At 42.3% G+C, this 72,089-nt stretch overlaps 1 protein-coding gene across 8 annotated transcripts; it reads right to left on the bottom strand.

Annotated features, from left to right (window-relative positions):
• Positions 1–13,515: 13,515 nt before the first annotated feature.
• LOC130290448 (estrogen-related receptor gamma-like) lies at positions 13,516–57,042 on the bottom strand. Of its 8 annotated transcripts, none has more exons than XM_056538087.1 (7): positions 56,935–57,042; positions 47,828–48,207; positions 30,939–31,055; positions 29,351–29,470; positions 29,083–29,244; positions 22,459–22,728; positions 13,516–14,325 (listed from the first exon to the last, which is right to left on the bottom strand). In XM_056538087.1, the coding sequence occupies exons 1-7, from the start codon at positions 57,000–57,002 to the stop codon at positions 14,081–14,083; spliced, it is 1,362 nt and encodes a 453-aa protein (XP_056394062.1). In that variant the 5' UTR covers positions 57,003–57,042; the 3' UTR covers positions 13,516–14,080. The 8 variants fall into 8 exon arrangements, with proteins under 8 accessions (XP_056394062.1, XP_056394061.1, XP_056394066.1 ...); XM_056538086.1 differs by lacking the exon at positions 56,935–57,042 and adding an exon at positions 55,547–55,642; XM_056538091.1 differs by lacking the exon at positions 56,935–57,042 and adding an exon at positions 50,837–50,890.
• Between the last annotated feature and the right edge of the window lie 15,047 nt (positions 57,043–72,089).

Below are 72,089 nucleotides of genomic sequence, written 5' to 3'. Positions count from 1 at the left end.
GACGTCACCTGTAATCACTGATATCATTGAGTATTCTCCTCACTATAGAGAAAACTTCACCTGTAGTCACTGATATCATTGTGTAATCTCCTCATTATAGAGAAGACGTCTCCTGTAATCACTGATATCATTGTGTATTCTCCTCAATATAGAGAAGACGTCACCTGTAGTCACTGATATCATTGTGTATTCTCCTCACTATAGAGAAGACGTCGCCTGTAATCACTGATATCATTGTGTATTCTCCTCACTATAGAGAAGACGTCATCTGTAGTCACTGATATCATTGTGTATTCTCTTCACTATAGAGAAGACGTCACCTGTAATCACTGATATCATTGTGTATTCTCCTCACTATAGAGAAGACGTCACCTATAGTCACTGATATTATTGTGTATTCTCCTCACTATAGAGAAGACGTCACCTGTAGTCACTGATATCATTGTACATTCTCCTCACTATAGAGAAGACGTCACCTGTAATCACTGATATCATTGTGTATTCTCCTCACTATAGAGAAGATATCATTGTGTATTCTCCTCACTATAGAGAAGATATCATTGTGTATTCTCCTCACTATAGAGAAGACATCACCTGTAATCACTGATATCATTGTGTATTCTCCTCACTATAGAGAAGACGTCACCTGTAGTCACTGATATCATTGTGTATTCTCCTTACAGTAGAGAAGACGTCACCTGTAGTCACTGATATCATTGTGTATTCTCCTCACTATAGAGAAGACGTCACCTGTAGTTACTGATATCATTGTGTATTCTCCTCACTATAGAGAAGACGTCACCTGTAATCACTGATATCATTGTGTATTTTCCTTACTATAGAGAAGACGTCACCTGTAATCACTGATGATATTGTGTATTCTCCTCACTATAGAGAAGATGTCACCTGTAATCACTGATATCATTGTGTATTCTCCTTACTATAGAGAAGACATCGCCTGTAATCACTGATATCATTGTGTATTCTCCTCACTATAGAGGAGACGTCACCTGTAATCACTGATATCATTGTGTATTCTCCTCACTATAGAGAAGACGTCACCTGTAATCACTGATATCATTGTGTATTCTCCTTACTATAGAGAAGTCGTCGCCTGTAATCACTGATATCATTGTGTATTCTCCTCACTATAGAGAAGATGTCACCTGTAATCACTGATATCATTGTGTAATGTGTATTCTCCTTACTATAGAGAAGACGTCGCCTGTAATCACTGATATCATTGTGTATTCTCCTCACTATAGAGAAGATGTCACCTGTAATCACTGATATCATTGTGTATTCTCCTTACTATAGAGAAGACATCGCCTGTAATCACTGATATCATTGTGTATTCTCCTCACTATAGAGAAGACGTCACCTGTAATCACTGATATCATTGTGTATTCTCCTCACTATAGAGAAAACTTCACCTGTAGTCACTGATATCATTGTGTAATCTCCTCATTATAGAGAAGATGTCTCCTGTAATCACTGATATCATTGTGTATTCTCCTCAATATAGAGAAGACGTCACCTGTAGTCACTGATATCATTGTGTATTCTCCTCACTATAGAGAAGACGTCGCCTGTAATCACTGATATCATTGTGTATTCTCCTCACTATAGAGAAGACGTCATCTGTAGTCACTGATATCATTGTGTATTCTCTTCACTATAGAGAAGACGTCACCTGTAATCACTGATATCATTGTGTATTCTCCTCACTATAGAGAAGAAGTCACCTATAGTCACTGATATTATTGTGTATTCTCCTCACTATAGAGAAGACGTCACCTGTAGTCACTGATATCATTGTACATTCTCCTCATTATGTCCTATCAGAGCTGTAGTCACTTGTAAGTTCTGCAGTTAAGATGAGTGAAACTTAACTCCCAGCATAACCTCACCACTGCTTAAAGGGGTACTCAGCTGCAAAACATTTTCTTTTGAATCAACTGGTGCCAGAAAGTTAAACAGGTTTGTAAATTACTTACTTGAAGGTTTCAGATTTTAACTTCCTGGCACCAGTTGATTCAAAAGAAAATAATTTCCTGTGGAGTACCCATTTAAGTAATTCTGGGAGTTGTAGTTTTAAATGGTGAAAACCTCTTTAGCGCTTTTCCATTCTGTGGCAATTGGTATATTTAATTATTATACTGGAATTTTTCACAATGCGCTACACCAGTGGCATCCATCACAACAGGCTAAAAACTTTATTATGTGGAGGGGGGGGGGGGGGTAGGTGTGGGGTGACACCATTTTCTACCGCACCGGGTGACACCAACCCTAGCAACGCCACTGGTTTAGAGCATGCTGAGGAACAGTCAAGACCTGAGAGTGTCTGGTGTCCTAAGGAGACCCAAGGCCTACTACGCAGCCACGTTTCCACCAACCAAGTGCCCCACAGGGGAACATCAATGCCTGGTAAGCTACACAAGGGATGAAGTTTAGTCAGTCCTAGTCAAGTCTGTCAAATCTGTCTAAATTAAGCGTGCGTCTGCAGCATTTTGTCCAGGTCCACTACAAGTCCCAGCGAGTCCACAAGTCTCTAAATTCATTGGTCACCTCCTTGGGCCTAACTGAGCAATAAAGGGTAACCACGTCCTGGCGTCACGAACACAAGGGGTAAATGCCATCTGCCCCTAGGGTAATAGCATCTGCCCTCATAACACCCTCACCACAAACCCATAGACAATACATGGAGCATGTGCTGACAGACCACGCCATTCAATGTGAAGAGGCAGGGCTCTGTTCTACAGATCATGGGGGGGGGGGGTCCTAGTGGTCGGACCCCCTGTCATCAGATCAGTGTGGCTCCAGCTGTTGCAAAACTATAATTAGTGTGTCTTGAGCTTTTGCAAAACTACAACTCCCAGCGTGCCTGGACAGCTTAAAGGGATATTCCAGTTAAAAACTATTTTTTTCATATCAACTGGCTACAGAAAGTTAAACAGATTTGTAAATTACTTCTATAAAGAAAATATTAATCCTTCCAGTACTTATCATCTGCTGAAGTTGAGTTGTTCTTTTCTGTCTGACCACAGTGCTCTCTGTTGACACCTCTGACTGTCTCAGGAACTGTCCAGAGTAAGTGCAAATCCCCATAGCAAACCTCTCCTGCTCTGGACAATTCCTGAGACAGACAGAGGTGTCAGCAGAGAGCACTGTGGTCAGACAGAAAAGAAAAACTCAACTTCAACAGCTGATAAGTACTGGAAGGATTAAGATTTTTTAATAGAACTAATTTACAAATCTGTTTAACTTTCTGGAGCCAGTTGATGTGATTTATTTATTTATTTATTTTTTACTGGAATACCCCTTTAAGGCACACTGTTTTGGAATCACTGCCCTAGCATATCATAAACAAAAAATAAACTTGACAAATTGCTGGTAATCAGGTGATACTGGGAAAGTCAGATTTATTCATTACCTTCTGCTCCACCACCGTAGCTTAGGAATGGTGGGGAGACTGTTATTCGGTGCCTGCACTCCCAGCAGCATATCCAGCGCTCACCAGTAATGACTAGTGCCCAGGACTAACGATCTCCACTAATTAACAAACACATCATCTTAATTTGGGGAGTTTGATTTTCTATCAGTTTTTACGCTGATTCTTAACCCTTTGCTTCCCGTCCTCTGCTTTTTTTTTTACTATTCCCATTTATTTATTTTTTTAGAATTTACATGAAAAGAATCTAATGTCCAGAGTTATCGGCCGACATTTATCATTGTAGGTGAAAGTGAAGCATTTATCATTGTAGGTGTAAGTGAAGCGTTTATCATTGTAGGTGTAAGTGAAGCATTTATCATTGTAAGTGTAAGTGAAGCATTTATCATTGTAGGTGTAAGTGAAGCATTTATCATTGTAGGTGTAAGTGAAGCATTTATCATTGTAGGTGTAAGTGAAGCATTTATCATTGTAGGTGTAAGTGAAGCATTTATCATTGTAGGTGTAAGTGAAGCATTTTTCTCATTCTAGGTGTAAGTGAAGCATTTTTCTACACTTTTTTTTGTGCGCACCAATTTATTAAATGGTCACAGAGCATTTGATACATTTTGCACAGGTCACATTTTCTGAAATTTCTTTCTTCACATACACCAAAAAGCTAAGCTAAGTCTGGGCTGGTGTAGTTTTAGAGACTTTTCAGTGGCTTTGCGCCTTTTCACAAAAAGGCGCAGTTCATAAAACCCTTCCATATCATGTGTATTGCCAAAATCAATGGATTGCAACTCAAATTCATCAGAAATGTGTAAACCAAAAGGCACAAATAAACCCTGCTTGTGCATTTTTTGCGCCTTTTCTAGATACAAGAAACAGTCTAAAGACAATGATAAATGTCGGCCATCATGTTTACAACAGGGTTAGTGTAGAGTCTTACCAAGAGAATCAGTCGGGGTCGTTACTAAGGGTTTCAGAGGTTGTGGTTGCACACTGGGCCCTAAACGTCCCTTTGCCCATATGGAGAGAACAGAAATCTAGTTTACCCATGATTGTTGGTCCCTCTTACCCATTTTGCACTGGAGTGCAGAAGGTTCAGGTATGCCTCTGGAATGATGCTCTGGTAGTATATATACTACAATATATAAATAATTCACAATATGACATTCACAACCCAGAGACAGGTGACTAGCAGGAGGGAACAGGGCAGCTGTTTAGCTTCACCCTAATGCCCCTTATGGAATACAAAATGTACTTTACTTTTTCTTAAATTACACACTTTGAATATTACCAGCGCTGGTGCAAGGAATTTTGCCACCCTAGGCAAAAATGAGTTTGCCGCCCCCTTGACTCCGCCCATTGACCAACCATTAGACACACCCCACCTTACCACTGGGTTGACACACTGTAAGCCCCCTCCTTATGTAATTAGCTTCTACTGGGCTGGCACAGTAATAAACCTCCTCCTCATCTTGCTGTCTGAGCGAGTGATTCGGATGCTGGTTGTCTAACCTTCTGAGTGGTGACCACCATCAAGAGGGCGCTCTAGGTGGCTGCCTATTTTGCCTATAGGCAGAGCCGGCCCTGAATATTTTTGTCTTTCTTATGGTGCTCATATATCTTCCATAGTTGTCAGGGGAACAAACTCTCTCCTATTCCCCCTATACACATGAAAGTTTGAGTTTTTACTTTTCGATGTGGCCCCATCAGTCGACTGACTTTGCTAGACTTAGATAGCGAAGCCTCAGTGCAGTTAGTCTTTCACTGTCCTCTGGTCCTGCCATCAGTGAACTGGTGCTCCCAAAGCCTACAGTGACCCAGCAATGACTCCCAAAGTCCACCAGCAGGTCACCAGCTTGTCTGATTGTGGATGCAATTGGTCCTAGCTGCAAAACATCTCTGAGGCTTCCCAGGTCTCCTGGTCTCTGTCCCCAGCCCACCGACACTGCACTAGGTCGCTCCATGTGCACACACTCCACATTCCGGTTGCCTCAATTTCCTTTAAGGGTATGGTCCCACACAACAATAGGGCAGCGTATTTCACAATGCGCAATGAGAAATATGCTGCGTATTCTGCGATAAGCATACACACAGGGCTACCTGGCAGCAGCCCTGTGTATTCAGTGAGATTTGGGGGCAAGGCCACTCATCACAGTCAAGCCGGTGTGCGGCCCCACCCCCAGACCTCACCCAAAACACTGCCACTGGGTAGCCCTGTGTGTATGCTGATCGGTGAATATGCAGAGTATTTCCCGATGTGCAGCACATTTTGCGTACCGTGTAATACGCTGCGTAAGCGCTATTTGGGACTGTACCCGTACATTATTTTCCCCCTCTCCTCTAAGTTTTGTGGTACAATGCTAAGCATCACATTGCTTGTCACCAAACTGTGTTGGCCCTCGCTGACGCATGGTACTTCCTCCTCTTGCAAACTGGCAGCCAGAAAACTATGGTCCAGATTTGCTGATCCTATCGAACAGTTAGAGCCGAACAGCAGTGTCTCAGGCTATTTGATGAATTTGGTGTATTTTTAGGCTGTCTAGGTAAGTTTAGACTGCCTATTAGTTAGTTAACTCTGCGCCACGTTTTTGTGCAAAAATGTTGGTGCAAAGTTTTGCTCACATCATCACATTCAAGCCTCACCCACTTTCGAGGTGCAAACGTGTCCACAAAGTGTCTAATACTCGGAGACCAATTGCAGGATGGATTGGAATAAGGGATACTTGCAGGTGCAACTGTTACTAGAATTCTATCAAATTTGCAATAGTAAATCTGTCATTGTGTTTTCTGGTACATAGAGACACTGGGGGCACCACTGCACACCATAGCTTAGCAACTCTTAACAGCAAAATGGTGCAGGTGCAGGTGCATAAACAAGTATAAAGCACCAGTGGAGACACAATAAACAGCAAAACTAAATTTAAATGTAACTAAATTTTAAGTGTTGATGGTTACCCCCTATACACTGGTCAGACTGGCTGTTACGCCGAGCGCTCCGGGTCCCCGCTCCTCCCCGGAGCGCTCGCTACACTCCTCTCACTGCAGCGCTCCGGTCGGTTCCACGGACCCGGGGCGCTGCGATACCGCCTCTGGCCGGGATGCGATTCGCGATGCGGGTAGCGCCCGCTCGCGATGCGCACCCCGGCTCCCGTACCTGACTCGCTCTCCGTCAGTTCTGTCCCGGCGCGCGCGGCCCCGCTCCCTAGGGCGCGCGCGCGCCGGGTCTTTGCGATTTAAAGGGCCACTGCGCCGCTGATTGGCGCAGTGGTTCCAATTAGTGTTTACACCTGTGCACTTCCCTATATCACCTCACTTCCCCTTCACTCCCTCGCCGGATCTTGTTGCCTTAGTGCCAGTGAAAGCGTTTCCTTGTGTGTTCCTAGCCTGTGTTCCAGACCTCCTGCCGTTGCCCCTGACTACGATCCTTGCTGCCTGCCCCGACCTTCTGCTCCGTCCGACCTTGCTTCTGTCTACTCCCTTGTACCGCGCCTATCTTCAGCAGCCAGAGAGGTTGAGCCGTTGCTAGGGGATACGACCTGGTCACTACCGCCGCAGCAAGACCATCCCGCTTTGCGGCGGGCTCTGGTGAAAACCAGTAGTGACTTAGAACCGATCCTCTAGCACGGTCCACGCCAATCCCTCTCTGGCACAGAGGATCCACTACCTGCCAGCCGGCATCGTGACAGTAGATCCGGCCATGGATCCCGCTGAAGTTCCTCTGCCAGTTGTCGCTGACCTCACCACGGTGGTCGCCCAGCAGTCACAACAGATTGCGCAACAAGGCCAACAGCTGTCTCAACTGACTGTTATGCTACAACAGTTACTACCACAGCTCCAGCAACCATCTCCTCCGCCAGCTCCTGTACCTCCTCCGCAGCGAGTGGCCGCTTCTGGACTACGACTATCCTTGCCGGATAAATTTGATGGGGACTCTAAGCTTTGCCGTGGCTTCCTTTCCCAATGTTCATTACACTTGGAGATGATGTCGGACCAGTTCCCCACTGAAAGGTCTAAGGTGGCTTTCGTAGTCAGCCTGCTGTCTGGAAAAGCCCTGGCTTGGGCCACACCGCTCTGGGACCGCAATGACCCCGTCACTGCCTCTGTACACTCCTTCTTCTCGGAAATTCGAAGTGTCTTTGAGGAACCTGCCCGAGCCTCTTCTGCTGAGACTGCCCTGTTGAACCTGGTCCAGGGTAATTCTTCCGTTGGCGAGTATGCCGTACAATTCCGTACTCTTGCTTCTGAATTACCCTGGAACAATGAGGCCCTCTGCGCGACCTTTAAAAAAGGCCTATCCAGCAACATTAAAGATGTTCTGGCCGCACGAGAAATGCCTGCTAATCTTCATGAACTTATTCACCTAGCCACTCGCATTGACATGCGTTTTTCCGAAAGGCGTCAGGAGCTCCGCCAAGATATGGACTCTGTTCGCACGAGGCGTTTCTTCTCCTCGGCTCCTCTCTCCTCTGGTTCCCTGCAATCTGTTCCTGTGCCTCCCGCCGTGGAGGCTATGCAGGTCGACCGGTCTCGCCTGACATCTCAAGAGAGGACACGACGCCGCATGGAGAACCTCTGCCTGTACTGTGCTAGTACCGAACACTTCCTGAGGGATTGTCCTATCCGCCCTCCCCGCCTGGAAAGACGTACCCTGACTCCGCACAAAGGTGAGACAATCCTTGATGTCCACTCTGCTTCTCCACGTCTTACTGTGCCTGTGCGGATGTCTGCCTCTGCCTTCTCCTTCTCTTCTGTGGCCTTCTTGGACTCTGGATCTGCAGGAAATTTTATTTTGGCCTCTCTCGTCAACAGGTTCAACATCCCAGTGACCAGTCTCACCAGACCCCTTTACATCAATTGTATAAACAATGAAAGATTGGACTGTTCCATACGTTTCCGCACGGAGCCCCTTCTAATGAGCATCGGATCTCATCACGAGAGGATTGAACTTTTGGTCCTCCCCAATTGCACCTCGGAAATTCTCCTTGGACTTCCCTGGCTTCAACTTCATTCCCCAACCCTGGATTGGTCCACTGGGGAGATCAAGAGTTGGGGGCCCTCTTGTTCCAAGGACTGTCTAAAACCGGTTCCCAGTAACCCTTGCCGTAACTCTGTGCTTCCGCCAGTAACCGGTCTCCCTAAGGCCTATATGGACTTCGCGGATGTTTTCTGCAAAAAACAAGCGGAGACTCTACCTCCTCACAGGCCTTATGATTGTCCTATCGACCTCCTCCCGGGCACTACTCCACCCCGGGGCAGAATTTATCCTCTCTCTGCCCCAGAGACTCTTGCCATGTCTGAATACGTCCAGGAGAATCTAAAAAAGGGCTTTATCCGTAAATCCTCCTCTCCTGCCGGAGCCGGATTTTTCTTTGTGTCCAAAAAAGATGGCTCTCTACGTCCTTGCATTGACTACCGCGGACTTAATAAAATCACGGTTAAGAACCGCTACCCCTTACCCCTCATCTCTGAACTCTTTGATCGCCTCCAAGGTGCCCACATCTTTACTAAATTGGACTTAAGAGGCGCCTATAACCTCATCCGCATCAGAGAGGGGGATGAGTGGAAAACAGCATTTAACACCAGAGATGGACACTTTGAGTATCTGGTCATGCCCTTTGGCCTGTGCAACGCCCCTGCTGTCTTCCAAGACTTTGTTAATGAAATTTTTCGTGATCTGTTATACTCCTGTGTTGTTGTATATCTTGATGATATCCTAATTTTTTCGGCCAATCTAGAAGAACACCGCCAGCATGTCCGTATGGTTCTTCAGAGACTTCGTGACAATCAACTCTATGCTAAAATTGAGAAATGTCTGTTTGAATGCCAATCTCTTCCTTTTCTAGGATACTTGGTCTCTGGCCAGGGACTACAAATGGATCCAGATAAACTCTCTGCCGTCTTAGATTGGCCACGCCCCTCCGGACTCCGTGCCATCCAACGTTTTTTGGGGTTCGCCAATTATTACAGGCAATTTATTCCACATTTTTCTACCATTGTGGCTCCTATTGTGGCTTTAACCAAAAAAAATGCCGATCCCAAGTCTTGGCCTCCTCAAGCGGAAGACGCCTTTAAACGACTCAAGTCTGCCTTCTCTTCGGCTCCCGTGCTCTCCAGACCTGACCCATCTAAACCCTTCCTATTGGAGGTTGATGCCTCCTCAGTGGGAGCTGGAGCTGTCCTTCTACAAAAAAACTCTTCCGGGCATGCTGTTACTTGTGGGTTTTTTTCTAGGACCTTCTCTCCGGCGGAGAGGAACTACTCCATCGGGGATCGAGAGCTTCTAGCCATTAAATTAGCACTTGAGGAATGGAGGCATCTGCTGGAGGGATCAAGATTTCCAGTTATTATTTACACCGATCACAAGAACCTCTCATACCTCGAGTCTGCCCAACGGCTGAATCCTCGTCAGGCCAGGTGGTCTCTGTTCTTTGCCCGATTTAATTTTGAAATTCACTTTCGGCCTGCTGATAAGAACATTAGGGCCGATGCTCTCTCTCGTTCCTCAGATGCTTCTGAAATTGAACTCTCTCCTCAACACATCATTCCTCCTGACTGCCTGATTTCCACTTCTCCAGCCTCCATCAGGCAAACTCCTCCAGGAAAGACCTTTGTTTCTCCACGCCAACGCCTCGGAATCCTCAAATGGGGTCACTCCTCCCATCTCGCAGGTCATGCGGGCATCAAGAAATCTGTGCAACTCATCTCTCGCTTCTATTGGTGGCCGACTCTAGAGACTGATGTGGTGGACTTTGTGCGAGCCTGCACTATCTGTGCCCGGGATAAGACTCCTCGCCAGAAGCCCGCTGGTTTTCTTCTTCCTCTGCCTGTTCCCGAACAACCTTGGTCTCTGATTGGTATGGATTTTATTACTGACTTACCCCCATCCCATGGCAACACTGTTATTTGGGTGGTCGTTGATCGATTCTCCAAAATGGCACATTTCATCCCTCTTCCTGGTCTTCCTTCAGCGCCTCAGTTGGCTAAACAATTTTTTGTACACATTTTTCGTCTTCACGGGTTGCCTACGCAGATCGTCTCGGATAGAGGCGTCCAATTTGTGTCTAAATTCTGGAGGGCTCTCTGTAAACAACTCAAGATTAAATTAAATTTTTCTTCTGCATACCATCCTCAATCCAATGGACAAGTAGAAAGAATTAACCAGATCTTGGGTGACTATTTACGACATTTTGTTTCCTCCCGCCAGGATGACTGGGCAGATCTTCTACCTTGGGCCGAATTCTCGTATAATTTCAGAATCTCTGAATCTTCCTCCAAATCCCCGTTTTTCGTGGTGTACGGCCGTCACCCTCTTCCCCCCCTCCCTACCCCCTTGCCCTCTGGTCTGCCCGCTGTGGATGAAATTTCTCGTGATCTTTCCATCATATGGAGAGAGACCCAAAATTCTCTCTTACAGGCTTCTTCACGCATGAAGAGATTCGCGGATAAGAAAAGAAGAGCTCCTCCCATTTTTTCCCCTGGAGACAAGGTATGGCTCTCCGCCAAATATGTCCGCTTCCGTGTCCCTAGCTATAAGTTGGGACCACGCTATCTTGGTCCTTTCAAGATTTTGCGCCAGATTAATCCTGTCTCTTACAAACTTCTTCTTCCTCCTTCTCTTCGTATTCCTAATGCCTTTCATGTTTCTCTTCTTAAACCACTTATCATTAACCGTTTCTCTCCCAAATCTGTTCCCCCCACTCCTGTCTCCGGCTCCTCGGACATCTTCTCCGTCAAAGAAATTTTAGCATCTAAAAAGGTCAGAGGGAAAACCTTCTTTTTAGTGGATTGGGAGGGTTGTGGTCCAGAAGAGAGGTCCTGGGAACCTGAGGACAATATCCTGGACAAAAGTCTGGTCCTCAGGTTCTCAGGCTCCAAGAAGAGGGGGAGACCCAAGGGGGGGGGTACTGTTACGCCGAGCGCTCCGGGTCCCCGCTCCTCCCCGGAGCGCTCGCTACACTCCTCTCACTGCAGCGCTCCGGTCGGTTCCACGGACCCGGGGCGCTGCGATACCGCCTCTGGCCGGGATGCGATTCGCGATGCGGGTAGCGCCCGCTCGCGATGCGCACCCCGGCTCCCGTACCTGACTCGCTCTCCGTCAGTTCTGTCCCGGCGCGCGCGGCCCCGCTCCCTAGGGCGCGCGCGCGCCGGGTCTTTGCGATTTAAAGGGCCACTGCGCCGCTGATTGGCGCAGTGGTTCCAATTAGTGTTTACACCTGTGCACTTCCCTATATCACCTCACTTCCCCTTCACTCCCTCGCCGGATCTTGTTGCCTTAGTGCCAGTGAAAGCGTTTCCTTGTGTGTTCCTTGCTGCCTGCCCCGACCTTCTGCTCCGTCCGACCTTGCTTCTGTCTACTCCCTTGTACCGCGCCTATCTTCAGCAGCCAGAGAGGTTGAGCCGTTGCTAGGGGATACGACCTGGTCACTACCGCCGCAGCAAGACCATCCCGCTTTGCGGCGGGCTCTGGTGAAAACCAGTAGTGACTTAGAACCGATCCTCTAGCACGGTCCACGCCAATCCCTCTCTGGCACAGAGGATCCACTACCTGCCAGCCGGCATCGTGACACTGGCACCCTGCTGCTTTCCTTCCTCTCTATGTTGTTAGTCAGCATCTTGGCTTTTAGTATACAGTGATCCCTCAACTTACAATGGCCTCTACATACAATAGTTTCAACATACAATGGTCTTTTCTGGACCATCGTAACTTGAAACAAGTCTTAAAATACAATGTACAGACAGTCCAGATCTGTGAAACTTGTCAATGGCTGGAAGAACTGACCAATCAGAATGAGCATTCACTGGTAAAACCCCTGTATTACTGAAGTGTATGCACTGACTGGCTGTCTGGTAGCGCCCCCTACAGTACGGGGAGGTATTACAAGTTCTGTACTACTCTTTACCTGTATTACTGAAGTACATGCACTGACTGGTTGTCTGGTAGCGCCCCCTACAGTGCAGGAAGGTATTACATGTTCTGTACTACTCTTTAACTGTATTACTGAAGTACATGCACTGACTGGTGCCTGGTAGCGCCCCCTATAGTACAGGGAGTGATTACATGTTCTGTACTACACTTTACCTGTACCAGGGTTATCTGCTTCTGCTCCTGGTGAGGGCGGCTCCATTTGACTTTTTTAGGACATTGGCCCTCATTTACTTAGAAAATCGGGTTGTAAGTCTATCTTGCTTTCTTACCCGACTGCTTTTTTCCCCTGATATTTATTATTATGTCGCATCCTGTTTGTCGCATGTGCGTCTTTTTGGCTTGGTTTCCAACTCCTCTGAGTTGTCGGGAAAAAATCCACAACAATTGAACAAATTCGGGTTGGAAAGCTTTATAAATGCGTGGGAAAGCTCAGAAATGTCGGGTTACGCCCCTTTTTCGGGTTTGGGAGAATCCACATCGGGCCGGTCGGCAATAAATGTCATATCGTGTCGCAGACTGGCGCACGATGTCTGCGACATGTCGCAGACAAAGATGCGACAAAAAAACCTGACAAAACAAGTCGGGTTTAGAATAGTAAATGAGGGCCATTGTGTGCACTGTACAGGACCCTGAAGAAGCTCCTGTCCTCTACATAGACAGTGATTACAGCTCCCAGCAGATCTTTCTTACTTTTATATATATGGATTTGCTTTATCTATATTAGTTATCTACTTATTTTTGTTTAATCCTCACCTTTTCCTATTTTTGGATGACATTTTGGTGGCTTCCGAACCAATTCCCAGGTTTCCATAGAGTTATGGTCTCAACTTACAATGGTTTCAACCTACAGGGGTTGTCCTGGAACCAATTAATATTGTAACTTGAGGGACCACTGTAAAGTCTTCGAAAGTAACCGTGAACTCGTGTAGGGCAGATGCTATGGAGTTCCTGTAAAGACAGGGGTTAGTTTCATCCCCTTTGTTTTTTTACTGCCCAGTAGCATTTTCCATTGGACATCTATAAGGCCCTAAGACAGTAACCAGTCATTGCACAATGATTGTGTCCCATTCATGACAAGTAGTTTCACCAATTGGTAGTGATCCCATGAAAGGGGAGCAAAGAGATAACAATTGTACGAGTAGTTAAGATTTTACTCCTTTGGACATCGAAACCAAAATGTTTCTATTTTACACCTTTCTTCTGTACAGAACAATAGAACCGATGAATATTTTACAAGAAATAATTTCTTTCAATATATTATATAAACTGCATTATTGGATACATACAATGGAGATTAACAAAGAATGGAAATCTAGCAAGACACGAATATTTATGTACGATATTTGTACAGTTGAATCCATTGTTCATTTGACAGGGATTTCTCTTTGCAACCTGACAGTGCTAGAATTCGTAGACTACACCTCATATCTAAAGAAAGATGCAAGGAAATGTGTATATGATCATCTGTTCCTCTAGAAGTTGTTTTTATCTAAGACCTGTTTCATACACAATTGCTATGGTCCAGATCAGTATCTTCTACACAGTGATGGACTGTGGTCTTGTGCAGCACCATCCATAGCTTCCAATGTGTCCAAATCTGTGATTATAGTTATTCTAAAGTCATACTGACACGTTAGCATTCCTCAGAAGCTGCTGTGTGGCGTCCACATATGTAGGGTTCACAATTCAATCTCTTGTTGGAGCCTGAACAGTCACATCTTGGCCTCTAGCATTTCTAAGAAAAGTTTGTGCATGGGAATCCTGCCTTCCAGCCGGATCTGGCAGAAGGTGCGGACTGCTTCGTTTGCCGTCTGGCGGAGTAGTGGCAAAGTCATGAGAAGTTTGCCAGATCGGTGAGGATCCTCAGAATGATGTTCCCTCTCGTAGTCTTGTAGGGCTTCGTGAAGACGATCTTGAAGGTTTAGAACAGACTCCACATTCTCGATGCTACTGGAATCTTAAGGAGAGAAAGAAAAATGTTTACATATCAGCCCCAAAAATATTTTTTATATGTTATTTTAATATGTTCATTGATCGGTTGGTCTTGTATCTAAACTTTCATACGCCATGTCATAGAGATACGTCAGAAGTTGTGATCGGTGGGGGCCAAGCTGCGGAGACCCCTATCTATTGCTAGAATGAAGGGACAGAAGCGGTCGATTAAAGGGGTACTCAGCCCCTAGACATCTTATCCCCTATCCAAAGGATAGAGGATAAGACGTCTGATCGCGGGGGTCCTGCGGCTGCGGATCCCGGCTGAAGCACCCCAGACATCCGGTGCACGAAGCGAACTGGCGATGCGGAGCAGAGGCTCGTGACGTCATGGCCACAGCCGCTCGTGATGTCATGGCCACGCCCTCTAAATGCAAGTCTATGGGATCTCATAGACTTTTATTGAGGGCGAGGCCATGACATCAGGAGCGGCTGTAGCCATGATGTCACGAGCCTCTGGCACTGCACCCCATGCTCTAAACGAACACCGGGTGCAGCAGGGATAGGATAGGAGATAAGATGTCTGGGGGCAGAGTACCCATTTAAACTCTCTGTCCCTTCATTTCTATTTAGCTTTACTAGGAAAGCCAAACATATGGCGTATGGACGCAGTAAAAGTCTATGAGACTTTTAGTCAGGCCATTCTCTGGACAATCCTTTTGTTCTTGGGAGAAGTCCCCAGGAGCTTTCTGCCAGTAGCTTCATCCCATCTCTCCATTAAGAACACATGAACGCTTGGCCAAGCCGAGGGATTGGAAGAGATAATTGGGAGAGATAGCAGTAGGCCAGAAGAGCCAATAGCTTCAGAAGGAGCTGCAGTTGCTTTGGCAGATTTGGCTAGGCCATGTATTTACATGGTAGGTTCATTAGAAAAGAGGCTATGCAATATGTGGCCAACGGCAAAGTCTCCATTAATAATTTTCTACCGTTTTGTGTCTTATAGCTGTAAGGCAGACTTGTACAATATGAAAAAGAAATAAAACAGACAAAAGCGCAAAGGACATGTGCCGTTACTCTGATGGTACAGAGATAAATGGAAGCAGCAGTAAGGATAACCGCTCACCTGAGGGTGTTATGCTTAGAGCACAACACCTATTAATGCTTGTAACCCAATGATAGGGTGAGAAGTTGGGAAGCAGCCTGGATCCTACCCGTCTCTGTGTTCCACAGTAGCGGTCGGGGAAATCAGCGTTAGAAACTGCAAATTGCAGAGGATGAAAACTTGGACCCTCTTGGCGCTCACCCGATGGAAGAATTAGCCGTGGAGGACAGTGGATAAAATATTCAACACTACTTTAATCAGCGCTAAAGACTACGCGTTTCAAGGGGTGGGACCCCCTCTTCGTCAGGTCATCATAGAGGGGGTCCCACCCCTTGAAACGCGTAGTCTTTAGTGCTGATTAAAGTAATGTTGAATATTTTATCCACTGTCCTCCACGGCTAATTCTTCCATCGGGTGAGCGCCAAGAGGGTCCAAGTTTTCATCCTCTGCAATTTGCAGTTTCTATCGTTGATAGCAGTAAGGCAGACCTATACCTCTCCATGGTAACAGACATGGTAACAAACTGAGAAGTCTGAATATGTAGTTTTTTCTTATCTTTTCTTTGTCCCCTATTTATTTCTATACATACATCTGGTATATTAGAAGGAAATAGGTGACTTATCAAAGTGATTATGACTGCAGGATCTGACAACACTGGGTTTGTTTGTTGTCTGTTACCATGGGAATGTATAAGGGCTGTAGACAAAAAGCAACAGGACTTTGCTTAATGACTATTTACTATAGTACTATAGTTATTTTTTTATTGAAGATGAAATAAGGAAATACTGGTTTCAATGGTGGACATAGCCCTTTAATGCAGAAGTGTCATGGGATAAAAAATTTACATTTTCCCATCCCCCATATTTCATCTCCTATTACCTTTTCATTATTTCTTACTTAATCTGTTACACCCACTTTTCTCGTAATAAGTAAGAAGGGGAGAACTGATTTAAAGAGCAGCCTATTAGTAATTCACCGATCAATAGGGCTGATGGATTATTTAATTATGAGATGATCAGTCTTGTGGTTGTACATGTAGTAATCACTCCTGCAGCAATTCACAATTACAGCTGCAAGGCAGATGGCCATAGACCACCCCACAATTTTTCCGATATTCGCTATATTATTATTTATGTTGCTTCCATAGCACCAACGTATTACACAGTGCTGTACAGAGATTACCATCATGCATTGCAATCCATACTACCAATGGGGCTCGCAGTATATTTTCCCTACCTTAGCTACACACTAGGGCCACATTTTCCAGAATACAGTTATCCTATTAGTATGTTGTTGGGCAGACTAGATGGTCCAAATGGTTCTTATCTGCCGACACATTCTATGGGGGAGATTTATTAAAACCTGTACAGAGGAAGAGTGGTGCAGTTGCCCATAGCAGCCAATCGGATTGCTTCTTTAATTTTTTTAAAAGCCTTTTCGTTTCTTGAAGCTTGGGAGGAAACCAGTAAACTATAGGTTTTAGATGTTATAGTTTGTTATTTGATTAAAAATGCACCCAGAAAGTATTGTTAAATCATTCCTACTATGCCATCCCCCCAGCAGAGGTACTAGTTGTATCCTACAAGCCCTGAATTTTTAGGCTTAGTACTATCCATAAAGAGGAAAATATATTGTAGGACTCATCCCCAAGGCTTTACTTTGGCTCCATTCTGTACAACCATGGAGCTCTGCCCCCCACGATTTCAAGTTTTTGCATTCTAGCCAGACGGCTCCTACAGCGATAAGATGGCCAGCTATAGAGGGTTATGTGATGAAGGTGTGAATCTGCCTCCTCCTTAGTAGTACACTGCACACAGGCAAGGAGGGCAGGCGAATTCTCCTCCACTAGCAGAGTACCTGGTGTTGCCTGGTCTTTCTACCTAAAGGTTGTGGGAGAGGAAAGGCAACAATGACACTCTGTCCTCATATCCCGTCCAAATAGCTGGACCTTATATCCCATCCTCCTATCCCCTCCTCATAGCCCAAATTTATACTCCGTCCTAATAGCCCAACCTTATATCCCGACCTCATATCCTGTTCTCATATCCCGTCCTAATAGGCCAACCTTATATCTTGTCCTCATATCCCTACCTCACATAACGACCTTATATCTTATCCTCATTTCCCATCCTCTTATCCCGTCCTCATATCCTGACCTCATATATTGTCTTCATATCCTATACTCATTTCCTCACATCTTATCCTGTCCCCCCCCCCCCACACACTTCTCTCCAACTGCCTTCTGGACAGTCGGCAAGATGTTTACAAGTCCCGGACAATCACTGCAGCCCGAGATTAACGTGATCAGGATATATACTGGAAGCCCCATAGACTTTCCTGGGACTTCAGAGAAGAAAACACCACTGTTGAATATTGGAGTTAGGGTTAATTTATCTCTACTATATTTTTAGTTGACATATAAGTAACATGACCAAGTTTCATCGAAATATCTCCAGCCATTTTGAAATTATGATGAAACATATATATATATATATATATATATATATATATATATACGGTGGGGATCAAAAGTTTGGGCACCCAAGGTAAACATTTGTATTAATGTGCATAAAGAAGCCAAGGAAAGATGGAAACATCTCCAAAAGGCATCAAATTACAGATTAGACATTCTTATAATATGTCAACAAATGTTAGATTTTATTTCCATCATTTACACTTTCAAAATAACAGAAAACAAAAAATGGTGTCTGCAAAAGTCTGGGCACCCTGCAGAATTTATAGCATGCACTGCCCCTTTGCAAAGCTGAGACCTGCCAGTGTCATGGATTGTTCTCAATCATCATCTGGGAAGACCAGGTGATGTCAATCTCAAAGGTTTTAAATGCCCAGACTCATCTGACCTTGCCCCAACAATCAGCACCATGGGTTCTTCTAAGCAGTTGTCTAGAAATCTGAAACTGAAAATAGTTGACGCTCACAAAGCTGGAGAAAGCTATAAGAAGATAGAAAACGTTTTCAGATGTCAATATCCTCTGTTCGGAATGTAATTAAGAAATGGCAGTCATCAGGAACAGTGGAAGTTAAAGCAAGATCTGGAAGACCAAGAAAAATATCAGACAGAACAGCTTGCAGGATTGTGAGAAAAACAATTAAAAACCCACGTTTGACTACACAATCCCTCCAGAAAGATCTGGCAGACACTGGAGTTGTGGTACACTATTCCACTATAAAGAGATACTTGTACAAATATGGTCTTCATGGAAGAGTCATCAGAAGAAAACCTCTTCTACGTCCTCACCACAAAAATCAGCGTTTGAACTTTGCAAATGAACATACAGACAAGCCTGATGCATTTTGGAAACAAGTTCTGTGAACCGATGAGGTTAAAATTGAACTCTTTGGCCGTTATGAGCAAAGGTACGTTTGGAGAAGAAGGAAAACAGAATTTAATGAAAATAACCTCTGTCCAACTGTTAAGCATGGGGGTGGATCAATCATGCTTTGGGGTTGTATTGCAGCCAATGGCACAGGGAACATCTCACGAGTAGAAGGAAAAATGGATTCAATAAAATTTCAGCAAATTTTGTATGCTAACTTGATGCCATCTTTGAAAAAGCTGAAGTTAAAGAGAGGATGGCTTCTACAAATGGATAAGGATCCTAAACACACCTCGAAATCCACGGGGGATTACATCAAGAGGCATAAACTGAAGGTTTTGTCATGGCCTTCACAATCTCCTGACCTCAACATAATTGAAAATCTATGGATAGACCATAAAAGAGCAGTGCGTGACAGACAGCCCAGAAATCTCAAAGAACTGGAAGACTTTTGTAAGGAAGAATGGGCAAAGATACCTCAAACAACAATTGAAAGACTCTTGGCTGGCTACGAAAAGCGTTTACAAGCTGTGATACTTGCCAAAGGGGGCAGTACAAGATATTAACTCTGCAGGGTGCCCAAGCTTTTGCAAACACCATTTTTTTGTTTTCTGTTATTTTGAAAGAGTAAATGATGGAAATAAAATCTTACTTTTGTTGACATATTATAAGAATGTCTAATCTGTAATTTGATGCCTTTTGGATATTTTTCCATCATTCCTTGGCTTCTTTATGCACGTTAATACAAATTTTTACCTGGGGTGCCCAAACTTTTGATCCCCACTTTATATGCATAAAGAAGAGTGAACTTGCACTCACCGTCCATGTAGTCATATATATCACGGGTCCTCCGTTCAGCAGGGAGACATAATATGAGAGCGCTCAGGGGCTAACAGCCGTTTTCGCATACAGCTGTGTTAGAAAATGGCTGTTAGCCTCTGAGCGCTCTCATCTTATGTCTCCCTGCTGAACGGAGGACCCGTGATATATATGACTACATGGACGGTAAGTGCAAGTTCACTCTTGTTTATGCATTGATTTTCAGTTTTCCATTTTTCACAACTTAGCACCCCGTCAGTATTTTCATTTGTCAGCTATGGCCACTGGACACTACCGGGACTGTGTTTTCAGTTAATGCAGGTGCGCTAATCAGTGAGTGTGCTCTCTGTTTCTCTTACTGGTCCGTTTTATATATATATATATATATATATATATATATATATATATATTGTAACAGACTATTAAATCAGAGTAGAGGTATAAACAGGAATGTGTTTCCATTCTCTGACAGCAAAAAGAGATCAGCGATTGCAAAATGCTTTGAATAGTTAAACCATGTGATATAAGTTACGGTTCATAATGTAGGCATTAAAGGGGTATTCCAGGCAAAACTTTTTATATATATATATATATATATATATATATATATATATATCAACTGGCTCCGGAAAGTTAAACAGATTTGTAAATTACTTCTATTAAAAAAATCTTAATCCTTCCAATAGTTATTAGCTTCTGAAGTTTTCTGTCTAACTGCTCAATGATGATGTCACATCCCGGGAGCTGTGCATGATGGGAGAATATCCCCATAGGAACTGCACAGCTCCCAGGACGTGAGTCATCAGAGAGCAGTTAGACAGAAAACAACAACTCAACTTCAGAAGCTAATAACTACTGGAAGGATTAAGATTTTTCAATAGAAGTAAATTACAAATCTGTTTAACTTTCCGGAGCCAGTTGATATATAAAAAAAAGTTTTGGCCTGGAATACCCCTTTAAGGGTTAATGTGGGCACTTATAAATGGGACATCTATAGATTGGGCTGACAGAATCCATTCTGTATCCAGCTCAGATCATTACGGCTACAAACTGAAATCCAAAGTTACAGAAAAAGTGTTTGTAGCCAAATAAAGCAACTGACACAAATCCAAATTAAGCAAATCCATTTACTGCATGGATCGCTCCAGGCTTCAAAGCATTTGCTTACTCTGCGAGGATTGAGCCCCCCCTTTCCTGCCCTCCTTTGTTCCGATCCATCCCACACACAAAACACCTCGGGACATTATTGATCGGCCATGCCAGACTCCAAGAGGCGGCCATCGATAACACAGCACTGTCTGTTTGTAAGAGCCTGTGACAGCTGTCAGTGGGATCATCTCGTGACTCACATCTCACAGATCAGGGACGGATTGTATGGGAATAGTAAGAGAAGTGTTAATGAATGAGGAAGCCATAGCGGCAGATAACCTGATAGGAAGACAATAAATGTTGATCATATTAGAAGTACCACTTGATTCTGCCCCAAGGAGTCTTCTGCTTACAACCCTACTCTATTAGCGAGAGTTCAGCTCTTGAGGACTCTGTGCTGTGTACAAGCCAGGTTATTCCTTTTGGCAATGGCAGCTAAATAACCATTTTGCCATCGGGGGGTTATCTGCGAAAAATAGTTTGTCCTGGATAGACAACTCTTTTAATCAATGTGCAACCTCAGTTCATCTCAGTAGAGTTTTGGTGGCCGTAATGAATGCAAATGTTCTTATATGACAGTTTCTGAACCCCATTGTGTTCACATGGGTGAACGTAGATGCGAGGATCCGGCAAGATCACTCAGAAAATAGATGTTATGGTGGCGCCTGGAGCAACTGTATGGAGCATATACCTTGAAATAGTCATTTTCCCAGGTATTGCAAAAACAAGGTGATCTTTTATTAGATTAAAATAATTGACAACGTGTTTCGCGAGGCAGCCCTCACTTCATCAGTGTCAACCATCACACCGTTAGCGTGTTTACATGGAGGTGTTTAATTGTGCAACTAAATCGTGGTATGCAGGGAACACAAACAGAGGTGAGGGGTCTAAAGCAAAGATTTAACTGGGGCCCACTTCTTGACCACCATGCTCCTAACCACCTAGAAAAGGATGGCTTGGTGCTTGCTCACTCCCATCTCCTCTTCATAATCTTTTCTTTGAACATACTCTTTTGTGGCATGTCTGGTTTCGAAATGAGTGTTGGTTTTGATGTAAACCTTGTATCACTTAGTCCCTTCAGCAACACAACATAGAGTGAATTTCTCCACCTTGCCAACTGATAAATATTTCACCTTTTCTATGGCTGAAGCCTGAGCCTAAATAATGAACCCTCATGGTCTCCATTCAATAATACACAAACCCTGACTTACTAAAAAATAAGAGAAGTCTTGTGCTTAGGGACTAAGATAAACAAGATTCCTCTACTTTCCTTACGTCCCTGTTCAGCAGCACAACTTATGGGGATGTAGCAAGAGCCCCCAATGATAGGACAGACAAAACACAATGTGGATGGAGCCCGGGCTCAATATATAGGCTCAGGCTTCATCCATTTAAATTTCCACCTATGTTGTGCTGCTGAAAAGGAGTGTAAGGGAATACTTTGCTACTCATGCAGAACACCATACTGTTAAAATACAGAACATCCATACAAAGTGTCAATTGGTACCAACTTTTCATAGAGTCATATGCATGGGCCCATACTGTTTCTGCAGCCCATTCAGATATACAGGGGGTTAAAAACAAGGGCACCCATCATTAAAGCTGCCCATAGACTTAATAGTCATCACCGCTGGTGGGATTTTTTTGTGACAACATTTAGGATTAGTGATAAATGAAAAGTCCAACCATTGAACAATATGGCACAACCATTGTGTTATGTACAGTCCTGGCAGATAGCGGTGATGGATACCTGAGTTAGCGAGAGCCATGGCCTTCAGGGTGACAAATTCTTCCTTGTCCAGCTTTGTTTTTCGATACTTCCTGACCAGCTGAAGCAGAACCGAATGAAGATTGAGAAGACCTGAACTGCGGCACTGTTCCCTGCTCAACAAGAAGTTCTCTGCCACTGCCAGCTCGTCATTCATCTGTAGTGACCGATAGACGATGCCCAGGACCAGGACCTCCATCCACGCACTCTGCAATAGGGCCATCTGATCCACCAAGGAGAGGACTGAGAAACCTAAGATGAATAGAAAGACTCAGACATAGTCCTTCTATAAGATGTGTAGATGGTATTGCTATACAGTGCTATATAAGTACAGTATTGGTGTGATTCTGGGCTTTATGAAATTAATAATCTGCAGTAATAACAATAATAAACTGCATATGGCCTGACTGAGATCAGATGCTAAATCTGAACCAGGCCTAATAGACATTGGGGGTATGTATTTACCCTATTTTTTTGTCTGTGATTTGTCGCAATTTTCCCTTTATGTCATTTTTTTCCGACAAATGTTTGCGACAAATGGTTTAGAACAAAATCACTGATTTCACTTTGTTAGTCGTGATTTCAGTTACAATCATGCCTTCGTATGAAATTCATCATTTGCGACTTTTGTTTTGGCGCATTTTTGGGGCGCAATCATGCCCGGCAAAATCCAAGTGGAGAATTAACAAGTTTCAGCTGCTACAACACAGCCAGAAAATGTTGCCTTGAATTCTGGGGCAGGATTCTGCGCATTTTATAGGCGCATCAATTACGCCAAATTTAACAAGTGGTTTGTGACAAATGATAAATCTGGCGCAAAAACGCACCATTTGTCGCAAAAAAAACACCATTATTGATACATGTCCCTCATTATGTGGTGTGAAACTATAAAGTGGGATTATACAGAAGAATATGGTACTATTTGTGTAACCTGGCATCTGTGGGGAATTATCCAATATTCTGGATATCATTGATACTAATTTAGAGTGTAGTTTATGCCAAACTACACTTATAAGGAATGGTCACACAAGCAAAAAAAAAATCTAAAACATTCTGAACAAAAATAAAAATATCACAATTAGTCTGGAATTTTCTTTGCTGTTTTTGCTGATTCTGCTGTGTTTTTTAATGTCTTTTCTGACATTTTTTTTCAAACTCTTAATCATTTCAACGTCACTTCTTTCTTTTCAACAATGTTTTTTGAAAACCACATGGAAGCTGAAACCCATACATTTTGGGGGCATTTTTGTGCCATGTGAACATACCCTTTGCTTTTTTTTTTTTTTCCTTAATTGAGTGAATTTGCTCAGCCTATGGCTCCTCGTTGTGTTAGATACTGGATTATTCATCTAGTCATGTGGTGGACGTTTGATAGATGTAGTTTTACTGTATGTATAAAGTCTGGTTCACACAATGGAATTTCCGCTCTAAAGTTCCAGTGCAGCAGCCTCCATTGTCTTCAATGGTTTTCTGCTGCACTGTGCACACAAAAGAATTTCAAACTCTGCACTCTGAACGTGTTCATTCTTTCGGCATTTTTAATGGAAATCTGCACAGACTGCATTGCCATTAATGGCGACAGTGCATGTCCGCATGGTCCTAACCCATTGCAGGCAAAGTCTCCGCCCAGGTGTCGATTCTGTACCCTAAGGGCTTATGCACACTACAGAATCCAGGTACATGTATGCCCGGTCCTAACGTTGATGGATTTCGGCAACGCCCATTGCAGACGGAGTGTCCCCCCCGGGTGTAGATTCCATAACCTTAGGGCTCGTTCACACTACAGAATCAAGGTGGAGATTCCACCTATAGCAGATGCCGGTGCTAGGACCACCCTGAAATGCATCGTCTCCAGGCGGATTCCTTTGAAAGAATGAACATGTTCATTCTTTTGGCAGAATCTGGGATAGGGAATTTCCGTAATGAAAATGGTGCATCAAAATCTCATTTTCTACAGCCAAATTATTCTCCGGAACATACATTGGGGGAGATTTATCCAAACCTGTTCAGAGGAAAAGTTGCTGAGTTGCCCATAGCAACCAATCAGATCGCTTCTTTCATTTTTCACAGGCCTTTTCAAAAATGGAAAAAGCAATCTGGTTGCTATGGGCAACTGCTCCACTTTCACTCTGCACTGGTTTTGATAAATCTCCCCCATAGTTCTAACTATTGGGTCCCAATTCTGTACCAGGTAATCTACCCACCATGTGCCATTTTTCTATGGCAAAGGGTCCTTTGGTGGGATTATTACCTACTACGTATAAGTTCCTGATCCTATAAATTTAAGGATATACAGTATGGGGAAGATTTATCAAAACCTGTCCAGAGGAAAAGTTACTGAGTTGCCCATAGCAACCAATCAGATCGCTACTTTCATTTTTATCAAGGCCTCTGCAAAATGAAAGAAGCGATCTGATTGGTTGCTATGGGCAACCGGACAGCTTTTCCTCTGGACAGGTTGTGATAAATCTCCCCCTATGTACAGTGTGAACAGTACCTTATTTGTAGACAAACATATACATACAGTATATCCAATACGACTATTGTAAGATCACAATTTGCAGACTACTGTAGAGATGAGCGAACTTACAGTAAAATCTATTCGTCACGAACTTCTCAGCTCGGCGGTTGCTGACTTTTCCTGCATAAATGAGTTCAGCTTTCCGGTGCTCCGGTGGGCTGGAAAAGGTGGATACAGTCCTAGAAAAGAGTCTCCTAGGACTGTATCCACCTTTTCCAGCCCACGGAGGCACCTAAAAGCTGAACTAATTTATGCAGGAAAAATCAGCAACCGCCGAGCCGAGAAGTTTGTGACGAATCGAATTTACTGTAAGTTCGCTCATCTCTAGACTACTGCAATGGGGAGTAATAGGTTAGAGCAGTGTTTCCTAACCGGTGTGCCTCCAGCTGTTGCAAAACTACAACTCCCAGCATGCCTGGACAGCCAACGGCTGTCCAGGCATGCTGGGGGTTGTAGTTTTGCAATAGCTCGAGACGCACTGGTTGGAAAACACTGGGTTAGAGGTTATAAAGAATTGTGAGATGGCGCGGGAGTTGCAGTAACATTATAACTATATATATATATATATATATATATATATATATATATATACATATGTTTCTATATCTGTGACTGGCAGCAGATTCCACCTTCCCCAATAACCTTCACTGCGATCTGGGCGCATTTCGTTGTGAATATCAGCAGGAACCTCCTGCCCTGTCACGCGCTCCCGTTCCTTTCAATTAGCTCCTCTTTGTGGTGTCAGCCTCCATTACCTGTCTCTTTCGCACTATGGCAATACAATTGTTTCTTTATATATTGAGTGCTCCGTTTAATTGGGAAATATTGGAGATTGCTATCGCCGGAGGAGGGGGCCCCGCCATGTCACAATTGGAGAAGGGCCCCTGAATACCATTAATTTGGAGATGATAATCTGTGTCCTTTTTTTGCAGCCACTCAATAGATGCCGGGGATGATAGCACAGGACCTAACCGGGAGGGGAGGCAGAGGCTGCCACCAAATGTCTTGGTTATCAGATGCTTCATAAGGCAAAGCATTCTGGGTGCAACTGGGGCAAACCGTTATCATAGCGTTCCATAGTTTTACGAAATTGTCCTTTAAAAATTTTGGTTTACTTTACCTTTACCTATCATTTATTGTTAAATTACTTGATAAGCTCTACGTCATTAAATTCTATGTTTTAGGCTACATTCACACACTGTATTTTTGCCCGTAAAAAGTTATTTTATACAAATTGGTGGAAACGATGGCTGATTTTTTATTATTATTATCAATATTGTTATTAATTATTATAATTTGTATTATTATTTTTACTTTTAATGTCCGATTTTGTTTATTTTGAAAAAAAAAAGAAAATGATAAATATTTTAACGGTCATTGAAATAATGAAGGATTTTTGTCCCTCATTGGCACTACCAGCCGCTTTTCCATTGACAAGGGAACACATCATTATGCGCCATTGGCATACCAGAATGCCCACCCGGAAAACATTGGGCGGACATTCCGCAAGCCACTCGGAAATGCGCCACCTCCATAGAAGGCAATGCATTTCCGAGTGGATTCCGCAAAAAAATTAACATGTCAGTTCTTTCTGAGTCCATGTTCACCCCACTGTAAATGTGCGGAAATGTCTGCCCGGAAAACATGGGCGGACATTCCACACATATGAACGTTCTGGCGGGGGTCATAGGACTTCCCGCAAAATGCGCAGTCTCCTAGACAGCAATGCCTTCCACAGCAAAATCCACAGAAAGGTTAGACCAGTCTATTCTTTCTGCGCACGGGGAATCGGGATTCCTGCAGCAGAAGCTTCTGGCACGGAAATTCTGCCGTGTGAACAGTGCAGCAGAATCCCATTGAAAACAATCTGCAGCTGCAGCGGAATGTCCATTCAGAATATTCTGGCAAAATTCAGCATGGACATTCTGCCCAGTGAATGTACCCTCAGGAGTCAGGAATTGGAATTCCCATGGCAGATGTTTCCACCGGGGAAATTCCACCGGGTGCATGGTGCAGCATAATGGTAATTTTTCCATTGGATTGCGCTTGAAAATTCTGCCGTGTAAATATAGCCTTGTAAAAAGAATCAGCTAATTCTTAAATGTGAAAAGGAAATTTTTACTTCTTTGTGACCCCTTTGCAGTTTTTACCAATCTTCATTGGAAGATGCGTAAATTTATGACCATTAAATTCCAACCAGAGTAGCGAAGGAAAATTATATAAAGTGGCAGTGTGAAATGGTGCTTTAGGGAAAAGAGTATTGTATTTATACACGTTCATTTTATAGTGTCCGTACCTTTTATCACTAGTGTCCCACAGAAGGTAATGACTGGGGTTTTCTTTTAGATATCTCTAGTTCTCTTATGCCTAAAATGGTATTGTTCAGAAATGTTGCCCCTGCAAAATGGCATTTAGGATCTATTCACACTTCTGAATTTCCGCTTGCGGAATTCTGCCTCAAATTAAAGCCCATAGACTTCTATGGGATTCCGCACTCCCATTCACACTTCTGAATATCCGTTTGCAGAATTCCGCTAGCGGAATTCCGCAAGCGGAAATTCAGAAGTGTGAATGGGAGTGCGGAATCCCATAGAAGTCTATGGGCTTTAATTTTAGGCAGAATTCCACAAGCGGAAATTCAGAAGTGTGAATGGGAGTGCAGAATCCCATAGAAGTCTATGGGCTTTAACCTCTTAATGACGCAGGACGTATATTTACGTCCTGCGCCGGCTCCCGCGATATGAAGCGTGATCGCACCACGATCCCGCATCATATCGCGTTGGTCCCGGCGCTCATCAACGGCCGGGACCCGCGGCTAATACCACACATCGACGATCGCGGCGATGTGCGGTATTAACCCTTTAGAAGCGGCGGTCAAAGCTGACCGCCGCTTCTAAAGTGAAAGTGAAAGTGACCCGGCTGCTAAGTCGGGCTGTTCGGGACCGCCACGGTGAAATCGCGGCGTCCCGAACAGCTGACCGGACACCGGGAGGGCCCTTACCTGCCTCCATGGTGTCCGATTGGCGAATGACTGCTCCGTGCCTGAGATCCAGGCAGGAGCAGTCAAGCGCCGATAACACTGATCACAGGCGTGTTAATACACGCCTGTGATCTGTGTAAAAGATCAGTGTGTGCAGTGTTATAGGTCCCTATGGGACCTATAACACTGCAAAAAAAAGTAAAAAAAAAATGTTAATAAAGGTCATTTAACCCCTTCCCTAATAAAAGTTTGAATCACCCCCCTTTTCCCATAAAATAAAACAGTGTAAAAAAATAAATAAATAAACATATGTGGTATCGCCGCGTGCGTAAATGTCCGAGCTATAAAAATAAATAATTAATTAAACCGCACGGTCAATGGCATATGCGCAAAAAAATTCCAAAGTCCAAAAAGCGTATTTTGGTCACTTTTTATACCATTAAAAAATGAATAAAAAGTGATCAAAAAGTCCGATCAAAACTTCAGATCACGGCGCAAAAAATGAGTCCTCATACCGCCCTGTACGTGGAAAAATAAAACAGTTATAGGGGTCAGAAGATGACATTTTTAAACGTATAAATTTTCCTGCATGTAGTTATGATTTTTTTCCAGAAGTGCGACAAAATCAAACCTATATAAGTAGGGTATCATTTTAACCGTATGGACCTACAGAATAATGATAAGGTGTAATTTTTACTGAAATATGCACTGCGTAGAAACAGCGTTACAAAATAGCGTTTTTTTTCGATTTTGTCACACAATGATTTTTTTTTCCGTTTCGCTGTGCATTTTTGGGTAAAATGACTAATGTCACTGCAAGGTAGAATTGGCGACGCAAAAAATAAGCCATAATATGGATTTTTTGGTGGAAAATTAAAAGGGTTATGATTTTTAAAAGGTAAGGAGGAAAAACGAAAGTGCAAAAATGGAACAACCCTGAGTCCTTAAGGGGTTAATTTTAGGCAGAATTCCACAAGCGGAAATTCAGAAGTGTGAATGGGAGTGCGGAATCCGAGAGAAGTCTATGGGCTTTAATTTGTGCAGATTTCCGCAAGCCGAAATTCTGCTGTGTGAATAGACCCTTATAGTAAATTTAGGACTGTACCTGGAACATGTTTGGCCCAGCCAATGGTGACAAGCAGCTCTCTGTTGATAAGCTCACACAGGGTGGTCAGGGTGCGAAGATCACTGTCTTGAAGGTCAACATCAGGGCTGGCAAATACCTCCCCGGGCTCCACCAATACCAAATGAGATACTACTTTGTTTGCTGAAAGGAGAAAAAGAGAAGAATAAGACTGGGAGTATATTGTGACCTTGACACATCCCATTGTATCTAAGACGTAATTACTTCTCAATGTCCTCCCAACACCTACTTGTCTTCTTTCCTTGGAATGAATGGTGAGCAGTAAGGTAGGAGCAGGGATCTGGAGCCTCCACCTCCACCGGACGTCTATACTTTTGTCTACCACCGCGCACTCGATCCAACCTCACACCTAGAAGAAAAATGTAACATATGTAATCAAATAAAGAACTACTATGTACTGTATATGTGCCATGTATTAAAATGGTTCTCCGCTTTGGACAATGACGACTTCTTTAACAATTAGATCATAACTAAGTGTACCCCTGCTGGATCAGTGGGGATCCAGCATTCCGAACTCTGCTGGGCTCTGTCCCATTTAGGATCTGCTTGGCACCAAAAAAGGAAGCCGAACGGACCCTTTTTACAACAGACACATCGGGTCTTGATGGATCCTATTAAAGTGAATGGGGTCTGTCGGGTGTCCGGTATTCTACAGGAGTTGAGTGAAGAAAGTAAGTAGGACATGCAGAATTTCTTTTTTCGGCTCGTCTCAGCAATGGAGCTTCCTTCAGCAGAGCCCACCGGCAAAGTGAACTTGGCCTTATCTGTGGGGAAACCTGCCAGTAAGGCTAGGTTTACAATGCGGAATCTCCAGATAAAAAAATTCCAGGCAGAGATTCCCAGTGCGCTCGGCACGCTAGGACTGTGCAGACCAAGATCATTCTTTCAGTGGTGGAATATATGCCTCTAAATTTCATAGTTTGACATTGACAGCAATGGGATTCTGCAGCACCGGAATTCTAGCCCAAGTGTTTGAATTATCTGCAGCGCTACCACAGGTGGAAATGAAGCATTGCACCTCGCTTATTCAAATCGATGCGTCTGTGAAGGTCCTCCAGAGCAAGAGACACTCTTTGTAAACATCTGTCCACTGTGGCCAAGAAAAGAGGATCCTGAATAGTGGAACTCCTCTGTTAAAGGAATACTCCTCAGGAAAAAAAAAGATGTACAGATTTGTAAATTATTTCGATATATCAATCTTGAGCCTTCCAGGACTTATTAGCTGCTGTATACTACAGAGGAAGTTGTGTAGTTCTTTTCAGTCTGACCAGTGCTCTCTACAGTCACCTCTCTCCGTGTCAGGAACTTTCCGGAGCAGGAGAGATTTGCTATGGGGATTTGCTACTACTCTGGACACGGTGGTCAGATTGGAAATAACTACACAATTTTCTCTGGAGCATACAGTAGCTGATAAGTACTGGAAGGATTACATTTTTTTTTTAAAAGAAGTAATTTACAAATCTGTATAACTTCCTGGCACCAGTTGATTCGAAAAAATGTTTTCCTCCGGAGTACCCCTTTCACCTATGTTTAAGGTAAAGTCCAGTAGTTGTGACTGTCCTCCTGGGTATGGTAATATGCCAGTGCTTTGTAGGGCCTTAAAAATGTATACACCACCCCATAAAATCTAGAAACAAGATTACCCATATATGTTCCCTTTAAGGATTAGTACAATTAGTTGCATCAATTTACCTCAATTTAACACTAGAATAAGTCCACAAGAACAAATTGGGGCACCATAGGTCAGTTATCCATTGTCAGAATGAATTGGTTGTAAAAGGGAGATAAGGACAATGTTAAAGTGGTCTTGCATGTACCTTCCTTCATCATTCCAACTTTCAGGCACTTGCGGAAGCGGCAGGCTTGACAAGACTTCCTCCGCCGCTTGGTAATTTCACAGTCGTTAACCACGGGACAACTATATTCAATGTTACCTGTGAAAAGACAGACACAACACTGTGGATACAAATATACCATGCAGGAGGTATGTCTAGGACAGTGGACTCCAAACAGTGCCTTCCCGAGCATGCTGGGAGTTGTAGTTCTGCAACATCTGGAGGTTTACGGTTTGAAGACCACTAGGATGTTTGCTTCTTAAAAGGGTACTCCGTTGAAAACATGTTATCCCCTATCCAAAGGATAGGGATAATATGTTAGATCGTGGGGGTCCCCCCTCGGGGTTGGCAGCAACAGCGCCCAGAACACGGAAGCTTGCAGCTTCCGTGTTTGTGATGTCGCACCATGCCCCCTCCAGTCACGTCTATGAGAGGGGTCATGGCGGCTAGTACATAGCCATCATGCCCGCTCCCATGGACATGAATGGAGGTGGCTGGCATCGTCAATCATCGGGAGTTCGCTCCACGCACCAAATTACAGGGGTGCCGCAGCGGAGATGGGGGGGGGGGTTCCCCAGTGTCTGGACCCCCATGATCTAACATCTTATTCCTTATGGATAGGGGATAAGATGGATAGGGCATAAGATGTTTTCAGCAGAGTACCCCTTTAAGGGTAAAGGACAAGTATCATGAAAAAAACTTTATGAAAAAAAGTTTTGGATCACGGGGGGTCAGAGCGCTGGGGCCCCCGTGATCTGCTGTTTAGAGTTGGGGCCACCACGCCCCTTCTATATAGTTCTATGGGAGAGCCGAAGATTGCCGAACGGCTCTCCCATAGAGCTATATGGAGGGGGCGTGGAAGCCCCTGTAATGGAGAGCCTGGGCTCCAAACAGCTGATCGTGGGGAGGGCAGCGCTCGGAACCCCAGACGATCTAAATCTTATCCCCTATCCTGTGGATAGGGGGATCATTTTTTTCATGATACTTTTCCTTTATGACCAGATTATAGATGTTGATCTCTAGCCGATATTTTTATCCATGAGATGTATTTTATGGTCAAATGCAAATGTATTTCAGATAAAATAGTTTTTTTTAACATATGTATTTGAATAATATAATTTGGTGTGATTCATATAACCACAAAGCAGTCTTCAAGGCCCATCAACAGTCCAGGATTGGAACATTTTCCCTGTTCTATACCACTGGTGAAATTGAAAACTGTAAAAATGTTGGTGGGCTTTAAAGGGGTAATCTGAGGACCTTAAAAAAAAATAAAAAAGTACTTTACATGGTGTGGATTGTACTGACATAGCCCCCTGGCTTGTTTCTGCCACCAGTCTCTGCTCCCCGAAGCAAATCCTATTAAAACTACATTTCCCTAAACTAAACTGAAGAGCTAAACTGAGCGTTAACTATAGAGATGAGGTGGGTTTTTTCAGTTCTGAAGAAGTAATGACCTGTATGGGACAGCAGGGGATAGGTGTATAGAATAGGGGAGGGAATAAAGGGAGAGGGGCTGCTGGAGCCTGGGGTTAAAGTGAAGGAGAGAGATTCGTGGCATGGTTTACGGACCATTAGGGGGAGGGGTCATGGGGGGACCAGTCTGGTACAAGGGGGTAGGCAAGCAGTGTGGACGGGGAAAATAAGTGACTTTTTGGTGTGGGAGAAATATGGATAAGAAAATCATTACATGGAATGTGCGGGGAATTAAAGATGGAAGAAAAAGAGTAGCAATTTTCAATAGGATTGTAAAATTTATTCCCGCTATAGTGTGTTTGGTTGAAACCCACCTAACAAAAGATACTTTGATATAGTTGAAAAAAAGATGGGTGAAATATTCTTTTCACTCCACCTTTTCGGGATTCCCCTCTGGGGTAACAGTCCTTATACATGAGCAGGTAGATTTGTTTTTTTGTTTGTTAAATGAGAAGGGATTGAAACCCTATTGGCGTTTTTGTATATTCCTCCTCCCTTCTCCATAGAGTTTATAGCAGATAAAGAATACAGGGATATCTTTATATCAGGGGATTTTAATTCAGTGTTCGATAAAGAGAAAGATTGGCAGGGTAGGAATCTAGGGGTCAGCACTACTAAGTTACACAAATATTGTCAAGAGATGGGTTGGGGGGGATATATGGCGCGGTTTATATTCAAATAAGGTTGTGTTTTCTTGTTTTAATAGCGTCTTGAATCGTGACTCGGCACTGTTGAGTATAAAAAAAAAGAGTTATGAAGCAGGGTGTGTATCTGGTCACGCATTAATGATTTGTTATATTAGGAATAGCTCTGTACAAGGGAAGATTCATAGCATGGTTATTAACACTTATTGGTTAAATATTACAAAAGTCATGCAAGGCATTATTGAAGAAATTACAAATTTTTGGGATATGAATAAAGGCTCCACTAGTATACACATGGTGTCACTAAAAGCGTTTTTGAGAAGCACTTTAGTTAAAAATATTGTACACTTTAAAATGAAATGTAAGGAGAGGGAAGAGAAGTTGTTGAATGATATTAAAAAAGAAGGTGAATATGTTACGAATTTGTTGCCAGAACAATGGGAAAAAGTGATGGCTGCACAAAGGGCATACGATGATTTGTTAAGGGAAAAGGCACAACACTCTTTTACTTAAAGGGCAACAGAAATATGTAGAAGGGGGAAGCCAGGTAGGTTCTTACCCAGCATTATCCAGAATCAAAGGGAAGAGAATAATATTTGAGCATTAAAGGATCCCTCAGGTAGGTTAGTTACAACCAACGAGGAAATACAGAGAGTTACTCGGGAATTTTATCAGGATTTATATAAGAGAAAGGTAAAACTGATGCAGAGATCAAGAAATACCTAAATAATTTAAAGCTACCAAATATTTCAGGGATACAACGATCAGACATTAATAAAACGATCATTCTGCAGGAATTAAAGGAAACGGTTTGGTCAATATCAGGAAACTTAGTTCCCGGGTTGGAGGGTTTTTGTTTTGAAGTCTATTGGGTTTTTGGGGATTTGCTGCTCCCTTGCCTTTTGGAGGTGGTTAATGAATCCTTGGTGATGGGGGGGGGGATCTCTCCCCATCAATGGCAGAAGCCATTATTATTCTGATTCTGAAAAAAAGGCAAGGAGAGGACCGAAATGGATGCTTACCGACCAATATCTTTGTTGAATATGGACTGCAAGTTTTTTGCGAAGATCTTCACAAAACATATTCAACGAGTTATTACATCAGTTATCGGTGAGGAACAGAAGGGTTTTATACCAGAGAGAAATTTATATGGGGACATTCAGAGGACATTCCTGAATATACAGAGTAAAGGCGGGGACCCCAGCTCCATCCGGCCTCTGGACACCAATAAATCATTCAACAGGGTGGAGTGGGGATTCCTCATCAACATCATGGAGGTAATGAATTTTGGGAACTTTATTATTTAAGGTATTAAGACTCTTTACCGAAGCCCCAGTGCTAGAATTAGTGTTAACGGATCCACATCTGAAAGATTTTTTTATTACATAAAGGAACCCGCCAGGGCTGTCCCCTGTCCCCCTCTCTGTTTTCTTTAGTAATAGAAACATTGGTGCATATTATTAGATTCTCAAATGTTTTTGATGGGTTTGGGGTGTGGGGCAAGAAGGAGAAAATTTTGCTTTACACAGACGATATAGTGCTGTTTGTTACAGACCCAGTAGAAAAGATCTCCGGGATAACTGAAATGGTGGAAGAATTCGGGAGTTTTTCAGGGTATAAAATAAACTGGTCCAAGTCCACTCTTTTAACTTTGGAGGGGGATATCCCTGAAGAAATAGGGAGTGTTCAAATTTTGAAACCCGAGGGGAATCTTGAATATTTGGGGATTAAAATCTCTCGAAATTTAGAGGAGTTTCCTAAACTAAATCTTACTCCATTAATAGAAAAGATTAAAGGGAAAATCAATATCTGGAGTAAATTGCCCCTGAGTATGGCAGACAAAATTGTGCTTAGTAAAATGTTTATTCTCCCTATGACTCTTTTTCTTAGATCTGCCCCAGGGTGGATTAATGACAAATCTTTTAAGGGTATTGAGAGGATCATTAATGATTTGGTTTGGAGATGGAAGCGAGTGAGAGTTAAACAAGGCCTCCTTAATCCTCCGGTCAGAGAAGGGGGGCTGGGAATTCCCAACTTTCAATTATATTACATTGCTGCCCAGCTTAGCTTTATTTTGGAAGAAGAAAAAATGATAACATTTTTTTGGGGGAAGCAGGGGGAAGAGGGTTACTTGGTATTAGAACTTGCGGAAAGTGGATGGTTGGAGCACATGGACTGGGCTTCCTCAATTTTTTGTAAGAGGCTGCGCAAGGTTTGGGGATTCATTAGAAAGTACATTGGAGTGAAGGGAAGTTTTAAATGTACTTTGTTGTGGAGTAATCCCTTTTTTCCTGAATTCTTAAAACTGAAGGAATATGTGAATTGGGAGAACTTTGGGATACCAAAAGTAGGGCAATTAGTGAAAAGTAGGGCAAACCTGGGAAAGTAGGGCAAAATCTTAGGAAAGTTCTTGGAAGGATATATAAATTGTTAATCCATTATCATGATCCTGGCAAGATTGTTGGCAGCAGGGTAAAATGGGAGGAGGAGGTTGGAGAAATGGAGGAGGAAATGTGGAAAGAAGTATTTAGGAATAATGTAGGAGCATCCATCAATACGAATGTTATATAGAGCACATAATACCCCGTTTTCACTGTTTAAGATGGGTAAAAGATCTGACGCAACGTGTCCCAGATGTCAAGTAGAAATGGCCGACCTCTGTCATATGGTGAGGGGATGTGAGGAGATTCAAAAGCTATGGAATGTTTTTTTTTTCTTTTCTAAGATTGAGGCCAACTTTACAGGTAAACTACCCTACAAAATCCGTACAGCTATTTTTGGGATCGGAATTGAGGGAAAAGAACATACAGGCTTGATACTAAAATTATTAGGGGCTGTACGTATTTTGATATTAAGAAGTTGGTTCTCACCTAAATCCCCCCCACATTAAGGCATGGGAGCTTTTTGTTAATAAGATCAAATGCTATGAGTTAATTTACTATAAAAAAAAAAAAAGAAAAGGCCCTGTGATTAGTAAAGCTTGGGAGAAGTGGGCATAACATGAAAACTCGTACCAGACTGGTAGAGGTGGGGAGGTAGGGTTTTGGAGGAATAAAGTAGATGTTGATGGCTGTTTCTTTTATGAATGTATGTAATATTTTGTTATAAATAAAAAAAATAAAAAAATACAACATTTCCCAGCAGTCCTCACTGCCAAGAACGGTAGAATGGGGGCGTGACTTGTCGTTATGATGTCAGAAGTGGGCATGACTAGATGAGCTATGATAGAGAGGGGGTGGCTTGGTTGACAACTTTAGAAAGTGGGTGTGGCTTGTCACATGATGTCACAAAAGGACGTGGCATACAAGGAGAGGACGCTAAAAGCCAGGACAAAGTGTCACATGATCTCTGTCTCTTTTTGGAGGGGGGAAAGAGGAGAGAGGAGACAGAGTTGACAGAGGATGGCAGGTTTTTCTACACTTCCTGTCTGTCACATCATATTCCAATAGGAAACACAGCCAAGTACAGGTAAAAAGTGTATATTGCAATACAGTTGGTCTAGCCATGAGGGGACAAAATTTGAATAATTTTTGCTGTCCAGAGTACCCTTTTAAAGGAGACCTCCAGCCAAAAATAACTTATACCCTATCCACAGGATAGGGGATAAGTAGCTGATTGCAGGGGATCAGACCACTGGGACCCCCTGCAATCTCCAGAACGGGACCCGGCACTCTCCTATTTATTTCTGTGGAATCACCGAAAGGACCTGCGTACAGCACTTGGGGATCATAAGCGCTCCAATAGAAATGAATGGAGCATGTGCCATCTACCAGTAGATGGCACGCGCTCTAGCTGGGTTCCCATTCTGGAGATTGCGGTGTCCCAGAGGTCGAACCCCCCTCGATCAGCTACTTATCCCCTATACTGTGAATAGGGTATAAGTTATTTTTGGCTGGAGGTTGGGAACACTGGTCCACAGTAACACTGAAGTAACACTGAAGTAACACTGAAGTTAACTCCAATACAAAATGGAGTCACGATCTCCAATGGCACGGAGTTGCAGCTGTCTTTAATATAAAGCATTGGCATTGATGTACTCTATTAGCACTTGCACCCCAGTCCTGGAGTATGCATTACCATATCTTTAACTGGAAGATGAACCTACTTGAAATATTCATTTTACTGTGGCAACACCAAATTACCTGCCATATAGGTTATAGGAAGCAGGTACGCAATGGGAATATACCATCACGATACATGTTTGTGATACGGTATGTGACATGTCCATACAGTCATCTTGGATGGTGACAGTCTCAGTAAGACAGATGTAAACATCTCTCCCCTCCCTGATCTTCCCCCTGCGTTCCTTTGGGGTATCTGCAGCTTATTTAATTACAAATGAGGATAAACAGAGAGAAAGTGGAGGAGAGGCAGAGCCTGCTGTATAGCGGCAGCGTGTCCCTGGGGGGGCCCATGTTAGAATGTGAAGGGATGCTCTGCCACTCACAGCTTACACACACTAATGAATATTGACTGCTCTCTTTTGCCTGACAGATTTCTCCTCGGGTCCATGTGTGGGGATGGAGGGGAGACCAACCCTGTGGAAACTTGGCACTACCTCCCATCAATACTTCAATTAGCCGCTGTGGCCTCAATTGAAGTAGGAAATTAAGGAGTTAAAGAAGAAATTATTATGAATGGATTGACTGGACAAATGCGGTCAGGAAAGTGGACATATGTGTCTTCGTTTTCTCTAAGGCGGTCCTTTTCCCAGAGCGGTTTCATGTAATACATGATATATATATGTGTTGTCTATACAGAGCCATATTTGCCTATATATATATATATATATATATATGGTATGGGGAGTGATGCAGGGCAGATGGAATTACCCTAGGGGCAGATGGAATTACACTATGGGAAGATGGCATTAAACCCTTGTATTCGTGACGCCAGGGCGTGGTTTATCCTCAATACCACCCAAAGGTATACCGCTGGATCCTGGGCTAGGCACGGGGGCAATAATGATTCTGACGCCAAGTTGCGGATAATGGTAGCTTTACTGAGCGACAGATGGTACAGTCTATACAGTGTAGCCAGGGCCCACGGAGGTGACCAGTGACTTCAGAGACCTTAAGGGCTTGCTGGGACTTGCAGTGGTTTTGGACAATTTAGTGCAGGCCACGTTGACTTGACAGTGACTGACTTCACTTGACTGTAGAAAGACTAAGCTGTGACTTTATCTTACTTGTAGACTTGTAGACATGTGGCTGCAGACTTGACTTGAGGCTCCTATGACTCCAGACTCTTAGGCTCAACTGCACCTCAGCAAAGACTTAGGAACTAAGAGCGAGAAGAGACTCCTCCCAGGGCTTTTATGGGGGAGACTCTGGTGGGGTCCAATTGGTCACCCTTAGGTCACCTGGTCACTGGTACCGCCTGGGTAAGAATCACATGACAGCCCATATGACAACTGGTGATCACATGTTAACCTTTCTTAAAGATACAACATACTTATATAAATAACATAGGGGATTATATACAATTACAGTAGAACAGATGTGGGGGGGGGGGGGGCAGGGTACACTGCAGGGAAGCTGGGGTATGGGCTAACAAATCCCGTACTGGGCCACCATATATACAGTGGGGATCAAAAGTTTGGGCACCCCAGGTAAAAAAAATTATTAATGTGCATAAAGAAGCCAAGGAAAGATGGAAAAATCTCCAAAAGGCATCAAATTACAGATTAGACATTCTTATAATATGTCAACAAAAGTTCGATTTTATTTCCATCATTTACACTTTCAAAATAACAGAAAACAAAAAAATGGTGTTTGCAAAAGTTTGGGCACCCTGCAGAATTTATAGCATGCACTGCCCCCTTTGCAAAGCTGAGACCTGCAAGTCATGGATTGTTCTCAATCATCATCTGGGAAGACCAGGGGATGTCAATCTCAAAGGTTTTAAATGCCCAGACTCATCTGACTTTGCCCCAACAATCAGTACCATGGGTTCTTCTAAGCAGTTGTCTAGAAATATGAAACTGAAAATAGTTGAGGCTCACAAAGCTGGAGAAGGCTATAAGAAGATAGCAAAACGTTTTCAGATGTCAATATCCTCTGTTCGGAATGTAATTAAGAAATGGCAGTCATCAGGAACAGTGGAAGTTAAAGCAAGATCTGGAAGACCAAGAAAAATATCAGACAGAACTGCTCGCAGATTGTGAGAAAAACAATTCAAAACCCACGTTTGACTGCACAATCCCTCCAGAAAGATCTGGCAGACACTGGAGTTGTGGTACACTATTCCACTATAAATAGATACTTGTACAAATATGGTCTTCATTGAAGAGTCATCAGAAGAAATCCTCTTCTACGTCCTCACCACAAAAATCAGCGTTTGAACTTTGGAAATGAACATATAGACAAGCCTGATGCATTTTGGAAACAAGTTCTATGGACCGATGAGGTTAAAATTGAACTTTTTGCCTGGAATGAGCAAAGGTACGTTTGGAGAAGAAGGGGAACAAAATTTAATGAAAAGAACCTCTGCCCAACTGTTAAGCATGGGGGTGGATCAATCATGCTTTGGGGTTGTATTGCAGCCAGTGGCACAGGGAACATCTCACGAGTAGAAGGAAAAATGGATTCAATAAAATTTCTGCAAATTTTGGATGCTAACTTGATGCCATCTGTGAAAAATCTGAAGTTAAAGAGAGGATGGCTTCTACAAATGGATAATCATCCTAAACACACCTCGAAATCCACGGGGGATTACATCAAGAGGTGTAAACTGAAAGTTTTGCCATGGCCTTCACAATTTCCTGACCTCAACATAATTGAAAATCTATGGATAGACCTTAAAAGAGCAGTGCGTGACAGACAGCCCAGAAATCTCAAAGAACTGGAAGACTTTTGTAAGGAGAAAAGATACCTCAAACAAGAATTGAAAGACTCTTGGCTGGCTACGAAAAGCGTTTACAAGCTGTAATACTTGCCAAAGGGGGGCAGTACAAGATATTAACTCTGCAGGGTGCCCAAACTTTTGCAAACACCATTTTTTTGTTTTCTGTTATTTTGAAAGAGTAAATGATGGAAATAAAATCTAACCTTTGTTGACATATTATAAGAATGTCTAATCTGTAATCTGATGCCTTTTGGAGATTTTGCCCTCTTTCCTTGGCTTCTTTATGCACATTAATAAAATTTTTACCTGGGGTGCCCCAACTTTTGATCCCCACTGTAAAAAAAATAAAAATAAAAATAAATATACACATATATATATATATATATATATATATATATACATACATAGATACTTTTTTTTAATATGTATATATATATATTTAGTTTTTTTCGGGTCTTTCGCTGGTTTCTGATGTATTGTGTTCAGAAAAAGAATAGAACAGCTGTCAAAAAAACAGCTGCTTCGCATTCAACTCTTGGTCTTGGGACAACAGTGCGTTACAGGGAATCCAGGGCAGAGCCATGCATGGTGGAAAGTAAGAGTGTACATACCATAGGGACAGCCCATGTGGCTGCTAAGGTGTCCCTGGAGAGAAGAGGCCATTGTAGGTTGGTCTTGTGCCCATTGGTCAGTGGAAACCTACAGGGTGATGTGGTGCCATGGAAAATAGTTTATATGTATGCTATGAGGAACCCATTCCCTTTGGACTCCACTGGTTAGGAGGTTATACAATTTGAACCATATACAATTCATACCATTATACTGATGGTCTGATGTACGCATGGGGGAGTCTATTGCATGAGCACAAGAACACCCAACCCATCACTTTGCACATTCTTAAGGTTACATATGTTATTACTACAATGTTACTCAACTCAGTATAGTATTTGACACCTATGGTATGAATGTAAAGAACAACCTCTCAATATCTGTAGACTATATGTTTAGTCTTACAGCAGCTAAAGGTAAACTTAACTCTAAGGGTACATTCACACTATGGAAATTCCACTCGCAGCAGAATTCCCATTGCTGTCAATGGGATTCTGTAACGAAGTTCACATGTCAGAGATTCGGCAGTAGAACTTCCAACATAGAATTGGATTCTGCCAAAAAAAATAAAACACACATTTTGGACCAAACCAAAGGGTTTGGGGGGGGGTCTGGCAATGTTGTCCTAGCATATTTACTATGATAAACAACATAAAAATGGCTGAAATCATAGCTGAGATTTACACTAGCTCTGGGTCGCATTTATTAGGATCTAGTTAATCTAATGGCAGCAAGATTTTACGTAAAACTAGCATGTGTCTGGGACTAATAAACTAAGGAGACAAAAGCATTTCTAAAAAATCTGAGTTTTTTTTAAATATATTTACATAACCATACCAAAGTAGGGGCTTCACACTTCACACAAAATAACACAATGGCCCTCATTTACTTAGAAAATCGGGTTGTAAGTCTATGTTGCTTTCTTACCCGATTGCTTTTTTCCCCTGGTATTTATTATTATGTCGCATCCTGTTTGTCGCACTGGGTTTTGTTGGTTTTGGTTTCCAACTCCTCTGAGTTGTCGGGAAAAAATCCACAACAATTCAACAAATTCGGGTTGGAAACCTTAATAAATACGTGAGAAAGCTCAGAAATGTCAGGTTACGCCCCTTTTTCTGGTTTGGGAAAATCCACATCGGGTCCATCGGGAAAAAATTTCGCATTGTGTCGCAGACTGGCGCACGACATGGCGCAGCCAAAGATGTGCCAAAAAAAAACGACAAAACAAGTCGGGTTTACAATAGTAAATGAGGGCCAATATGCGCTTATATATTTCTTTACACTATCATTAAAGCTGGTGTAATAATCGTGCCAAAATTTACATAAAAAACATGTTCTTGGGAGGGGAATGTATCATTTTACACAGTTTTTCTGGTTGTAAAAGGTCCAAAAATGTTGTGCAATGGGTCAAAAAGATTTTGCATGTCACGATTCGGCTTACGGGTAGTGGATCCGCTGTGTCAGCGAGGGATTGGCATGGACCGTGCTAGTGGACCGGTTCTAAGAGGCTACTGGATTTCACCAGAGCCCGCCGCAAAGCGGGATGGTCTTGCTGCGGCAGTAGCAACCAGGTCGTATCCACTAGCAACGGCTCAACCTCACTGACTGCTGAGAAGGCGTGGGACAGAAGGACTAGGCAGAGGCAAGGTCAGACGTAGCAGAAGGTCGGGGGCAGGCGGCAAGGTTCGTAGTCAGGATGGGTAGCAGAAGTTCAGGTACACAGGCTTTGGACACACTAAACGCTTTCACTGGCACAAGGCAACAAGATCCGGCAAGGGAGTGCATGGGAGGAGGTCAGATATAGTCTGGAGCAGGTGGAAGCCAATTAAGCTAATTGGGCCAGGCACCAATCAATGGTGCACTGGCCCTTTAAGTCTCAGAGAGCTGGCGCGCGCGCGCCCTAGAGAGCGGAGCCGCGCGCGCCAGCACATGACAGCAGGGGACCGGGACGGGTAAGTGACCTGGGATGCGATTCGCGAGCGGGCGCGTCCCGCTGTGCGAATCGCATCCCCAACGGCCATGACAGTGCAGCGCTCCCGGTCAGCGGGACTGACCGGGGCGCTGCAGGGAGAAAGACGCCGTGAGCGCTCCGGGGAGGAGCGGGGACCCGGAGCGCTAGGCGTAACATTGCACAGTGCAGACACATCCAAGAAGACAATTAGAATTTTTTTAAATTTTTGCACAATCTCATGCCAGCCTTGAACACACTTAGAATCTTGTCTACATCTAAACTAATTTGCTATATATATATAAAGAACATACTCTTCTGTGATAAATGGGAAAGTGCGCATGAAGTACACACAGTCAAACGGGTAAAAACACAGTGATAAATCCATGCGTTAAGCTAGACCGCGACACCTTTTTAAAAATGGAGAGCATAGTATAAAAATCTAATTTTTTTCTGTGGAAGTTTTTGAAAATTTTCTTTAAATGTTTAGCACCAAAATTTGAGAATTGAACGTTGTGTCTCCAAAAAATTGATCCATAAATTGTCCACTTGGGTAAAATTATCATTTGATTCCCGATTTGTTTGTCTGATCTGCTCGCCTTTCATTTGCACAGTTCCATTCTCAAGGGTTCGTCGCTGATGTACAGGATGACACAAGAGCCGTCTAATGCCTTTTTCCTTTCACTCTCCATATTGAGCCTTCACACGCAGATCAATGAGATTATTCAACCAATTTAAGGCGTTGGCTGGCTCACAACATTTCTCAAAAAGATCCATAACCTTCCAAGGGGGAAAAGAAAGCTAAGTGGAATCTGGACAAGTGCCAGATGACTAGACACCATACCTTGGCCTATATACCTTCATTGAGCTCTTCAAACCTAACCCTTCCACCTACGTCTCGTAGCTGCCCACCACATAGACTCTGGTTCTCCTTATTTGACAGAGATGACATCTGAGTCTTGTGGAATTTCTGTAGACACTTTCCAGTATTTATCAGACATCTCTGATCACTAAAATACCACTACAGACTTTTCTTTTCTCCTCCACCTGAAAATGGTGTTCCTTCATGTGTCACCTCCATCCTACACATCTTTGCCTATGTTCACCCTGGGGGTGTGGTTCTGATCCACTAGGTTAACATTGTGTACACTATCACAGAATATTGAAGACTACTCAGTCGGTCAGAGAAGAAAGAAATGTTGTATGTCATGTTTTTTCTCTCTCGCTCAACTACTGTAAAATACTGGACAAGGACTCCATTTAATTCAATGGGATCCATCGTGACCCAGTGGTGTAAGTTGTGCTCTGACCCATTCAGGGTCCCTTCGGTGCAAAAAAAAAGAGCCAAACAGACCTTGAACAGGTTGGAGCACAATGGATGTATGAATTTAGCCTAAGCTGTGAATCCAGCATTGAGTTCAGATCTAATACTCTCTAACAGCTCCTGTAGTCTTTCTGCTTCTGGCTCTTTCCACCAACATAGACTTCTATAGGCTGCTGTAATCTGATTCCTCAATTAAATAATCTGCCTATACTATGGATGTTTGCAAGGTTTGTTGAAACCACAGTAAGCATTTTAGGGATTTGTTAAAAGTGTTAGTGTCTCAATGGGTACAGCTCAGTTATTCCCTGACTTGCTGAATTTGGACTTCATAACAACCACCATACCCATGGTAACATTAACATATCCTTTGTGATGGTCCTACTTTGATGAAGGATACACAACCACTTCTGCCAAGAACTACATTCTAACATTATCCTCTTATAATTGTTTATGCCTATGAAATAATAAAATTTTTATGCAGTGCATGCCTCATATTTCTATGCATGGAGACAAAGGGTTAATCACAGGACTCTTACGATCCTGTGATTACTCCTTACCTGTTTAGTTATGAAGATTAATCAATAAAGATTTAATTATGTTGTTATAACCTCTGGCCTTGTCCATCAGGAGCTGCCAAATATCATTGTTACTGTGCGGGACCAGGGGAGGGCAAAGTGGTTCTACGATCACTCTAGAATTACAAATATAGACAGGCTGCCATGTTACTCAATGCACCATTAATATTCATGACAATTCCCCAAACACTCTACCTCTATAGTGTCCCTAGTATGGCCAGAATCTGCTGCCGTCTTGTAATGGAGAGTCCATCCATGTGCTGAGTATAATGGGTTAGTCCTTCCTAGGTGAACGTCAAAGCCTGGTGAGCCACCACAGGGGTGAAGTCTAGTCAGTCATAGTCCAGTCAGTCAAGTCTGCTAAAGTTAGCGTGGGTCTGCATAATTCAGTCCAAATGCACTACAAGTCCCAGCGAGCCTGCAAGTCTCCTTAAGTCACTGGTCATCTCCTTGGGACTAACTGAGCTGTAAAGACTATTCCATCTATCTGCCTCAGTAAAGCTGCCGTTGTTCCGTAACTTTGCATCGGAGTGATTATTTGCCCCGTGCTTAGCCCAGGAACCAACGGCCATACCTCGGGTGGTGTAGAAGACAACCACGCCCTGGCGTCATGGACACAAGGGGTTAATGCCATCTACCCCTAGGATTATAATATCTGCCCTTTCATGCAACACCCTCACCACAACTTTGGCATCACGAACAGGATACGGGTGTGCACCTTATGCAAAAAGTACACCCTCCACCCCCGTCTGTACTGCCAAAAATTTGCACGCCGATTCAAAAAGAAATTGGGCCAGAAAGTGTACGGGACTTTGTCAGTGAAATTTGCATGTTAAGAGGTGCTTGTGAAATAGAGGGGGAGGTGAAGAAACATTTATTGTATGCCATTGTTAACCATGTAAAAGTTGTGCCTGCCATGTGTAAGATACGTGCTGAAGCTATGCTGCGTGGCAAAATGCTTGTTGTACCTGAAAGAGTTAAAGATGTGGAGGAGAAGCGCATGAAAAAGTCCTGCGTTGGTCAGCGTCCCCCCCCTGGGCGAGGAAGTCAAGTTGCAGTCTCGAATCCTAAGTGGAACCAGAAAAGTCTGCCCCTTGTTGCTGGGGGAGCAGAATGGAGGGACGTACTTCCTGCCGACGGCCATATTGCCGTAGCCCACTATAAAAGGAAGAGCGCCACTGGACCTCTTCAGTCTGCAGGAAGTTGGTGGGCAAAAGCAAAATGGCGGAAGCACAGGAAAGCACGAGGTCTGTGAGTCCCAAGATGGCCAAGATATCAACCGAAGAGTCAGATGTGAGTGCTGCATTTTCTACCCCTTCCAGCCAGTCCAGCCCAGAGTCCACCCCTCAGGCCCAGAAGTCTGCAGCACGCCCCAGATCACCCCCACTTCCAGAATGGGTGTTTGGCGATGAGCCGCAAGTAGGCCGTGATATGCACTAGTACCTGTCAAAGCTACCTAAGATGGCTTTCATCGCTCCCAAGTACACCCCAAGTCGAGGAGCAGCAGTGTCCAGTCCAGATGTGCCGAGGCCTACCCACCGGGCACCAACTGAAGTGCCTCAGCCTACTCCTACTGAGGAGGAAGTTTGGCCAGCCCAACAGGCACCAACACTTTTTGTCCCCCTGTGGTGCAAGCTGCTGCGGTACAGATTGCGGTAACCGTGAGCCCCACCATCACTGATTCCAAGCTATCCCAAGTGTCTTGGAACACACAAGTCAGTCCCTTGGAAGGGGCACAGGCCTGTGATTCCAGCTACATGTCTCAACCTAAAAAGCACCCTGACAGGCTAGGTTGGGATGGAAAATTTCCAGGTAAAGCTCACGTGTTCATCTTGTTTCTTTTACTGCTACTAAGTCGCGAGACTGACAATTATTTTGTGGAAGTACCACTGTTGTTTTACAGGTTCAACGTAACATTCAAGAGATGCACCTGGTGGACTAACCAAGAACTACCTGTAACCATTTTGCGTAAGTTTATGTGCCCGGCTCAAGCCGTGATCCTTTACTACAGACTCTTGAGTACCTGGACTGTGGAGCTCTACTATTATTCCTGCAAAGAGTAATATATTGTTCTTGTTTTGCACAAGTATATGCAATACTAAGAACTTTTGTGAAGTTGAACCACTGGGACACCTTGTAATAAAGTGTATATAAAATGTTTGCACAAAATGTCTATATTGTCTAATGTTCTTTCTATCCATTGCATTTGTAAAGGAGGTATCCTGAGCCTATCAGGAAAAGCATATCTGCTTACCTTATTGCCATAAAATGCACGTTAGTGTAAATAGTGCTTATGTATATAATAGACAGTAGCCAAGGAAATATGGTATTATTGTCTAATCTTGTCTAGTCATTAGAGAATATCTAATTCTTGAGTCATTTCATCTACAAAAGTCAGTAAAGATATATAAAATAGTAAGTAATGTACATAGTATATTTTGTGATAGTCACATGTCATATTCAGTTAGGACTGTAGCTATAAAGCCTGTGTATATTAAATCGACATCATCCATCAAATGTCTAATGTTTATCATTTCCTGTCCACTGTGCACAGGATACTCTTGTGGCCAAAGAGAGATGACCTGAAGGTCGAAAGTAGCACATAAAAGTGGCAGAGCTATTGTGTGCATATGTAATATTGTCATGTGCTGTAATAAGGTCATTAACTGCTAACTAAATGTTATGGGAGAAGTAGCTTAAGCTGATGGGCCCCATTAGCACAGGCTTTCGGGTAGAGAGCCTCAGGTAGCCCGGTCCAAAAAAAAAAAATCCCTTACCACAAAGCAGTTATAAGGTCAAATAAAAATAATTAAAATGTTGTTAATTGTATCTCAGTACCAACACCCTAAAATTCGAGCATGTATGGATGTTGTTCAAAATGCCACATGGACTTTTCCCCAGTTCATCAGCCCTGTGAAGGTCATTGACTAAAAATGCCTCAGGAACTGTCCTTACTATTGTTATTGCGTGGCCTCCAGTGGTTACTTCATCTCATCTGCCCTCCAGGACTGCACGCCGAGGACGGCTTCTGTTAAGAGGGGGAGTTTGTGGTGGCCCTGTACAGGAGTTGCTCTCCTGTACCCTTTCTGTCCTGTGTGTTGGACTCTATTTCAGTGTCCCCTGAGTCCACCTTCATTATGTGTACATTAAATGGTTAATAGTGTCCTATGTTTTGTAAGTCACTAGTCATCTCTTTAACTGAGCTGTAAAGACTATACCATCTGTCTGCCTCAGTAAAACTGCCATTGTTCTGTAACTTTTCATCAGAGTGATTATTTGCCCCATGTTTAGCTCAGGAACAAGAGGCCATACCTCGGGTGGTGCAGAGAATAACCACGCCCTGGCATCACGAACACAAGGGGTTAATGCCATCTGCCTCTAGGGTAATAACATCTGCCCTTTCATCAAACACCTTCACCACATTATGACCAGATTTCAGTAATTCTTACCTTGTATTGTGCGCTTAAAAAATGCTTTGCAGGCCTCACAAGATGCCACCCCATAATGATATCCAGATGCAGTGTCGCCACATACCAGGCACAGTCTCTTGGGGACAGACCTCAATACACATTGCATGGTGGGGTCATCACTCAGAGATGGGGGGCTATCAGCAAACAGCTTCTCACCATTATCAGAAAATCCAAGTAAAGCAGTGGGAGAATCCAGTCCCTGAGACTGCCCCCCAACAGACAGTCCATAGCTGCTGCTTGTGTCCGACATCCCTCCGGGGCTAAAATACCCCCCTGTGTCCATCTGTAGTGTAGGACTGCTGGGCTCAGCTTTAACCTGAAGGTTCAGATTTAGATTGTGTGATATCCCACACAGAAACCTGAAAGACAAGAGACAAGAGTGTATAAGAAATATCATATGTGTACATAAAGAAACACACAAAATATCCATACAGAATAATAATTGGGATCCGTCCTACACACAGGGACATGGAACTGTTACTTTAAAGGGGTTTTTGATACGTCAGATGCCTTTAAATTGTGGCATAAACAACAGGCTCTAATATATGCTGTATGATAGTAGGTCAGATTGTACCCATTAAATAGCGCCACAGATTCTAATCAGAGTAAACAATTGAAGACCACTGCCCCTTCATCATCATCCAGACCCCCCCCCCCCCCTTTAGTTTTCTACTCACCTCCCCTCGGTGGGAATGAAGGGTGAGCTGGTCCGGGCCATCTATGCTGCAGGGACCGTCTGGTGGGGAGGGTTAGTCGTTCCGGGCTGTCCGTTTTCACCGGGAGGTTCTCTTCTCCTCTCCGGGCCGGCCCCGGCCTAGTGATGCTGCCTTGACGACGATCAACAGGGATGTTCATGCGCAGGGACGTCTGCTGCGCACGAACTTGCCTGTGCGTCCTCGTCAAGGCAGCATCACTAGGCCGGGGCCGGCCCGGAGTGGAGAAGAGGGCCTCCCGGTGAAAACGGACAGCCCGGAACGACTAACCCTACTGTCAGTAATGGGCAATTCAGAGCCTTATGTTTTGGGGAATCTTAAAACATCTTAGCCCCTATCCAAAGGATAGGGGATAAGATGTCTAATCCTGGGGGTCCCGCCAATGGGGATTTCCACTGCAGCACCCCAGTCATCCGGTGCATGGAGCGAACTCCGCTCCGTGCAGGATTACTGGCCACTACAGCCGTCGTGCCCCCTCCATTCATGTCTATGGGAGGAGGAGTGACCGTCACTGCCCTCTACAGGTAGACGACACACTTCTCACTGAGAGTGCTGGGGTCCCGTCCCGGTGATCGCAGGGGGGCCCCAGCTGTCAGACCCCTGCGATCAGCTACTCATCCCTTATCCTGTGGATAGGGAATAAGCTATTGTTGGCCGGAGTACTCCTTTAAGAATTATTCTTGAAAACAATTACTAGTATTCATAAGCGATTGCCTGGTATAAATGAGCGATAAGAATGGTGACTATATGGACTTTCAATGTTTTCTGTGAACGGGATGAATGGCGCTTTCTTGCTATTCGTATTGGGTGGGGAATGGTTCATGTAAAAAGACTGTAGGGACGCGGAAGACAATATCATCCCATCGTCTCATTTAACTGCATTGATATCTAGTCCTCTACCCTATGTAGATAAGATGGAAGAACACAAATTGTTAAGCAGAAAGACCCCACGCAACCTCCCGATTGTCCGCGCTCAGCAGACCCCATTCCAACGAGACTTGTCACCGAGAAGGTGAGAGATGATAATGATAGCAGGGAAAGCGTCAGACCCCATTATAAAAGCTGACATGAAAGGAGAACCTGTTTCACGCCTTCTTCCCTTGATATCTCGATCAATACCGCTCAATGGCCTTTGAAAGAGATGCTTAACATAGATTCTGTCCATTTGACTGGCACCCCCTGGAGAATTTTTCGGAGGTAGGGACAGGAACCGCCTAATCTCTCTGAACATCACAGCCCCCATTTTGTGTATGTGAACAGCCACATGTCATTCCGCTTTAGAACCAAACCGAAAAGGACGGACACTTGGACCACCGCCTTCACGGGCTGAGATGATACCATATAGTCCACGTATAAGGGGGGAAATTTACCAAGACCGCCATTTTCCATGTCGGTCTAAAGTCAACCTCCGCCAGCGCAGGAGTTGCGGTAATTTCCAGCACAATTTCCGCTTTTGGCTGTCCAGGCATGCTGGGAGAAAAATAGAATTGGGGGGTATTTCTTTGTAGTTGGGGGCCTCTTCATGGGCGGAATTTAGAGTTCTGCCTTATATTTTTGTCGCCATTAAATAAACAGCCTCTTTGTAGCCTGAATCCAATTTAGAGGCTATTGGTTATTAAGTAGGGCAGACTTTCTCAACCAGTGTGTCTCCAGCTGTTGCAAAACTACAACTCCCAGCATGCCCGGACAGCCAACGGCTGTCCGGGCATGCTGGGAGTTGTAATGTCGCAACAGCTGGAGCCACGCTGATTTAGTGTGTCTAAAAGACTCTCAGAGCCCTGAGACCTGAATCATTGCTTTCCTGACTAATAAGTGGCAGTAAGGCCTTTGGGCCCCTGTTCATCACCTTGGACCCATCTATATCTACACTTCTTCTGACTTCTATTTAAAGGGGTACTCCACTGTAAAACTTTTTTTTTTTTTTTTTAAATCAACTGGTGCCAGACAGTTAAACAGATTTGTAAATTACTTCTATAAAAAAAAATCTTAATCCTTCCAGTACTTATCAGCTGCTGTTATGATCCACAGGAAGTTCTTTTTTTAAATTTTTTTTATTTCCTTTCAGCCTGACCACAGTGCTCTATGCTGACACCTCTGTCCATTTTAGGAACTGTCCAGAGTAGGAGCAAATCCCCATAGAAAACCAATTCTGACATGACAGAGGTGTCAGCAGAGAGCACTGTGGTCAGGCAGAAAGGAAATTCAAAAAGAAAAGAACTTCCTGTAAAGAACCCCTTTAAAGGGGTATTGCAGTTTCAGTATAAAATGGTTCTACTTTTTGATATCAGTTCCTCATGGGTTTTTAAGATCTCTGCTTGCTGTCATTGTTAGGCTAGGCCCACACTTTCATTTTTCAGAGGCCTTTTCAAAAATGAAAGAAGCGATCTGATTGGTTGCCATGGGCAACAGTTCAGCCTTTTCTCTGCTCAGATTATGATCTCCCCCCCATGTGTCTCCTTGCCCTAACAGCTATCTATCAGTGACAGCAATTTGGAACCTGAGTAGCAGCTGGCAGGTTCCCTTTAATGACAGCAAGCAGAGATATTGAAAACAATATGCAATTGATACAGGAAGAATATTGAAGACTTATATAACAAATACATATTATAAATACATATTATAGGTACGTTCACATGCTCATAACTAGCAGTGGGTTCCCCACTGCGGGAAATCTGCAAGTTATGCTGCCATTCACTTGTATGGGACCCTGGACAGTCCGAAATAGCGGAGGTTGTGCAGATAGCCAGACCTATCGAAGTCAATGGTAGCGTAAAACCCGCTGCTAGTCTCCAGCGTGTGAACGTACCCTTAAACAGACACTGTCATTTGATCAAACTTTGCATAGATCAATAGTACAAAGGAATATAAGACATTTTGTAAATATATCTTACAAGAGAAAAATGCTTCTTTCTCCTGTTATCAAACTTCCTACCCCAACCTCCCTCTCCTGCAAGACTATATTCCACTCTGAAAATCAGCTCAGCTTTGTCCTGTGTCTGTAAGACAAGTCTATGGAGAGGGGAGGAGGGAGTTCTGCCCATCAGCTCTGGGAGAATTGCAAATTAGAGATGAAGCCTGCAAAGCAGAAATCTGCTGAAAAAATCCCATATACAAGTTATAAAATGGGCAGAAATAGCGCTGCCCCTCATGTATGAAAGGTACGGAATAATTTATGTGAAGCAGATCACTTCTCTCTCCTCTAATCCAGTAAAACGTAACCTGCCGCTGACCATTCTGGACATGTCCATTATTAATCAATATCTGAAACTCTTCATTTTCTCTGTCAATATCTTGAAGGGAACTTTTACATACCAGGGAGCGAGGGAAAAAAGAACCTATTTAAAAAAATAAAATAAAATAATGTTTTGCATCCAGAAATGAATGCCTTTGTGTACAGACAAGGTGCTGTAAGGTGCTGCGCAATGCATTGTGGGACACCGAAGACTATTACTTTATCTGTGATAGGTGTGGAATTCTCTTGTATTATCTCATTTTCACAAGCGCTCAGAAGCTATGTTTACACGGCGGAAATTCCTGTGCAGCAGAGTCCCATTGGTTTCAGCAGGATTTTGCTGCACCATGCACATGGCGGAATTTCCTCGGCGGAAACAGCTGCCGCGGAAATTACAATTCTGGCCTCTGCAGAAAGAATTGACATGTCAAATCAACATAGCCAGAAGGTAATGGGACATTATAAGTCTACCAACCTCTTTGACAAGGGATCTCATTCCCTGCACCAGTGTTTCCCAACCAGTGTGCCTCCAGCAGTTGCAAAACTACAACTCCCAGCATGCCCGGACAGCCTTCGGCTGTCCGGGCATGCTGGGAGTTGTAGTTTTGCAACAGATGGAGGCACACTGGTTGGGAAACACTGTCCTACTTAATAGCCAGTAGCCTCTAAACTGGATCCAGGCTACAAAGAGGCTGTTTATTTAAAGGGGTACTCCACTGCCCCAGCGTTCAGGGCACGCCCCTTGTTCCGTCACGCCACACCACCTCAACGCAAGTCTATGGATATGTTACGATCACAGCCGTCCACTCCCTGCATTCTAAATGAACGCAGGGTGCTGCACAGATAGGGGATAAGATGTCTAGGGGCGGAGTTCCCCTTTAATGGTGACAAAAATGGGAAGGCAGAACTCTAGATTCAGCCCTCGAAGAGTCCCCCAATTCCTTTGTATTGCTGAAGCAAAATGCCACTACTACACTAACCGCCCCCCCCCCCCCGGTTCTGTGAGGCCATAGTCACACGGCAGAAAACGTGCAGAATGTCCGCACGGATGATAAGAGTGAACATTTTGCACATTTGCATGTGTTAGGGCTGCTCGGAAGTGCGCCTCCTCAATAGACGGCAATGCAATTCCAAGCAGAATCCACAGAAACAATCAACCTGTTGCCGCAATCAGGCATTCCACAGTAGATGTTTCTGCTGCAGAAATTCTGCCGTGTGCACAGTGTAGAAGAATCCCATTTAAATCAATAGTAGGACTCTGCTGCAGCGGAATTTCTGAGCAGAATTTGTGTGCTGATTCCACTCGCAAATTTGGCCATGTGAACGTAGTCTAAGAGGACAAATTTTGCATGTAATGTGGAAGCCAGAATTCTTTAAATAGATAGATAGATAGATATAGATACGAAATAGATTGATAGATATAGATATGAAATAGATAGATAGATGATAGATAGATAGATAGATAGATAGATATGAGATAGATATGAGATAGATAGATATGAGATAGATAGATATGAGATAGATATGAGATAGATAGATATGAGATAGATAGATAGATAGATATGAGATAGATAGATATGAGATAGATAGATATGAGATAGATAGATATGAGATAGATAGATATGAGATAGATAGATAGATATGAGATAGATAGATATGAGATATATAGATAGATAGATATGAGATAGATATGAGATAGATAGATATGAGATAGATATGAGATAGATAGATATGAGATAGATAGATAGATATGAGATAGATAGATAGATACAAAAAAGGATAAGTTGGTCAGCACATACTGATACACAACTATTGCACGGACCAGGCATACAGGAGCACGCTGCTTGTTTTATCTGTATCTTTGTGCCAGCAGTGTGCTGCTGTATTCTCCTACTTGTAGATAGATAGATAGATAAATAAAAAAATAAAAATAAGTCCAAAGAGCAGCACAACCACAGCAGGTAAGTACAATCTATTTGGTGCAAGCAGTCATCTGGTTCCTGGTCAGGGTCACCATGTTAAATTCAAATAGCAAAGGACCGCAGCACACACAGGTAAACTTCAAAATAGGTGAGTATTTATTGCATCTTCACAGCAAAATCCGGTGCTACGTTTCGGCAGTCTCTCACTGCCTTAATGCTTGAAAAAGGCAGTGAGGGACTGCCGAAACGTAGCAGCGGATTTTGCTGTGAAGATGCAATAAATACTCACCTATTTTGAAGTTTACCTGTGTGTGCTGCGGTCCTTTGCTATTTGGATAGATAGATATTTGATAGATAGATATGAGATAGATATGATAGATAGATAGATAGATATGAGGTAGATATGATAGATAGATATGAGATAGATAGATATGAGATAGATATGAGATCGATAGATATGAGGTAGATAGATAAATAGATATAGATGGATAGATATGAGATAGATAGATATAGATACAAAATAGATAGATAGATAGAAAGATATGAGGTAGATAGATATGAGATAGATAGATAGATATGAGATAGATATGAGAGAGAGAGAGATAGATAGATAGATATGAGATAGATATGAGATAGATAGATAGATATGAGATAGATATGAGATAGATAGATAGATATGATATAGATGCATATGAGATAGATAGATAGATATGAGATAGATAGATAGATATGAGATAGATACAAAAAAGGATAAGTTGGTCAGCACATACTGATACACAACTATTGCACGGACCAGGCATACAGGAGCACGCTGCTTGTTTTATCTGTATCTTTGTGCCAGCAGTGTGCTGCTGTATTCTCCTGTTTGTAGATAGATAGATATGAGATAGATAGATATTTGATAGATAGATAGATAGATATGAACTAGATAGATATATATGAGATAGATAGATAGATGAATAGATATAGATAGATAGATATGAGGTAGATAGATATGAGATAGATAGATAGATAAATAAATAGATATAGATAGATAGATATGAGATAGATAGATATGAGATAGATAAATAAATAGATATAGATAGATAGATATGAGATATATATGAGGTAGATAGATAGATATGAGGTAGATAGATATGAGGTAGATAGATATGAGATAGATAGATGGATAGGTAGATATGAGATAGATAAATAGATAGATAGATATGAGATAGATAGATAAATATATATAGATAGATAGATAGATTAGATAGATAGATATGAGATAGATAGATACATAGATAAATAGATAGATAGATATGAGATAGATAGATACATAGATAAATAGATAGATATAGATAGATAGATATGAGATAGATAGATACATAGATAAATAGATAGATATGAGATAGATAGATACATAGATAAATAGATAGATATGAGATAGATAGATACATAGATAAATAGATAGATATAGATAGACCCTTTGATAGATAAGAGATCACTGTGTATGCAGGGCTCATCTATCAGATCCTCCTGTGAATACATGTATTCTGTCTGTATCTGATCATTCAAGAAAGTGGTTAATAAATTGAATATTCCCAATATTGAATGAATAGAACACTAGTGTATAAGGCATTAGGATACATTCATACATGGGAGATCTATTGAAGAGTTTCTGCAGGGTGTGTGTGTGTTTTATAGTTGGGACAGTTGGCAACAAATCTGCCAAGTGTGACCACAACCTTACAAGTATCTGATACTTTATATCAAAATATTTATCTCTAATCTAAACCAATAACTAGTTCCAAATATTAATGGTTTAAGAAATCCCATTATCCTCAGGTGCTACCTTTCTGCATTTCTCTTCGAGAGAAGTGGTGTCCTGGGAGAGAGTAAGATTGTCAGCTGTGGCAAAACTACAACTCCCAGCATGCCCGGACAGCCAACGGCTGTCCGGGCATGCTGGGAGTTGTAGCTTTGCAACAGCTGAAGGTCCACAGCTCGGAGACCACTGGTATAGAGGCTGGGGGAAGTGTGTGTGCAGGTGATAGAAGTCCAAGGTGCCTCCAAAAAATCCTAAAATTCTTTACAATTTTTATTATGCCTTATAATGGCGCAGATGCTGAAGAACCTCTTTTTAAATAGTATCTGCACCATTGGTTTATATGAAACACCCTCTATTCGTTTTCAAAAGGAAGGTCTGCACAACAACAAAAACAACAAAAAAGGCATTTTTAAAACAGTTAAAAAAATATATTGCAGAAAAACCTCAATGGCACCGCTACGTGTGAACACAGCCATAGGCATCCAATTGGATGCAAAAAAGTAATATCGGACAATTATATAAAAAAACAAATAAATTAAAAAAAATTGCATTTCTTGTAAAAATCCTACTTTTTTTTTTTTGCTCAGTTTCGTCCTTTAAAAAAAAAATAAGTAACAATAATAAAAATTTTATAAAAATCTGATTTTATGTATATAAATCAGATGTTATGTGTATGTATATAAATCAGATGTTATGTGTATGCAAGTATGCAAATAAAGTTTTGTTCCCTTTAATACTGCGCATGCGTAGAAAGAAAGTGAATGTGCGATAAACCCGTAGAAATTCATGTAAATCATGTTAAGAAAATCCGATACGACTCTCGAATGGTGTCGAAAAAGCCTCGAATTTTTCACCCCTTGGAAACGCAATCGGACCAAAACTGATGCTTGTTGTTGTTTTTTTTTTTTTTTAGGATGATTTTTAATTTTAATAGAAAAAAATATATAGCTACGACTAGAGAAACGATTGTTGGCGTTTTTTATTTATTTATTATTTTTTTTATTTATTATTTTTTTTAATTAATAATAATAATAATAATAATGGGATTTTGTAACGGACGTTTTTAATGGTTTTGTTAACGGGTCATTATCACGGATCTTTAAAACGGAGAATTCTATAGTGTGTAAGTGAGCCTTGGATGGTTCCGGATGTAGCAGAGTTGAGTTTGTCATTTGGGAAAAGAGGTAATGAAAGAGTAGAGCAGTGTTTTTTGTTTTTTTTTCAAACTGCGGACCTCCAGATGTTGCAAAACTACAACGCCCAGCATGCCCGGACAGCCGTTGGCTGTCCGGGCATGCTGGGCGTTGTAGTTTTGCAACATCTGGAGGTCCGCAGTTTGGAGACCGCTGGAGTAGAGGATGCAGAGAGCAGCCTTCCTGCAGAGGTGGTACTAGAAGGGGTTGGATACTTACGAAGAAGACGGGCGCTTGTCTTGCTGGCTCGTTGGCATATCCAGCCAGGATAATTCTAAGTAATCCATGTGCAGGGGAGATGGAGAATTCTTTCTGGACAGACAAGACCCCAAGCTGTGAAGTGTCTCCAGCAGAGTGCGATGGGAGAGTCAGGACCACTCACCCCCCCCCCCTCCCTCCTCCTCCCTCTTAGAATTTGCATAGAGAGACACTGTAAGGGGGAGATGGGCCACATAATTGAGGATGCACACACGGGCGTCTATGGGGAAATATTAACCGGCTTAATAGAAATAATAATTACAGCGGATAAATTAGCAGCATCCCCCTCCTCCCCCACCATTGCGTAAGATTGTTTATGGCAGAATGTTACTGTCACTTATAATCCCATCAGTCAGCGGGCTGGGATGTATCATCCATCGCTCTCCATATATCTTTATAAGATCTATTAGTAATGGATAGAAGATTGTTACACAGTTATATGGGGAAGATTCTACCAAACGGACCACAAAGTGTCAATAATGTAATCTACTCACAGGTGTAAGGGGGGGGGGGGTACACGAAAAATGTATAGAAAAACATATTCATTGACATCCCATACAAAGACGTACACAACTAGATGTATCCGGTTGCGTAGGGTTTTGTTCTTGACTGTTTTTTTGGGGGGGGGGTTTTGCCTGCGCAAAACCGTGGTCTACTACAGTTTTGGGCACGGGTCTGTCCGATTTTGGGCTCTAAAACTCTCAGCATAGGGTTATGTGGGGTTACAGCGCTAATGTGGTTGGGATATTGTTGTTATGGAATAGATAGAAATGAGATAGATAGATAAGAGATAGATAGATATGAGATAGATAGATATGAGATAGATAGATATGAGATAGATAGATATGAGATAGATAGATAGATAGATAGATATGAGATAGATAGATAAGAGATAGATAGATATGAGATAGATAGATATGAGATAGATAGATATGAGATAGATAGATATGAGATAGATAGATAGATATGAGATAGATAGATATGAGATAGATAGATAGATATGAGATAGATAGATACATAGATAGATATGAGATAGATAGATATGAAATAGATAGATATGAGATAGATAGATAGATAGATATGAGAGAGATAGATAGATAGATAAATAAATATGAGATAGATAGATAGATATGAGATAGAGATAGATATGAGAGAGATAGATAGATAGATATGAGATAGATATGAGATAGATAGATATGAGATAGATAGATATGAGATAGATAGATAGATAGATAGATATGAGATAGATAGATATGAAATAGATAGATATGAGATAGATAGATAGATAGATATGAGAGAGATAGATAGATAGATAAATAAATATGAGATAGATAGATAGATAGATAGATAGATATGAGATAGGTAGATATGAGATAGATATGAGATAAATAGATAGATATGAGATAGATAGGTAGATTTGAGATAGATAGATAGATAGATAGATAGATATGATATAGATAGATAATAGATAGATATGAGATAGATATGAGATGATAGATAGATAGATATGAGATGATAGATAGATTTGAGATAGATAGATAGATATGATATAGATAGATGGATAGATATGAGATAGATAGATATGAAATAGATAGATAATAGATAGATATCAGATAGATATGAGATGATAGATAGATAGATAGATAGATATGAGATGATAGATAGATATAAGCTAGATAGATAGACAGATTGATAGATATGAGATAGATAGATATGAGATAGATAGATATGAGATATATATGAGATAAATAGAGAGATAGATAGATATGAGATAGATAGATAGATATGAGATAGAGATAGATATGAGATAGATAGATAGATATGAGATAGAGATAGATAGATAGACAGATTGATAGATATGAGATAAATAGATAGATAGATAGATAGATAACATCCAATGATTCCACAGCACACAGGAGTTTATCCAAAAAAAGAGAAGGTGATTTATTCCATTCCCAGTGTTACAAAATAGGTGCTACGTTTCAGCAGCCTCACGCCGCCATTTTCAAGCTAGATAGATAGATATGAGAGATAGATAGATAAATAGATAGATATGAGATAGATATGAGATAAATGGAGAGATAGATAGATAGATATGAGATAGAGATAGATAGATAGACAGATTGATAGATATGAGATAGATAGATAGATAGATAGATATGAGATAGATATGAGATAAATGGAGATATAGATAGATAGATAGATATGAGATAGAGATAGATAGACAGATTGATAGATATGAGATAAATAGATAAATATGAGATAGATAGATATGAGATAGATAGATATGAGATAGATAGATATATATGATAGATAGATAGATAAATGATAGATAGATAGATATGATAGATAGATATGAGATAGATAGATATGAGATAGATAGATATGAGATAGATAGATAAATAAATAGATAGATATGATACAGCTAGATAAATAGATAGATATGAGATAAATAGATATGAGATAGATAGATAGATAAATAGATAGATATGAGATAGATAAATAGATAGATAGATAAATGGATAGATATGAGATAAATAGATATGAGATAGATAGATAAATAGATAGATATGAGAGAGATAGATAAATAGATAGATAGATAGCATTTGGCTGTCTGGGCATGCTGGGAGTTGTAGTTTTGCAATAGTGGGTGGCACACTGTGTGGAAAACACTGCTCTAGGCGAAGAGCAAATTATTTTATTGAATATTTGGTTGTAAGATCTTTATTGCTCAGGACTCAGGAGAATTAACCTGAGTAAAGCATAAGGCTAAGTCTCCACTTGGTTTTTTTGTCCTGCGTTTTTAGGGATAAAAAAAAACGCCTGAAAAATCGCCAGTGCAATGTACGTCATCATGCGTTTTTTCTGGCGTTTTTTCCGGCGTTTTTTTCATTTGTGTGGAAATTGCACCTTGGCGGGTTTTTTTTTGGTACGGTACTCAAAATTTGTTGGGTACAAAAAAAAAAAAAAAAGGATGCAGCAGTGATGGAAAATAATTTATTAAACGCAATGTATATATTTTATAACCCAATTTTTTTTTTTCAATTTTTAACATTTTTTATGTAGTACTACTACTCCCAGCATGGAACAGACTGTTCCATGCTGGGAGCTGTAGTACCTACATTAATAGACATATCGCAGCGAGTGTAACTTCTGACACCAGCTGCGATCTGTCTATTAATGCAGGTACTACAGCTCCCTGCATGAAGAAGAGTGTGCTCCATGTTGGGAGTAGTAGTGCCTGCAGTTATGGAAAGATCACTGCGGGTATCACTCCTGACACCCGCTGTGATGCTCCTGTATAATGTATAGATGCAGCGGCCGTTCTCCTATGGTGCCCTGCACGGCCGTATATATAAACATATTCCTAGAACTGTGATTGGCTGGAACCATCTGGCCAATCACAGCTCTGTGGGAAATATGAATATGTGTTTATATACGGCAGAGCAGGGGACCATAGAAGAGCGGCCGCCGCATTTATACATTATACAGGAGGATCGCAATGTCTATTAGTACAGGTAACTACTACTCCCATCATGGAACAGTGTGTTCCATGCTGGGAGTAGTAGTACTACCTAAAAAATTTAAAAAATAAAGAAAATAAAGTGAAAAAAACACACACAATACATTTTTATAATTGTCGGCTATATTTTTATTTCCCCGCACACATAAATTGATCCCTGTTTAAAAAGTAATCACATTTTTTTATAAAAATATATAAATTTCGTTAGATACAATTTTTTCCTTCACTACTGTATATTTTTTTATTTTTTTATTTAATGGTATCTCCATCACTTTTTTGGATTGCTAAAGTCCCAAAAAGATTAAAAACCGCCTGCAAAAACGCCAAAGTTAAAATCCACATATCGTTTTTCTTGGCGATTTCTCACTCCCATAGACTTCTATTGGAGCAAAATGCAACGATTTGGCGAAAAAACGCCGGTTTGAGCGACATACAGAGTTTTTTTTCAAAATGCCAAGGAGCTGAAAAAAAACGCAAAAAAAGTGAAAAAACGCCAAAAGGATAAAAAAAAACGCCAATGTGAAAAAACGCCAAGTGGAATTCGAAATTTGCGATTTCTCATTGATTTACAGCTAACATCTGGCTGCAGCGTTTTTTGGCCAAAAAACCGCCATGTGGCAGAATTGGCGTTTTTCTTTGTGTTTTGCCGGAAAAAAAACAAGTGGAGACTTAGCCTTAGGGTCATGTATATTATGTATTTGTTATATATATATAGGGGGTCAGTACTTTCCTCAGGGAGAGGACACCTCTTCAGGTGTAACAGAGATTCAGGTTAGGCCAATTAGCACTCCGCAGGCATATATATATATATATATATGTGTGTGTGTGTGTGTGTGTGTGTACAACCTAACGTTTGTGTGACTGTTACAACACCAGCATAACTTTCGAATGGCAGGAAATATTTCCATGAAACTTGGTACATCATATTATGTATATGTTAAAGAAAAATACAGTCCAGTTTAGTGATGTCTCTACAGCCTGAGAGTAATGTGGTCAAGAGATGTACAAATTGGATTTGAAAATTATTATTATTTTTTTTTTACAAAAAAGTGGGTATTCACCCAAATTTTACATTTTTACAAGGGGTAATAGGAGAAAATGCCCCATCTCTTCTGAGTATGGAAATACCCCATGTGTGGATGTCTGCGGGTGCACTACAATGCTCAGAAGAGAAGGAGTCACATTGGGTAAATGTGTAAATGAAAATCTTTTTTTCACTAAAATGCATTTTTTCCCCCAAATTTACCATTTTTAAAGGAGGTAATGGGAGAAAAGGCCCCCCAAAATGTGTAACCCCATTTCTTTGGAGTATGGAAATACCCTATATGTGGATATAAAGTGCCCTGCGGGTGAACTACAATGCTCAGAAGAGAAGGAGCACCATTAGGCTGTTGGAGAGAGAATTTGGCTGGAATACAAGTCGGGGGACATGTGTGTTTACAAAGCCCCCCGTGGTGCCAGAACACTGGAGTCCCCTACATGTGACCCTATTTCAGAAACTACACCCCTCACAGAATGTAACAATGGGTGAAGTGAACATTTACACCCCACTGGCATTTGACAGATCTTTGGAACAGTGGGCTGTACAAATGAAAAATAATATTTTTCATTTTCATGGACCACTGTTCCAGAAATCTGTCATACACCTGTGGGGTGTAAGTGCTCACTGCACTCCTTATTACATTCTGTGAGGGGTGTAGTTTCCAAAATGGGGTCCTGTGGGGGGGTCCGCACATGGCCTTCAATTCCAGCCAAATTCTCTCTCCAAAAGCCCAATTGTGCTCCTTTTCTTCTGAGCCCTGTAGTGCGCCCGCAGAGCACTTTACATCCACATATGGGGTATTTATATACTCAGAAGAAATTGTGTTACAAATTTTGGGGAGCTTTTTTCCTATTACCCCTTGTGAAAATGAAAAATCAGCCACCCCTGTCCAAATCACCTCAAATGTACATGGCACTCTCACTCCTGAGCTTTGTTGTGCGCCCGCAGAGCATTTTACGTCATATGGGGTATTTCTGTACTCAGGAGAAAATGTGTTACACATTTTGGGAGTCTTTTTTTTTTCCTTTTACCTCTTGTGAAAATAAAAACACCAGCATGTTAGTGTAAATTTTGTATTTTTTTTACAATAACATGCTGGAGTAGACCCCAACTTTACCTTTTCATACGGGGTGAAAAGAGAAAAATCCCCCCAAAATTTGTTAGGCAATTTCTCCCGAGTACGGAAATACTCCATATGTGACCCTAAACTGTTGCCTTGAAATACGACAGGGCTCCGAAGTGAGAGAGCTCCATGTGCATTTGAGGCCTGAATTAGGGATTTGCATAAGGGTGGACATAGGGGTATTCTATGCCAGTGCCTCCAGCTGGTGCCTCAATGGCTGTCCGGCAATACCGGGAGTTGTTGATTTGCAACAGCTGGGGGCTCCGTTTTGGAAACACTTCCGTACCAGACGTTTTTGATTTTTATTGGGGGGGGGGGGGGGGTAAGATAACGGAGTTGGGGTGTGGGTATATGTAGTCTTTTACCTTTTATTATGTGTTAGTGCAGTATAGTGTAGTGTTTTTAGGGTACATTTACACGGGCAGAGGTTCACAGTGAGTTTTCCACTGGGAGTTTGAGCTGAAGCTGAAAATTTGCTGCATCTCAAACTTTGAACTCTAAACCCCCGCCGATGTGAATCCTGTACATTGTATCCTGTACATTCAAATGGAGGGGGGGGGGGGGTGGTCAGACATCCAGCTGTTGCAAAACTACAACTCCCAGCATGCCCTTTGGGTGTTCGTGCATGCTGGAGCTTGTAGTTATGCAACAGCTGGGAGCACACTGGTTGCAAAACACTGAGTTAGGTAACAAAGTCTGTGTTTCGCAACCAGTGTACCTTCAGCTGTGGCAAAAACTACAACTGTCAGCATGCAGTGACAGCTGAAGGGCATACTGGGACTTGTAGTTATACAACAGCTGGAGGCACACTGGTTGCAAAACACAGAGTTTGTTACTTAACTCAGTGTTTCCCAACCAGTGTGCCTCCAGCTGTTGCAAAACTACAACTCCCAGCATTCCCAGACAGCCGAAGGACATGTTTGGAGTTGTAGTTATGCAACAACTGGAGGAGAACAGTTTGGAGACCACTGTGTTGTGGCGTGCAAACTGTAGCCCTCCAGAAGTTGCAAAACTTCAACTCCAATCATGCCCAGACTGTCCAGGCATGCTGGCAGTTGTAGTTCTGCATCATCTGAAGGACCAGATGTTACACAACTACAACATGTCTGGACTGTCTGGACTTGCTGGGAGTTGTAGTCTTGCAACATCTGGAAGGCTACAGTTTGGACACCACTGCACAGTGGCCCAGTGACCAGGTGATCCCAAGAGTGACCTATGGGCTCCCTGCTAGTCTCCCCATATAAGCCCTGGGTGGAGCCTCTTTCTCCTTTGCACCAAGTCTTTGCTGAGGTCAGTCGTGCCTAGTGTGTGTGTCCAGAGTATTGGAGGCGTCAAGTCCTGCAGCCACAAGTCAAGTGCAAGTAAGATAAACCTGAAGCATTGTCCGTCATCAGTCAAGTCAAGTCAGTCTCTGTCAAATTGTCAAGCAACGTGGCCTGCACCAAATTGTCTAGTCCTACTACAAGTCCCAGCAAGCCCTTAAATGGGCACTGTCAGATACAAAAACTTTTGATATGTTGTAAAGCATGTATAACCAATAGGTTTTGCAATTGCTTTCATAAGAATATTTTAAGTATTTCAGACTGAAAAAGCCATTCAAACAACTGCCCCTCTACCTGCTTGGACACATACTAGTCCTGCTGTGTCCATGCGTCATCATCTATGTCATGGACACACTTCCTTGATTGACAGCTGTGAGTGCAGGGCTCACACCTGGAGGAAAAATCCTCCCACTGTCAGCTTGTGTCCCACTACTGTCAGTGAGGACAAGCTGGGAGTTGTAGTTTTGCTAATGCTAGGGGAGATGTGAGCAGACAGCATACTGAGGGAGGGGGCGGAGACCTGCACAGTGAGGCCACGCCCCCTCCCTTTGAGAAGAATTCAGACTAGTGAGATAAATTATAAGTGTAATAAAAAAATAAATACAGGTACTAGACACATACAAATTAGATGCACATGGTCCGGATTAGGTACTGAGTAATATATAAAAAAAAAAAATTATTGGATCTGACGGGTACGCTTTAAGGTCTCTGAGTCACTGGTCATCTATCTCATATCTATCTATCTATCTATCTATCTATCTCATATCTATCTATCTCATATCTATCTATCTATCTCATTTCTATCTATCTATCTATCTCATATCTATCTCATATCTATCTATCTATCCCATATCTATCTATCTATCTATCTCATATCTATCTATCTATCTATCTATCTATCTATCTCATATCTATCTATCTCATATCTATCTCTCATATCTATCTATCTCATATCTATCTATCTCATATCTATCTATCTCTATCTATCTCTATCTATCTATCTCATATCTATCTATCTATCTATCTCATATCTATCTATCTCATATCTATCTATCTATCTATCTATCTCATATCTATCTATCTATCTATCTCATATCTATCTATCTATCTCTCTCATATCTATCTATCTCATATCTATCTATCTCTATCTATCTCTATCTATCTATCTCATATCTATCTATGTCATATCTATCTATCTATCTATCTATCTATCTCATATCTATCTATCTATCTCATATCTATCTATCTCATATCTATCTATCTATCTATCTATCTCATATCTATCTATCTCATATCTATCTATCTCATATCTATCTCTCATATCTATCTATCTCATATCTATCTATCTCATATCTATCTATCTCATATCTATCTATCTATCTATATCTATCTCTATCTATCTATCTATCTATCTATCTCATATCTATCTATCTCATATCTATCTCATATCTATCTATCTATCTATCTATCTATCTCATATCTATCTATCTCATATCTATCTATCTATCTATCTCATATCTATCTATCTCATATCTATCTCATATCTATCTATCTATCTATCTATCTCATATCTATCTATCTCATATCTATCTATCTATCTATCTCTCTCATATCTATCTATCTCTCTCATATCTATCTATCTCATATCTATCTATCTATCTATCTATCTCATATCTATCTATCCATCTATCTTAAACAGGACCTTGTTTATTATCTACAGTATATGGTATCTACACATCATATAAGGCACTAGTGCATTATTGATCCTAAATATATATATATAGTGGTGGCTTCAGCTGTTATCTCAGAATTGGGTCAGGCTCATCCCTTCCAGCACTTCATATTTTTAGTCTTATTAACAAGATGATTTGAGAGGCAACAGATCCAGCTCCGTATTAGACCAGACTCACACAACGCTGTCTTGTTGCACTGTGTTTTTTGCAGTGGGTTACAGTATCAGCCATATATTGAAAGATAGTGAGAAAATAAAATCCACATTCACACACAGAATATTCTGCTCTACTTTAAGATTACACAACATTTCTTCCATGACAGATAAAATCAGTGACTCTCCAGGCCGCTAATTTAACCTGAAAACCCATATAAGTCAGAGTGGAGTTAAAGGGGTTATGCACCATAAGGTGATTTTAGTACGTACCTGCCATACAGTAAAGGACATGCTTAGGAAGGATCTGCGCTTGTCTTGGGGCTAAATGGCTATGTTGTAAGATTACCATAACGTTGTGGCTAGCTTTCTGTGAACTGGCTATTTCCTGTTGGAGTTCCCTTCTTTAACTACAAGTCCCATGATTGCTTGTTTGTAAGTTTGAGGTCACTTTTCTCCCTCCCACACATCAGCCACCCCACCCATTGAAGCACAAATGAGCTTCATTCCATTCAAAAGACAAGTGTTTTCTGACCAGGGTGCCTCCATCTGTTGCAAAAATACAATTAGTTGCAGAATGACCTCTCTCCAACTCAGCGGTCGCTCCATCTACTAAAGCAAAGACAGGCTCCCTCTGAACACCTGACTAGTGATGTAATGTCTCAAGCCACAGTGCAACCTGGAAAAACCTCAGATGACACTCCTTTTGTATGCTGTTAAAAATTGACTTTGGTGCAAAAATCACAGAAGAATTGTTAGACCACCATCACATCAACGTTACAGCCCCTGTAACATAGGCAAATAAAAAAAATCTTGGGATACCCCTTTAATTTGCACTCACCAACTTGTTAGGCGACAGTCACACTACTGAATTTCCAACAAAATTCTGCTCAGAATTTCCAGCACAGCAGTCTCCCAATGTCTTCAATGGGATTCTGCTGCACCGTTCACATTGCAGAATTTCCCCAGGGGAAAATTCTGCTATGGAAATTTAAAGGGGTTGTCCAGGAATTGAAAAACAGAGCGGATTTCTTTAAAAAAAACACTCCCTGTCTGTCTCCAGGTTGTGTATGGTTTTACAACTTGGCTCCATTCACTTCAATGAAACTGAGCTGCAGAACCACACCCAACCTGGAGACAGACAGGAAGCTGTTTTTGAAAGAAATTAGCTCTGTATTCCTATTCATGAATAACCCCTTTAAATTCCCAACTCTGCCAAAAGAATAAACATGTTCATTCTTTCAGCAGAATTCTGAGTGGACTGCCGTGCGGTTAATGGTGATGGCACATGTCTGGCTCCTACTTTGGGACTGCCAGACTAGAAGCTACCTTTTCACCTCTACAGTGGTCCCTGAACATACGATGGTACAATGGACCATCGTTTGTTGAAACCATCGTATGTTGAGGGATCGGTGCAATGTAAAGTATAGGACAGTGGTCTACAACCTGCGGACCTCCAGATGTTGCAAAACTACAACACCCAGCATGCTGGGAGTTGTAGTTTTGCAACATCTGGAGGTCCGCAGGTTGAAGACCACTGGTATTGGAGGTTATACTCACGTGTCCCCGCTGCTCCGGACCATCACCACTCGTCACCGCTGCCCTGGATGTCGCCTTCCATCGCTGTCGCCGCGTCCCCGAGGTGTCCCCGACGCTCCGGCAAGGCCTCTGCTTCCCTGGCATCCTCGCTCTCCGTCACCGTCATCACGTCGCTACGCACGCCGCTCCTATTGGATGACGGGACGACGTGCGCAGCGACGTGATGACGATGATGGAGAGCGCCGACGGTGCAGGGGATCCAGAAGAGGAAGCTCCGGAGCCCCGAGGACAGATAAGTGATCGTCAGCGGACCACACGGGGCACCGTAAACGACTATCCGGTGACAGCTGAAGCAGTCTGCGCTGCCGGATAGCCGTTTATGCGATGGCCCCGACATACAAAAGCATCGTATGTTGATGCTGCCTTCAACATGCGATGGCCTCTGAGAGTGATTGTATGCTGAAATGATCGTATGTCGGGGCCATCGTAGGTCGGGGGGTCACTGTATTGCCATGAGGCGGGAGAACATGTTTCAGTGGTACTAACCCAGAAGCAGGGGGGAAAGACCACTGATTTACTATTTATGCCATCTAGACCTGGTTTTTAAAGGCAGTCCAGCCTGTCCGTGAGCCGTGGCAGCAGCTGCAGATCGTGTGGCCAAAAACAGCATATTTAGTATTAGATCACCCAATGATGGGACATGTGCCACACTCTGTGGATGAATCCTAAATCAGACGAAAACCAAACATCTTTCTGTTCAAAGATTGACCAAGTATGAGATTATTCTTTTAGAAACACCGAGTCTCACCCTCCAACAATGCACCATCCTGAACCCAGCTTTACTTCTGAACCTACTACACTACACGATGGCTATTTTGTTGCATGGACCAACTGATCTATCGAAAAACACAATGGGGGACATATATCATTGCCTTTACACCAGTTTTTACATCTACAAATTTTGCGCAATTGCACTTTTTTTTTTTTTTGCATTTGTGCTGGGTTTTTTGTTGTTTGTTTTTTGGTGAATGCTTTTCCAAAGTTGTCACCTGTTTGGTGTACTGTACAGCAGTTTATGCAGTGGACTGGTATGTATGCATTGCGCAAAAGATTTCTGGATGTTGTTTTTTACGCAATTGTGCTTTTTTGGCAAAAAATGTAAGACTGCTAGCAAGGATACGTAGAAAGTGTTAGATGCCGGGGGGGATGCAGGAGCCAGCCCTCAGCACTGCAGTACACAGAATGTCCCATGATGGGAGTAGTAGTCCAAGGGTATAGGGACAGATCGCACAGGGTCTTACTCCTGATACCTCCTGCGACCTTTACTACTCCGCCCCCTAGTGATGACATCATTAGGGGGCGGAGCTACACAGTCCAGGCCTGAAGCCAGGGTGGTAAGTAGGACTCTGTTCTCATTATGCGTTTTCATAATGGGAACAGAGCCTTTCTGGCAGTGTGTTCCCAAATAGGGAGACTCCAGCTGTTGTTTAACTACAGCCCCCCATGATGTGAGTTGTAATTTAGCAACAATTGGAGGCTCCCTGTTTAGGAACACACTGCATTATGTGCGCTTTTCCCAGGGGAGAGCGCAAAAAAAAGTACTTACCCATTTTTCATGTTTTTCTTTTTATTTCAGATGCGGAGGACAACGTCAGATTCGGTGAATTGCGAAGATGACTAGGCTTTTTTTATAATGTCAATAAAAGGGTTAACGAGGGCTATGGGGAGTGTTTTTTAAAGTACATTTTTTTTCCAATGTGTCGTGTTTTCAGGCTTAGTAGTTGAAGCTGTCTTGTAGACAGAATCCATTACTGAGCCTAGCTTAGTGTTAGCCCCAAAATCAGCTAGCGTTAACCCCTAATTATTACTCTGGTACCCAACACCACAGGGTACCAACAGGTCCGGAGCGTCAAATATGGCGCTCCTGGGCCTAGGTGGAAACAGGCTGGCGTTATTTGGGCTGGGGAGGGACAGTAACAATGGTACTTGCCCACCCTGGTAATGTCAGGCTGTTCCCCCTGTTTTCAGTATCAGCCAGATACCAACCAAGTAGCAACAGCCTGATGTTACCGGCGTGGGCGAGGACCATTGTTACTGGCCCTCCCCAGCCTAAATAACGCCAGCCTGTTACCTCCTAGGCCCAGGAGCGCTATATTTGATGCTCCAGGCCTGTTGGTACCGGCTCTTCCCAGCACCCCTGTGGCGGTGGGTACCGGGGTAATAATTGGAGGTTAGTGCTAGCTGTTTTTGGGGCTAATGCTAAGTCCTGGCTTAGTAATGGATTCTGTCTATTAGACGGCTTCCACTACTAAGCCGGAAGACTCAATTATAAAAAACATGACAAATTAAAAAAAAAGAAAAAAAAACACTCCCCCACAGCCCTCCTTAACCCTTTTATTGACATAAAAAACCGCTGGTTATCGTGGCAATCCACCGAATCTGACGTAGTCCTCTGCATTCACGTGTCTGAAATGAGCAGAAAAGAGAAAAAAAAAAAGGTTAGTACATTTTTGGAACTCTCCCCTGAGGAGTGTGCCCATACTGCAGTGTGTTCCTAAACAGGGAGCCTCCAATTGTTGAAATGTACCTACTGTATCCTGTATATATAGTCATCTATAGACAGCTGTATATACAGGATAGTGCACAAAGACTTAACCCAGAACTGCTCAGCAGCAGCATGGGTTAACTCTTTCCTTGCTGGGCTCCTGTATAGTATACATGGGTACACTATGCACCCCTGTATACTATACAGCTGACGGAGGTAAGTAGGGATGCTATAAATCACTCCTCACTTCCTTACATTCTGGGCCGGGACCCGTGCATCTGAACCACAGAGTGGTACCTGAAGGCAGTGAAAAAATCACCACAGGGTACAAAAATTACTGTTTACACACACCAGCAAAAATGCAAGAAAAAGCCCTGCATTAAAGGGGTATTCTGGGCAAAAACATATGCGGGTGATAGATAGATAGGTGGACCTCCTAAAATATCTATTTGGTGTTATCTGCTGTACTTTCCACCAGCTTTTTTTATTTTAAGGCAATGAAAAACAAATTGCTTGTAACCACTCTGCCCTCTAGTGGCCAGTATAACTATTACACCAGATTGGTTGTAAAATAAATAAATATATATATATATATATATATATATATATATATATATATATATATAGTGGTCCCTCAAGTTACAATATTAATTGGTTCTGGGACGGCCATTGTATCTTGAAACCGTTGTATGTTGAGACCAGAACTCTATGGAAACCTGGTAATTGGTTTTGAAGCCACCAAAATGTCATCCAAAAATTGGAAAAAGAAAAAGAAATAGATAATTAATATAGATAAAGCAAATCCTTACATATAAAAGTAATAAAGATCTTCTGGGAGCTGTAATCACTGTCTATGTCAGTGTTTCCCAACCAGGGTGCCTCCAGCTGTTGCAAAACTACAACTCCCAGCATGCCCGGACAGCCTTAGGCTGTCCGGGCATGCTGGGAGTTGTAGTTTTGCAACAGCTGGAGGCACCCTGGTTGGGAAGGAAACGCTGGTCTATGTAGAGGAAAGGTCCTGTACAGTACACGCCATGTCCTAAAAAAGTAAAATGGAGCCGCCCTCACCTGGTTTCCGAAGGAGCAGCTAACCCTGGCACAGGTAAAGTGTACAGAACATGTAATACCTCCCTGTACTGTAGGGGGCGCTACCAGCAAGTCAGTGCATGCACTTCAGTAATACAGGGGTTTTACCAGTGAATGCCCATTCTGATTGGTCGGTTCTTCCGGCCATTGACATATTTTGCAGATCTGCACTGTCTGTACATTGTATGTTGAGTCTGGTTTCAAGTTACAATGGTCCAGAAAAGATCATTGTATGTTGAAACTATTGTATGTTGAGGCCATTGTAAGTTGAGGGATCACTGTATATATATATATATATATATATATATATATATATATATATATATCAAATGATTAGAAAGGTTTACTGATTTGCATACTGTGTATGCACTGACCATATTCACTTTTTGCCCCACAAATCCCCAATAGGACTTTGGTAGGAAACACATTTGGGAGAAGGATTTTGCAAGTCTGTATTATATGTATAATATATCCTATAAATTAAGAGTAAATCCACACATGGTAGATTTTCTGCTGAGTGTTCTGTGATTGTTTTATCCATCTAGAAAGGGTTTATATAAATCTATGGGGGAGACTTATCAAGACCTGTGCTGAGGAAAAGTTCACCAGATGCCCATAGCAACCAATGTGATTCATTTTTTTTTAACCTTTTAAATGTTTTTAACCCCTTAAGGACTCAGACCATTTTAACCTTAAGGACTCAAAACAATCTTTGTTTTTGCACTTTCGTTTTTCCCTTCTCACCTTCTAAAAGTCGTAACGTGTTCAATTTTGAACTTACAGACCCATATAAGGGCTTGTTTTTTGCGTCACCAATTGTACTTTGTAAAGACATCACTTATTTTATAACATAATCTGCGGCAAAACCAAAAAAATTATTTATTTATTTTACTACTTAAAAAAAAAATTATAACTACATGCTCCAAAATTAGTCTGTTTAAAATTGTCCTCTTCTGACCCCTAAAACTTTTAAATTTTTCCGTGTACGGGACAGATTGAGGGCTCATTGTTTGCACCATGGTCTGTAGATTTTATGGTTACCATTTTTGTT

This window comes from Hyla sarda, chromosome 9 (genome assembly GCF_029499605.1).
Source record: "Hyla sarda isolate aHylSar1 chromosome 9, aHylSar1.hap1, whole genome shotgun sequence".
Classification (NCBI taxonomy): domain Eukaryota; kingdom Metazoa; phylum Chordata; class Amphibia; order Anura; family Hylidae; genus Hyla; species Hyla sarda.
This window is presented reverse-complemented; position numbering and strand designations above follow the sequence as displayed.

Excerpts from the sequence above, each read along its gene's own strand:
- LOC130290448 (XM_056538086.1), bottom strand. The coding sequence starts at position 55,629 with ATGCTGGGAGTTGTAGTTTTGCCACAGCTGACAATCTTACTCTCTCCC. Across the intron at positions 29,471-30,938 it reads AGTTGGAATGATGAAGGAAG|GTGTGAGGTTGGATCGAGTG; the intron begins GTACATGCAAGA and ends TTTTTCTTCTAG. Across the intron at positions 22,729-29,082 it reads CTGGGCCAAACATGTTCCAG|GTTTCTCAGTCCTCTCCTTG; the intron begins GTACAGTCCTAA and ends TATTCATCTTAG.